Source organism: Leptosomus discolor, chromosome 1 (assembly GCF_034619465.1).
Source record: "Leptosomus discolor isolate bLepDis1 chromosome 1, bLepDis1.hap2, whole genome shotgun sequence".
Lineage (NCBI taxonomy): Eukaryota > Metazoa > Chordata > Aves > Leptosomiformes > Leptosomidae > Leptosomus > Leptosomus discolor.
The window spans coordinates 121734674-121806762 of record NC_141391.1 but is presented as its reverse complement, the minus strand read 5'-3'; the positions used below and the strand labels follow the sequence as shown (position 1 = coordinate 121806762).

Sequence of the window (72089 nt, the reverse complement as noted above, 5' to 3'; positions counted from 1 at the left end):
GTATTTGAGCAAGCAGAACATAGGATTAGAATGGCTGCACGCACAAAATGTGTGTTGTAATTTTCTTCATCAGTGTAACTGCTCTGGGTAGTCCTGATACCCATAGTCTAGTTTGGGAAACAACAACAGAAGATTCCAGTCTGGTTCTGTTATGGCAGCCATTATTTCAGATTTACTTTTTTTTTTTTTTAAAATTATGTTACCTGTTTGTGCTAGACTCAAGTGAACAATCATATTTTTATAAGTGTTTTCACTTTGGGATTCATCTGGTTATTCTTTTTCCAAACCTGTAATAGCCTTTCTCATGGTTGCCTGGTCTTTGAAATACATTGCGTGGCTTTCTCTGGTAAACTAATAACATGAAGACATAATACTACTTCATATTGGTTTTCATGACATTAGTTATTGAACCTCATTTGCTATACTTACTAAAAACGTACATTAAGATACAGAACTACATAGAATCTTCTGCTGACTGCATCAAGTCATCAGGCACATTTAAGCTATTCAAACAGTTCAATCATTTCTATTGAACACCAAAAATATTACATTAGACACCAGAAATTATTACCTGGAAGCAAAGTTCTTCAAATTTTCCTCTTACTGAAGCTATACTGGCATCACTTTTTTCATCTACAATTTGAAGATAAATAAAATCTAGTTGAACTCAAAACCAAACGGCAATGTTTTTAAACACACACACCGTATAACTTATTAACTAAAATGCTTCCATTTTAGAAAACGTTTTTCTACACAAAAACTTTTTATCTGTATTATATTTCCATTTCAAGTGCAATTGAAAAGCATGGTTTATAGGTTCATAAATTACTTGAGGGGAACAAAGAAGAGTGAAGATAACTTGTTTACAACCAGTTCTTCAATATTTACACTAACCAGTTCAGGGAGTAAAATATTTTCAAAGCACTGCTCTGCAAGAATCACTATTCTTTAATATATTTTTCCCCACTTATCTCCCACTACATTCCTAAATATCGCAAAGAAGACAGTAAGGACCTCCTACCATGCTTCCTTTTCTTAGTTTCTTATTGTCAAGGCTGTCTTAGAACTGCCAAGATGAGAAATAAGACAGACTTGAAAGTATTAAAAAGCAAGTCCAAATCTTCCAACTCAGTTTTTAAGGGTTCTACGGGTATATTTGTGAATGAAAGGCAACAAAACATTTTTTTTGCTTATGTAGCCAGACCTTCCTTCCAATTCATCATTAGCTAAAGCCTCAGTCTTTCATAATCATAAAAGATGTGACTGCATTGTAAGCCCCGATTTCTGAATTTCACTGGCTGTTGTATCTTTGTCCCATGATCATGCTCACTGCAGGGAGGGAAAGAGGACAGGAGAATAGCCCTGAAGAGGAAAACAATGAGTGCAAAAATCTTGGTTATGATACCTACCACATCACTAGCTCTTCACACTATTCTTAAATAACTAAGCAGAATGAAAATCTTTTCCAGCTAATCTCATCTTCCTTTTTGTTCCCTGTCAGTGAAATCATCACCTAAAGCTCTGTTGACAGCTGCTGTTGTAGAGCTAGGGTAAAGATACATATGAAAGAAACTCCATTTTTTTGGGAGACAACACAATTTCACACCTTCGGGTAAAAAAACTGAGCAATCAGAGGGTTGGCTTTGACAGTCTACCTGACTCTGGTAGAATTAGTTTTTTAGAATTGAAACCCATGCCTGTCAGATTATCAAAGTTTCTTCCCACATGACTAATGGAAGGAAGTTAATATGCATCAATAGTGGAAATCAGTTACTAAGCATCAGTAGAGGAGGAAGCAGTAAGAATGTCAATGTTTTAATCTGGAAAAGGTTTCAGCCTCCCAATTTGTGTTGTAACAGCTGATACTCTTCTGCCATACAGTAGTCGTCTTCCAGTAGGAACGGGCACAAAACTGGTAGACTGCTCCCTAAATAGTCACTGAGATGACCAGACCAGACTGTTACAAAAATGGGAGGTTCTTGAGATAAAGGTAACAACTTCAGTGTCCAGGAATGGTTGACTCCATCACACCAATTACAAATTATTATAAAATAGCTTGTATCGTAGAATGAATTGGCCTGTATACCAGTTGAATACTCTTCTGGGCATGAAACCTCACAAAAGTGTAATTTTAGTATGTCTTCAATGTATTGTTAATCATACTTCAAATCACTGGAACTTTAACTATTAGCAGAGGATCATGGCACAGCACAGAAAAAAATGAACCATCTTCTCTGGGGATCCTTAAAGTGTTTTTAAAGGCTAGTAGGTAAATTCAGGAACAACTTTGTTCAAGTGCAGAAGAGAGGAAAAATGAAAATTCCCACCTTCCTCTCTAGAAACTTTGACGTATAATACAGAAGTTATTTCACTGGAGATGCAGTCAATACACTATCATTACCAAAAGAGATATATCTCATTTTAAAAGATGAACATGTAAATTTTTAAGTTTTGACTTTGATGTGATAGTTTAAACTTAAATACACTTAGATAATATACAATCCAGATTGAACTTTCCCCTTTCTCTCCAAATAAATTAATTTCTCTGTGATACTATCCTAACAGATCATAGAATCACAGAACGGTTTGGGTTGGAAGGGACCTTAAAGATATCATCTAGTTCCAGACCCCCTGCCATGGGCAAGGACACCTTCCACCAGACCAGGTTGCTCAAAGCCCCATCGAACCTGGCCTTGGACACTGCCAGGGAGGGGGGCAGCCAGCGCTTCTCTGGGCAACCTGTGTCAGTGCCTCGCCACCCTGACAGTGAAGAACTTCTTCCTAATAGCTAATCTAAATCTCCCCCCTTTCAGTTTGAAACAGTTACCCCTTGTCCTATCACGACACTGCCTGATCAAGAGTCCCTCCCCACCTTTCCTGTAGGCCCCCTTTAGGTACTGGAAGGCCACAAGAAGGTCTCCCCGGAGCCTTCTCTTCTCCAGGCTGAACAGCCCCAACTCTCTCAGCCTGTCCTCAGAAAGGAGGTACTCCAGCCCCCTGATCGTCTTCGTGGCCCTCCTCTGGACCTGCTCGAGCAGGTCCATGTCTGTCTTGTGCTGAGGGCCCCAGAGCTGGACACAGCACTGCAGGTGGGGTCTCACCAGAGCAGAGTAGAGGGGGAGAATCACCTCCCTTGATAAAAGAAAGTGTTTGGATATCACTATACTTAGCCACACTACTTCTTGCGAAACCAAAGAAAGTAGACCTAATAATTTTCCCTATTAAGGGCAGACCAATACTTGCAAGTAAAAGTGAGAGCTGTTTCACTTTATATATTCACTGCTGTTGATAGGCTTTGCTTACTTTTAGAACAAAAATACTGTATAACACCTGGAAGAAACACTGCCTTCACTGAGAAGCGTGAACCATTCTGTATGAATACTAAAGTGGGGAAAAAAAACCTGCCAAAGCTGAAGTTTTAGCCAAAGCAGCTAAAGATACACTTTTTTCTTAACAGTTAGCATGCTGTATCGCTAACCTTTTGTATATTTAAAAAACCAACAACAAAACAAAAAATGAAAAATCAAAAAACCGAAACACCTAGGTAAATTCCATTTTTAAGTGAGGAATCCAATCCCACATCTCCAATGAGTCAATTTCTAGGTCTTAGTCTATTTGGAGATAGCCGTGACTCACCAAGGCTGCTATAAATCCTCTCCAATCTCTTCCAAGAATGTTCACAAGAGAAGGAGGAGGAATGGATAATCCTATTATTTTATGTTGCTATGAAGATACCAGAATCTGAACTGCATAACTCATTTATCCACAACTACAAAGGACACTTACAGAAGCTAAGCTACAGCTGCCTCTGAAGTTTGTTTCCTATATTTTGTTGCGCAGGGTGAGAAAAAAAACAACTCACATTTTCTAAATCTGCAGAAACTATTTTATCATTCAAATACATATTTGAAATTATCCTCTCAAACGATAGAATGGTAAGTTTCAGATTGGTATTTCCTATTTCTTTTAACAAATAAGTAATCATTGCCTTGGACAAAGCTATGCATATGAAGCACCTAATTTATACCACAGTATTTAAACCCCAGCTAACCATATTTTGCTGCAACGGCTCTTCTAATCATTAAATGCTGGTTACCACCTAGCCATAGTTTAATGCATGCAAAATAGTAAGTTTTTGTATGCACAAGAATCAAAATATCTTGAGTAACACAAGTTTTAAATATTTAAAAACCAGTCAAAGATTGCTACTACTAATTAATACAATCAAATAACTATTTGGGAACACAACATCCAAAGTTTTTAGACAGGCCACAAGACTGATGCTGAAACTGTTACAAACACTACTGAAGACACTTGTTGCAGCTGAATACAATATCTGTGTTCACCAGACAGCTAGAAATTAATGTATATGTTGTAATTATTAAAACTTCTATTGCCACTTATGCCTAAGTTTTCTTAATAAAGAAAGGAACAGTGAAATCAAAAGGCAACTGAACATATTCCACATTGACTTTCCAACACATCAGGGATTCAGGACTGAGATTTTAAAGAGGAATGTGGATATTGATTTCATAGCACTACTACTACCTCAGTCTTGTTATTCATATTCTCTACATTCTCAAAGTCTAAAGGACACATTTTGAAATAAATTTTACTATATTAGAAAATTATGAAAAAGGTATTTGCCATCTTTTTTAAAAAAGGTAGCTAAAAAGTAAAATAAAAAACCCACCTATGTCAGTTGTGTCCACACAAGAGCTCTCAGGAGATTCCTTAAAAGCACATGAAAAGAAGTTTAAGACCTGGTAGTATAAGCTATATCAAGTAGACTGTAGAATTTTCTGCTTTCACTACTTGCTCAACTTTTTTTTTCGGGGTGGGGGGGTGGTGGGGGTGGGGGGTGGTGAAGCAAACCCAGTTATATTCCACAAACTATGTCCAAATGACACCATGGTTATTCACAAATCTGTACACAAATTTGTCTTTATTCACATCTCATTACTCAATGGGTAAAACTATTTTCTTCCCAGACCTTCTATATTTAGACAAATAATTAGAATTTAGACAAATTATACAAGAGCAAAAACCAGTTCATAGATGAATTCTAATCACCAAATCTTTATCAGTATGTATGTATGAGGAAAGTTTCTTAACTGCACACTTCAAACAATCTATATATAATATTTCAAATAGTTTTTTTGCTCTATTTTGTAGAAGTCTCGATAGTTGCATAAAAATCTCATTTATACAGATAAGGAGCCTTTTCTACATGTTTACAGTCTACATCTGACATCACGTTCTTTGGAATTTCTTTTTAAAAAGTCTAAACCTATTCTGTCCAGTTCAATCATAAAATTAGTGTATTATTGGTTAAAATGACATCAACAAAATGAGATACTTCTAACTACCATCTATGTAGAACAAATAATTACGAGTGACCAGAGAGATGGCCCATATCACTCTTCAGATGCTGAATATAAAATTACTTGATTCAGCAGTTAGTAGGTCTTTAAAATCTAACTCTATAGCTATGGTACAGGACCACATGCTCATGATTAATTTCTTAGCTTTTGACTACATAAATACATTTTCCCAAAAAGGCTTTATGGAAGCAGACACAATGTGGTGCCCATACCTGATGTACTGTTAAATGTCCATCTTCAAAATCACTGGTCTGTTGCTTTGACGTTTCTTAGCACGCATGGGAGGAAAAAAAATTCTATTTCAGTTTGATAGGTCACGGACCAATGTTGTACCTGAACTCATTAATTCTTCATTTGTATATACTCTCATTTATCTTGAAAATTATTTAGCGCAAACATTTAACAAATGGAGAACATACACAGGACTGAAACAAAGAATACACAGGTGACAGAACAACATTCTAGTCAAACACAGCAGACTAATTCTGATCAGAGACCTACATCTACCATATTACATTTTCTTCTTAGCACACAAAGCACCACAGAAAATAAAATTTGCCCCTTTATCAGGTAGTATCACTTGTAGGAAAGGAAGACAACTGAAAACTTTTTGTGCATTTTTCATGGCATATGTTGAAAAGAGTAAGAAAAAGACTAGCTACTCTTGAAGCCTGAGCGTAGAGACCCAAAACTCTATTGCATCTTTTAAAACTATTTTTAGCAGGGGGGTCTTCCAAAACTGTTATGTCTGTCTTCCTGCACAGACAAACCCACCCACAGTCTTTGTGGGTTGTCATGCCGTTCCCCCCCAGGTTATTTCATAAGCAGCAGAAGAAAAAGAGTGTAAGGGCTGTCTAATTTAGCAGAGATCTCCCCTTTTCACATTTCAATCTAAATTTTGCTCTTCATTAGCTATTGCAACTCAAATGGATTTAAATAAAACCATAAAGATAATAGACTCACAGAGAAGTAGCAATCTTCAAATAAATGTGACTTCCACATAAGCTTATTTCACAGTTAGCCTCTAAGGCAAATATTGATGCTATTAAAATTACTCAGACTGAAAACTTTTTAATATCACTGAAAAAGTCTACCCCTTGCCTTGTTAGATTTTAGAATGGCATCTATTACAAGCTACAAGCTCTCAAGTCTGTATACAGTGCAGATTATTATGATGTGCATATAAAAATTATTGCCTAAATCTATTGTTAATATTGCATAAATTACAGAAATGTAATCTTTCCCAAAAGAGTAGATCTCTATCTCCAAACATATAACTTTGCTGGTACTAAAGTTGTAGTGGGACTTCTCATGATTGGATGCATGTGATAGACTCAGACTTAAATAATAAAAATAATACAAGTTCTTTAGCAAGTATGTTTACCCTACTCAAGACTGTCATTAAACAAGTTTCTATTTAACACAGAATTTGTTGTCCTTGTTGTTTTCTTGCATTTCCATTTCCAGACAAATTGATGTCAAGTATCATAAGCGATTTACTTTTTTTTTTTTGGTTAATGGTGAGAAAACTTATCTCATGCCTAAATCAGGCACATAGGTACTACTGACTCCTATAAACACTTCATATTATTAATAATGCCAGGCATACATCTAAAGATTCTCAGTTTTCTAAAGGCTTAAAGCATATGGAACAGAACCTAAATATGTCATCTACTCCTTCTTCCATTTTAAAGCAGGAACAACTATACCTAACTTACCTCTAGGAGAAGTCTAACCATTAAGAGCAACTCCACAATCTCTAAGAAATGTACTTCATGTCTTCCTTATGTTTTCATTTGGAAAGTTTTTCTAGTACTATCCTACAGCCTCTATTTTGTTCTTTCCCCGCCTCTCCCCCGCCCCTTCTCCATTTAAGTCCTATCACCAGTGGCTCTAGTAATTTTTTTTTCTTTTTCTGACTCACTCCAGCTAGTCAAGCTATCGTCAAATACAAAACAAAGTACTCCACCACAAGTTTTACCACTGTTGAACAGTGCAGAAAACGTGTTTTGTGTGCCTTACATACTAGGCACCTGTGCATATCTTCTAGTGCAGTGTGTGCTATGTTCACAACAGACTGATATTCTTAGTTGGCTCAGTCAGCCTTCAAATTTGCTTCTTCCTGCATTTGATTATTCTTACATAAGTCTATTACTTTGAACTTCTCTGAATGAAATTACACAAAGTCTGCTTTAAGTTTTAGCCCAAATTTGTCAGACCATCTTTCACAGTGGTCATCCCTACTTGGTATCATCTGTGAGTTAATTAAGGGTATTCCCTCTTCTACTATTTACTATTCTAAGCAGTTTTCCAACCAGTAGAAAACTGGTCTATGAAACCGCTCTCTCATATAAAGTTAGTGAAGCATATTATATAACTAGTGGGCTCTGGCTTCAGCTTGTAACCTTCTCAGGAAATTTATGTTCACTATTTTTCAAAAAAAAAAAAAAAAGCACAGTAATGTTTCCTTTAGAATATGTTAGCAATACTTTTTTTTTTTTTTTTTTTTTTTTTTTAGAAGCCGCATAAAGCATTTTCCAAACATTTCTGGATTAGGAACACAGGAAATCAGAATAAAATCATAATGTCCCATTGAAATGCCTTACTTGCAACAGCTATGAAACAACACAGAGGGTGTTTTGTTTCAAAAAAAATTTCTCAAGGAAAGAAAGAATTTTAAGTGGCTAACATATGACAGAAATATTGCTCTTCTTGGAGGTTGAAATTTAACATACTTGGTCCTCCCATACTTAAACTGCCATATATTAAAAAAACACCCCAACAACCCACCACTCAAAGGACTGTCATTTTACCCAGTAAAACTTCATGGGGGTACTGGACATTCTATCCATATAGTAAAAATAGGTTATAGACAAATTCAGAATTGAGAGTTGGAAAAAATAACACAAGTTATACTCCAAGGGAAGGGGTTCATTAATAAGTATTTGGGTCTTATAAAGATATTTTAAATGTTCACACTTAATAGCACAGAACTTTATGTATCCTAATTGAAAACACATACCAGGCCCACCTAAAAGCATAGAACAGGAATAGGTAAAATTTGCACATTAGCTTTAATAATCCATAGCCAGAAGCTGTTGTTGGGTTGGGGTTGGTTTGGTTTTTTAAAGGTAACACCAGCCACACCCAGACAGTTCAAATGCTTACTCCATGTACTTTTGTGTTTCAAATAAAAAAAGCCAGTACAAGATATGATTTTCTCAAATTGAACAAAATCCATGAGACGCTATCTTTTATAGCGTATATAAATATACATGCATAAAACAAATCTGTAAAAGTGGGGGTTTTCTTATAACAAAAGCTGTTAACACTAGTGCTATCCCCCTACCTTCAACTTTTACTTAAATGTTTACTCCCTAGGATAACTTAAAACTTAACTAGTTACATTAGAAGTTGGAAAAAAAGTAAGATATCAATTTTTCTGCTTTTCTACCTTCTCTGTAATGCAGCACTCTAAATTTAAAATTAATTTGATGAAGCCTTTGCAGCATTAAAGAAACTCCAAGTAAATTTCTTCAATAAGAACTTCTAGGGCATTCAGGACTTAGGTCAAAACACAAAAATTAACAAAAAACTACTTCTAAAAGACTTAAGATACTCTATCTTTTAAAAAAATAACTGTTAGATGCTCTTTCTTTCTGAGTTTTACTGCAGATTGTAGCCAGTAATTTTTTGTACTATTCAGACCCATCAGCATGTCTAAAAACTACAGGCAAAGGTCTGGACCATCTGAATCTTTTTGTATCAGACCCTTATTTCCCAGCTTAACATTTTAATTTCACAGGCTGATTCAAAGTCTATACCTGAACCCTGCATGAACAAATTTTTTGGTAGGACTGTAGTGGGAGAAAGACACTGGGTTGTGTTTTTTCCTCAGACACTCAGCATAAAAGTTTCTCAGGTGAATGTCATAAAATAAGCAACAGCAAAAAACCCACTTCAAAACTTTAAGAAAATAAAGCTCAACATACCTTCGCTCTACTACACATCACAATTTTGCCCAACCACTTATCCCAGTAAAAACACATATTTTATTGAAACACACAGCTCCTTTTCAGAAAATTATAAAATCTTCAGATGCCATACATCTCCCTAAGTAGTATCAGAATTACACTTCAGTGTGCAGTCTTGATTTGACTTCCATCACGATACTTTATCTCTAATGAAATAACTATAAACTATTTTTTCCCTACAGGCAGCCTGATTCATTCAGTATACAGAATACTCTGCTAAATTTGATAGCTCATCATGCAACTTCATGAGATTCTTTTAACACACTTTTTTTTTTATATGCTTACTTATCTAGCTATTTTCAAAAAGCCAGCAACTTCCACATTTCTCCACTTATACACCCACATAAGCCAGGGTTGGAATTTTTGGATTCAATGAACATCTAACAAAACTGAAAAACACAGCAAAAAGCTGGCTGTTTAGTTGATAAGGGGAGATTATTTTAATCAACTTGCGATGACAGCAACATCAATTATAATGTATTTACTCATCTTAAACATTTTAAATTACATTTCAGAATCCCTATGAACATAGGTATTGTTGGGGTTTTTTATGGTGGTTTTTGCGACAGAAAACCCCAGTAAGTAAGCATCCTAAAGAGTTTGGCATAAACCCAGGATGTCTTCTATTAAGTCAAGACACTTTGGATTAAGATAATTCATAGCACTTATTTTTTTTAAACACTTTACCTGCATTCCTTTGACTTCCTCTATTACACTGCAATTAGAAACAGAAAAAAAAAACCCATATCAGAAGAATCTTAGAATAGTAAAGTTATTTTAACCACTGCCTTTATTTACTTTGGTGTGTCTCACAACTAGGCACTTTCTAAATAACCATATGGTTTTCTTCAGGTTTCCCCTGGCCTGACCTAAATAACCATTCCGTTTCCTTCAGGTTTCCCATGGCCTGACAAGAAAAGCCACAAATACATGGCAAAACTTACCTGATCATTCACTTCTTGCCATGCTGTTTCTGTTAAAATCACCACAAGAACATAAGCTACAGCTATGTCGGCCCATATAAGAGGCTAAGACAGAGAATTCCTCTTAACAGTCCTTAAGGGATTTAGTCCGTAAAGTTATGCAGCAATGATTAGTAGATGATGCACAAGGAATTACCAGGAGTGGAAAAGGAAATACAGCCCCTTTTCTGCCTCCATTCGATCTATTCTTGTTACCCAAGACTGAATTTCACTTTTCATCCCCAAACTCTATTGGGCTCAGAACAGCTTCTGTGTTAACTACCAAGGCACACTACACAACTTAGCTTTTTAGACAGATAGCAGGAATGTAGCAGCAAGGTGACTTTTGACAGTTACATGAGAAACACTGAGATTTTTATGAGATTCACTGTTGAGTTCCTATGGGGGAGTTTAGGAAACACAAAAAGAAGTGACTGCTTGTTTAGTGAAGATACTCAGAATAAAAACATACAGATCATGCACCCACAACAGTGATGGCTTTGGCCTGACGCAGACTCAGCACGTACTGAGACTGCAAAGATACTTTAATTACTCCAGCATTATTTTACAGGAAAATAAATTAATCTAAAGATGAAACCAGTACACCCTTCAGATTTGAAAAGCTGATTACCTGAACCAAGAGAAATTGAAGCCTGTCCAGGGAGGTGGTGGAGTCACTATCCCTGGAGGTGTTTTAAGAGACAGGTAGAAGTTGTACTTTGGGACATGGTTTAGTGGTGTTGATAGAGCTGGGACAAAGGTTGGACTCGATGATCTTGGAGGTCTCTTCCAATTGAAACTGTTCTATGATTCTATGATTCAATGCATTTTAACTTCAATGACAATATTCTGATGAGTATGTGTCCCCATCAGACATTTAAATTAAAAAAAAAAAAATGTTTTTCCAGGTTTGACAGTGGTGCTAACCAGTGGTCATCTATTTTAGTTTGTCTCATTCGATAGTCTTAACCAATCTACCCTAAAACCATATTTTAAAGCAGATTTTTACTTCATTGATTAATACCCCTTGCAAATATTCTATGGCACAGCAATACTAAAATGTATTCCTATCTATCTATCTATCTACCTACCTACCTATCTCTGAGCCAGCAGTGTGCCCAGGTGGCCAACAGCATCCTGGCCTGTGTCAGAAATAGCGTGGCTAGCAGGAGTAGGGAGGTGATCGTGCCCCTGTACTCAGCACTGGTGAGGCCGCACCTCGAGTATTGTGTGCAGTTTTGGGACCCTCACTGCAAGAAAGACATGTCCAGAGAAGGGCAACGAAGCTGGTGAAGGGTCTGGAGGTCTTATGAGGAGCATCTGAAGGAACTCTGGTTGCTTGGTTAGGAGAAGAGGAGGCTGAGGGGAGACCTCATCGCTCTCTACAACTACCTGAAAGAAGGTTGTAGTGAGGTGGGGGTCGGTCTCTTCTCCAAAGTAGTAAGTGACAGGATAAGAGGAAATGGCCTCAAGTTGCATCAGGGGAAGTTTAGATTGGACATTAGGAAAAACTTCTTTACTGAAAGAGTGGTCAAACATTGGAACAGGCTGCCCAGGGAGGTGGTGGAGTCACCATCCCTGGAGGTATTTAAAAGAAGAGTAGACATGGTGCTTAGGGACACGGTTTAGGGATGGACTTGGCAGTGTTAGTTTAACAGTTAGACTCGATCTTAAAGGTCTTTTCCAACCCAAACAATTCTATAATTCTATTTTATATATATATTTATGAAAAAGTAGTATTGCTACATTTTGACTGCATAGGAGGACATATGATTAGATACCTCAAGTACTTCTTTCTTCCATCTGTTAAGCTGCTTTGTTGACAATTCCTCCCACTGTTTTGGTCCTAGAAATAACAAGAGATATCAATATAAACATTGCTTTTCTTTAGAATGATACTTGGTATGGTTAGTGTTATAACAAACAAACATTTAAGAGGAACATATTGCGTAGCAACAAAACATTATCAAATCTGAACAGCCTCCAATACAATTGCTGAAACAAAAACTTATAGGAAAACAAACCAAGAGAATATTGTAATTTCAAGTTAATTGAGAAGCCAGGCAAAATAAAATTAAAAAAAAATTAAAAAAAAAAAATAATCACATACTGAGTCTAACAACACTGAAATAAAATCCAAAAAGCATTACAGCCCTAGATGCTACGAAGCGGCAGGGGGAAAACCAAATTATTTTACTTTTTATTTAATGCATGCAGACCACATGGTATCTGAGGTTAGTTAAAGCCATAATTAAGGCTTTACAGGACTGAGATCCGTACTGATTGTATATCAAACAGAGGTCACTAAACCAAAAGCCTAACCAGGCCTTTACAAATCCAAGGGTGCATATTACAGTGCTGTATGCATGTTTCCTCCCTCTCTCTTTGGGCAATGTATATAAAATGCTGTAAAACGCAAGCTTCCTAGTCTGTAAAGGCCTCTAAAAAGTAAACCATATTTGGTGCAACAATTACATTGGCCTTGACATTGTGGTAGTGCTGCATGTGTATGTCCAGTAAGTTCAGCTTTACAAGAACTGATACAGCAATTTACATGTCATAATCCTCACTTCAGTAATAATAAAAACTGACAGAACATTTAATTTCCCAATAAAGCCACTAAGATACTAAGTCACAAGTCCCACTAAACCCCTCAGCAATGTATTTTAGAACAGGTTTTTTCACAACAAGGTCTCCATAAGCATTACAACTCTACAATGGATTGACAATTATAATGAAACACTGGAAAAATATGACATGGTACAATGTGGTGTAAATGTATGTTAATCACATGAATATTCAAGGAAAAGTTAAAGTGACTATCATCCTAGTCTACCCTGACATTCGATGTAATGGAAATTTATCAGAGCAGCCTTCAGAATACTAAGCAGAGATGAAACTACACAATCTATTCACGCGTATCAGCTTCCTGCTAATGTCTTCATTCTTTTGCTTCTGCTCAGGCTTCTCCATTTTGATTCTTCTTCTTACAAGTCATCCAAATATTTATCCTGAACTTTGCTAATAACTCTTTTCTGTTGTCTAAAACAGAGCATGAAATGGACTAAAATATCACATATAAATAAACACTCATATGATACCTGGAGAGTATCAAAGTTTAAATATGATATGCCATACCTAAGTGGACAAAATTTAGTATCTGTTGCAGTTAAGTGTTATATAACTATCAACACTTGCACGCTTTATGAAGTCTAAGTATACAGCATGTAAATATTGAAGTTTTAAGAAGTTCTTACCATCAGGCGTATCATAAGTGAGAGTTTCCATGGAAACAAGTAAATCATCTTCAAAAGCATGATTATACTAGATAAAAAGGACCATTAGCGATTAGAATAAATTATTAAAGCAACACTTTTAACATGCATTTTAAATATCATTTTAATACAATTTTGTTTTGACCAAAACATGAAGTTATCTGTATGTTGTTTTATTGACTGGTTAGAAGTCAGTAATCTGGAAATACTAATTCCTAGAGGAAACACATATACTTTAAGCATGTATACAAGTCATTCAATTTCCAGCCATAAGCCTATCACTGACAAAATGGGTCTTCATAGTTCTCAAAAGTGGTTAAGTTACTCTAGTACGGTTTCTTCTAAACTCTTTCTGTAGCAACTGGAAGTAACCACTCAGCATAGTCCTACAGATCATGACATAAAAATATCCAGTCTAATACTACATGAGAAAAAACATTCTAGAACCAGACTTAATCTTATGCCAGCACCTAGACATTAGCACAAAACATTTCCCCAAACAGCAAAGCTGACATCCTTGAATAAATACATGCATCTCTGGATGGAGGTGTATGGTTCCCACATCTTTTAACACAAAACGGCTCTAAACTAAGGAAGGTTTGCAGCGGTACTCTTCTTCCTGTGGTTTCATTGAAAATACCTCACCTCTTGCCACCTAATTGGGGTTAAGGGCACTATAAGGACAACTCGAGCTTACAATTAAGTCACTTATTCATACTGGCAATCCCGGATCTGAGTTTTATGGATGTATTCAAGGAGCTGGCTTTTTATTGGCTTACTCACGCCGAGGCTCAGGAGTGCATGGCTCAGCACAAACTGCGGAGCTGCATGAGGTCCTGGGTGACAGCTGCTTTGGGAACTCGTGACACCACAAGTAACTCACTGACGAAGAGAATTCAACGTCAGTTACTGCAAATTAGTGCGCGGAAGGAAAACTGAACCTGTCAGTACTGACACACCAAGACTTCGAGGTGGTCAGGAAGGAGCGGAGAGCCCTGCCGCTAAGGCGGGGCGGGCAGCGAGCCGCGCCGCCCGGCAGCCTTCCAGAGGGGGTCGGAGGGGCGGTCAGAGGGGCGCACAGGGGCGGCCAGGCCCGGCCGAACGGTGACACACGCCATTTCGGCAAGGGAAACCCTAAGCGGGCCGCGCTCCTCAGGCAGGCCGGAGCCAGGCAGGGCGGCGGCAGCCTGAAAGCCCCGCGGGCCGCGGCCGCGCCGGTGACAGAGCCTCCCCGCCGCCCACGGGGCCGCCTCAGGACGGCGACGAGCGCCCCTGCCCAACGGCCGGGGCGGCACTCACCCGCTCTATGATGCGGTTGATGGAGGCCATAAAGCGGGCGTTGCTGCGCTGCAGCCCCTGGTTCAGGTGCGAGGCCGCGGCCATGGCGTGCGGGCTGCTCCCCTCCCCGGCGCCGGGGGGCAGCGGACCGGCGGGCGGGCGCCCCGCACACACACGCACACACACCGGTTCCAGCTACCCCACGCCGATTCAAACTGCGCGCCACGCCCCTGCCACCGCTCTGCTTCTCACCTCTGATTGGGTTCTGCTCACGTCAGTTTAGGCGCCGCAGCCCATCCGAGTAAGCGGTGGGGAGGGTGTCTCATTCTGATTGGCCACTATAGCTGTCGAGCGCCCACCCCCCTCCTCACCGTCAACCGCCTCAGCGTTCTCCCGTTGGGCAGGAAGCTCGCAGCGGGCGCGGGTTGGAAGCGGCGCAGGGTCGCTGTTCGGGCTGGTGACAGTGGCTCCCCGACGGTGGGAGCGTTGCTGGAGTGATTATGGCGGCCCGCGGGTGGCGGCTGTGAAGACGGTGGCGGGTGCCGAGACCGGGGAACCTCCGGTTGCCCCGCAGTAGGGCCCTCGGCAAAAAGCCAGTGTTTCGAAGCGAGCGTGAGCCACGTCATGTGAAATAGAGGCCGACTTCTGCTGGGGCTCCTTGGGCCTGCAGGCCCTGCCGCCCCGCACTGGGGAGCGGTGCAGGCCGGGCGGCTCTAGGCAAACATTGCTGAGTTTGGCAGAAATGGCTGGAGGAGTGAGGGCTGGAGGATTTGATGCTAAATGGCTGCCGTGAGTCGTGCCCTTTCCAGTCGTTCTCTGGCTGGTCCCCTAGGGTTGCAGGCCTGAGGCCGCTGAGAGGGCAGGCTGGAACTGGCACCCCTGGAAGTGTTACCTGCCCAGTGGCACTGGTATTTTGGATGCCATCTCATTGCTCTCTCATACTTTTCAAGCATTCGTTCCTTTTCTATAAATAAAGCTTAAGAAAAACTAAAATAATGCTATCAGCCTATCAAGTTCCCTGGAATCTCCCATTACAAAAACATTTGCCATTTTGACAACGTGAAGACATAGATGCATTTTTCATAATGGTTTCTTGTCTAAAGCTGATTTGTTTTTGTCTTGCTGTTTATTATTAGTTCAGTTGTAATAAATAATATTTTTTTTAAAATGACAGAACTAAAGAAAAATACATCATTTCATCTATTTTTAAGCATTCTTATGTGCATGTGATGTTTCCACAGCTGACAAGTTCTGTGTTAAGGCCTTACCCTGTTTCTGGCAGGGCTTACCCTTTTTCTGGTTCTGCATTAAGGCCTTACCCTTTTTCAAGGTATGATTTTTCTGTCACTGCTGCACAAACCCCCATGCTCAGCGGTTAAATCACGTGTGTGTGGTCGGCAAGCCAGTTAGAAGAGTAGCAAAGCACTGATTTCGGTTAGCAGGAAGAGAAAGGACGACTGTGGTAATTCAAAGCTGACAAACTAGATCCCAAACTAAATCCATCCTCCATCCCCCCGCCCACTACTAGGGAACAGTGGCTCTAGTTTCCCTGCTCCTGGGAAAAAAAAAACCCTCGCTTGTCCTGTTGCCCGCTTCCTTCGCAAGGGGGCCGTGAGCATAATGGGTGAGATCTCTCTCCTGTGCTGCAAGTGCTGTTTCTGAACATGCCATTTTGATACCAGTTTACTCAGCTGTCAAGGGGTAAACCATCCATTATATCCCTGGGGACTCCCTTTTTAATTCCCAAAAGCCAACATTGTTGATGGGTAACAGGCTGTCCTCCCGCCTCCCGCCGTTTTAAAACGGGGGAGGACAGCAGAGATGGCTGCAGTTTTACTGACCAGGAGGGGCAGACTGTTAACTCCTATTTGCCGGATCCCTCTTGATTTTTCCTCCCAGGTTTTCGCAGGGCCATATTTTCTACTATAATCTATCAGTTCCTGTGCTACATCCCCCCATGTCTACACCGTTTTATTACCTGACTGGGAGGAAGATGAGCTATGGTCAAAGGGTGACTCTCTGCGTGAAGGGGTGGTCTCATTTCTCTGATTTGTTGTAAGGCTTTCTAGCCTTTCTACAGGACCTATCGACGTGATGGTCCTTTGCAGATTAATCCCTGTAGATTTGAGTGGCTCTGGAAGCCCTCTTATTAAGGGAGGCCTGATTTCAGGATTCACCAGCAGCATCATTGGGGATTCACATCCAGAAATTAACTTTCTTTCATGTATCATTTGCAAGCAGGCTGCTTTGTGTACACTCTCTAGCAACTGATCTACCCACGTGCCGGTGATTGCCAGGGGATCCCCTCTTTCCAATGGGTTCAACCCTCCAGCCCAATTGGCAGCCCGCTGGGTCAGGGACCAGGGGGCACGGTTATTTCCTGTTGTTAGGAAGACTCCAGGGCCCCAGTAACCATTAGCTTCTTTTTCACTCAACTGAATTTGGTCCCACACAGTTAAGGACATGCGCCACACACACACTCCTACATTTGTCACCCTCCTTCATGAATGCAAGACAAATCAACTAAAAACTGGAATCTCACTGATGATTGCCTAGATGCATATTCTTTATTTTATTGATACCCACCTGGGAGTGTATTTGCAGAAGCTCTCAGCACTTTCTCTTACTATTCACTTTGATAGAAACTGTGCTTTGAATATATAAAAGCTTATATAAATTTCGTAAGATTAAAAAAAAAGTGTAAATACCCTGATTAAATAGAATTCTATGTATCTCAGACTGAGCTGACAAAATTGGTGGCCACTGAGTAGGTTGAACCCAGTCCCTGTAATACTTCCTTTCCCGTGGGTAAAAGAGGACTAATACTATCACCTTTACTCCCCTGAATTCTGGAAAAATAAATTCCATGATACTTCCAACACGGTCAAATATTGGAATAGGTCAGAATATTAGTGGGAAGTTTAGTCTATATATATTCAGGGCAAGCTTTAGATGATGCGTAGTTAAAAATACCTGAAGCCCATGCTTAAAGGATGAAAGGAAATCCTGGAGAGCTATTCAGTTCTTTCAACAAAGTGCTATTGCCATAGAAAAAAAATGCATCATAGTGTCACTGGTGGAAGAAAAAAAGCATCATAAAGTCTGTTTTTTTACTCTAGGGTTTAGGGTCATCATGGCCTTCATTGTGGGGCTTTGCAAACCCCTTGCAGTGCTTTGATAATTAAAGGCTGTAATACAGTGCATACATAGGGTGAGATTAATTACTTTCCTCTGATATTCCCTAGCTTAGGAGTCACTTTAGAACCTTAATGTTTTCTAATTTCTTGATACATAATTTTATACTAGAAATAATAGAAATAGCTCCAGACTTGTTTTATATTTGAGGTAATCACTAACCTAGGAAAATAAGGGTATTTTCCTGTTATTTCAGTCTTATTGGTAGAAGGATCAGACTTTCAGCCAATCTATCGAGTAGTTACTTTTGGCTGTTCTGAATTCATGCTACACTTCACTAGAGTGATAGGAGCACTCAATGGCAATGAATTTCTTCTACCACCCCTGTGAGAAAAAGAGAGTGGCATTCAGCAGTTGTGCGTGAAAACTATCCTATACCAGTAGTAACTGGTATATTTGATAAGGTATAACCAAAAGTTTCAAACTCCGTGACCTTAGGAATCGCAAAGTCAACAAGTGTTAGCTAATGCTTTTGCCCAGAGGATGCATTTATGCAGATTGCAAAGCCAGGTCGTGCATCAAACTGTAAACAAGCAAAAGAAAGGAAACCAGGAAAAACCGTAATGTTAAAACCTTGATGTTAAGGTACCCTATAGGAAACAGCAGCTGTCATTGTCTTGTGTGACCAGAGAATGGCCAAACTTTTCTTAGTGCTCCTCTGTACTTCTTTTCATATCTGCTGCTTGCCATCCCTTGCTTAATTATTGAGATTGTAAATTAACGGGCACTACCGATTTGTCTCTTGTTTATGCAGCACCTAGCATAACAAAGTCCTTGCTATGGTTCTACTCCAGTAAAGATACTTAATAAATCTTTAAAACCATTTCTGAAGTCATGAATAAGCTGAGTACTGGGAGGAGTGGTTTGCGGTCCTCATTTGAGTGGTGGTGGCTGGGTTGTAAATGTGTAATTGTGCTATGTGACATAAGGAAGTGTAGGTCTTGGACTGTAGCAGCAGGGAGATGAAAATGTCCAGGTCCCTCAGTCAGTGTGCAGCCAGACTTCTGAGGCTTTGCTCTTAGATGGGTTCTCAGTCTTGCTCTGCAGCTGGGAAAGGGCGTACTGGTGTCAGCAGGAAATTTGCTATGGTATGAAGACAGCCAGCATCTTTTAATCTTACAATTAAGTAAACATAGAAGCATAGAGTTGTTTAGGAAAGGACCTTTAAGATCGTCGAGTCCAACCGTTAGCGTAACACTGCCAAGTCCACCACTAAACCATGTGCACAAGTGCCATGTTTACAGATGTTTAAATACCTCCAGGGATGGTGGCCAAACCACCTCCTGGGCAGCCTGTTCCAATGCTTGACAACCCTTTTGGTGATGAAGTTTTTCCTCATGTCCAATCTAAACCTCCCCTGATGCAACTTTAGGCCATTTCCTCTTGTCCTGTCACTTGTTACTTGGGAGAAGAGACCGACCCCCACCTCACTACAACCTCCTTTCAGGTAGTTGTAGAGAGCGATGAGGTCTCCCCTCAGCCTCCTCTACTCCGGACCAAACAACCCCAGTTCCCTCAGCTATTCCTCATAAGACCTGTTCTCCAGACCCTTCACCAGCTTCATTGCCCTTCTCTGGACACACTCAAGCACCTCAGTGTCCCTCTTGTAGTGAGGGGCCCAATCCTGCACACATTATTGGAGGTGCGGCGTCACCCATGCCAAGTAGAGGGGCACAATCACCTCCCTACTCCTGCTGGCCACGCTATTTCTGACACAGGCCAGGATGCTGTTGGCCGCCTTGGCCACCTGGGCACACTGCCGGCTCATGTTCAGCTGGCTGTTGAGCAGCATCCCCAGGCCCTTTTCTGCCGAGCAGCTCTCCAGCCACTCATCCCCAAGCCTGTAGCGCTGCATGGGGTTGTGAACTATGAACATTGTGCCGTTTTTTTCTATAAAAGAGAATATTGTTAATTAATAAGCGACAGAAACACAGACATTTCAAGAAGAAAACTTCTCTGGTGCCTGTATAGTGCTTGAAGCTTGTCCTCCATTCTGTCCAAGCTCCACATCTTCTGCAATTCTATTGAGTAGGCCTATGCAGAAATGTTTGATGGAACACTTAACCTCAACTTCTCTTTAATTATTTTGGCTTATAAGAGAATGATCTGTGGGACTGAGTTGTGTGTGCCGTTGTTTACCTTGTGGTACACCGCCGTATGTAATTCTTTTATTCGTGGTGTTTATTCATGTTTGGAGAGAGCTGTGTCCTCTCTAGGTCGTCGGTTAGCCCAGCCTCAAGCTGTATGTTATCCTTTTAATCTTTTAATCACTTTTTTATAAATCAAAACATCTGCATTAAATGATCATTTTTATTATTCTACCCTGAACTCTCTCCAGTCATTGAGTCTTTGAGTATGTAGGCATCTGGAACAGTAAAACATTTTCTGAAAGCAACCTCTGAAGAACTATATAAAGATCAATTTACATGTCTATTCTCTGGAAATGCTGATCTTCAGATACAGCCAAAACGTCGCATTGACTATTGAAGTGACAAACTCATGACTCTCTTCAGTATATTTCTTCCGGATTGCATGCTGCTCTCACTCTTTGTGCAAGGGAATATGAAAGCATAAAATAACTGCTCTTTTCCAGAAACACTCACACAGCTCATCTTATGTCAAGTCAGTGAATATAATGGGAGATTCAGAGGCTGTGAAAAACCACTGAGAAGTGTGGAGCGTGGAGGAGCTGTAGGCATGCAGAAGAACTGGCTGCCTGTGGCAAAGGGAGTGTGAGCATCCTGGGAAAACACCTCAGTAAATTAGTCAGCACAGGCCAGGTGCTGCAGCAGGCGGTGTGTACCATTGCCTCTGTGAGAAGCCCAGCCTTCCCTGCTTTCCTAGAGGTGGGACAGAAAAAGGTATTTTACTTCTCCTTACTCACAACTCTATCCAAAGTCACAACTTAATTCCTTCACATAAGGCAGTCCCTGCGTGAATGTCTATTAAAACAGACAGCTGTTTCCAAACCTTAGCATAATTAAATACAACCAACCATTCCATAATTCTGCTTACATAAAACATAAAAGAAAATGAAAACACACCCCACACCCCCCCGAGTTGGCCATCAGGAAGCCATCAAAAATCCTGCCCATCAAACTGAATACTTTGTTGGGCTCCCAAACATGGTACTGGGCTGAGTTACATTATTTAGCTCCCTACTTCTGAACATTGTGTGCACGCCTGCTGGAAAGGAATTAGAGCAGGCTCTAAGGCTGCCCTTGCTGGGTTGCTCATTCTCTGAAGGTTGTTTACTGCCCTCAGTTGCTCAAGAGCATATTTAATTTTGTGGGGGAGTAATTTAATCAGTTCCAGTCTAATCGGTCCTCTGCCAGAATAGGACTTTGCTGTTTTAATTTCTTTCCTAGTCTACTGGGTTTGGCTGGGATGGAGCTAACTTTCCTCATAGCAGCCCTGTGCTGCTGTGTTTTGGGTTTGTGGCTAAAACAGTGTTGGTAAGACAATTAGTTATGTGGCTGTTGCAGAACAGTGCTTGCAAGCATGAGGCTTTCTTTTTTTTTCCCCTCTCTGCCCCCGCTGCCCCCGCCAGTGAGTATGAGTAGGTTGGGGCTGTGCCAGAAGTTGGGAGGGGACACAGCAGGATAGCTGACCCGAATTGACCAAAGGGATATTCCATGCCATATAATATCAGGCTCAGCAATAAAAACTGGGGTCAAGGAAGAAGGTGGTGAGTTTTTTTTTTTTCTTCTATGTTTGTCATTGCTTGGAGGGCCCTGTTTTTGGGAGGTAATGAGTCATTGCCTTTGTATTAGTTGGCTTTTGTAGGGTTTTTTCACCTTCTTTTCTTCACCTGCTCAACTGCTTTATCTTGACATATGACTTTTCTTGCATTAGCTCTTCCTCTTCTCTCCCCTGTCCCACCAGGATGCGCGTGGGTGCTTGCCTGCTGGCGGGGCTCAACCCACAGCACCTGGTTACTTCTAAAGCCTTGTGATCACTGCAGCGTGTCCGACTATAAGCTCGTTTATAAAGGCAGATCCCAAGTTCAACCACCATGTCTGTGAATAGAAGGACAAGCAATTACTACCAGAGCTGTTACCTTGAAATGGTGAATCCTCTTTTCCGTCGCATGTGGAAATGAGAAGTGAGAAGAAAAGTCACTTTTTATCCTTGAGGACTCAGGGCACAAGGCTCAGGGCTCAGACCTAGTACAATAGTACTACTGTTGAAGCAAAGAATGAGATTTTCCATGAAGAGAAATGAGCGATTCTTGCCTCTTTCACTACTCAACACTTTCCCCAGTTTCTCAGCATCAGCTGAAACTGTCTGGGTTGACTTTTCCTCCAAACCCTTCACTCTCTTTGGCATTTTGTAGAAGTAGCTCCTGCCTGGATTGGCAAAGAACTGAGTGTCACCAATGTGCTGAACGAGTGCCACGACTCGTCAGTCACATCCTGCCTCTCTTGCGTAGATGTCAAACTGTTTCACAAAACATAGTAAGAATTATTAACCTTACTTGATAGGTAGAAAACCCAAGGCAGAGAGCTAAGCAATTTGCGTAAGGTTCTGCACATGCCATTGGCAGATCAGTGACTAGGCTGTAGGCACATGCTAAATTCTAGTCTAGCATCCCTCTGCTTGATAGTATTAACATTTAAATAATTGTAGCCGATTCTCCTGAGCGCTTTCACACACAGCAGGATGGAAGGCTCAGGGTCTATCCCCAGTATGCTAGTCCTCCTGAGGAACGCATGACTACCTGTTGTGTCCTTTTAGGTCTTTGAAAGAAAGGAAGCATCCATTCTGCATGACCCCATCCGTTCCTGCCAGTTTGCACAAATGAACGATTTCAGTCGGAGACATTGGAGGTGATATCAAAGCATATTCGTCTGTAACAGAGGCCACTAAAGGATGTGCTGTAATCAGCACCGCTACCTAACCTCTGTCCTGCACAAGCAGATTAAGTTGTTTTAAAATGTTTGAACACAGCACTCATTGTAATCAATGTCATTCTGTTGATCAGATCAGCAGGAGTGAAAAATAAAACCACATTTAGTCAACAACAAATATTGGCAGCGCTTCTGAAACAGGCCAAGGGCTTATTGAAAAGAATATTGATTGAGCCAAGAAAACATCAAGCAGTTATAAAAGTTTAATCATATTCTCATTCAAGCCTGCCTTCAGTGCCAGGAATTAAAATTCTCCCATCTCCTGAGGACGGAAGATACATTTCCATAATGTTCTGTAACTTCCAATGCTTTGCATCTGTACTGAATGATGGAATTATTCATTGCAAATGATTTAGCTGAGATACATAGCCGTTTCTACTGTAAGTGTACAAATTATGCATAAACAAACTGATTTTTTGACTGTTCGTCATTTGCAGTTGTTTAACAAGGAGCTGAGCAAACCAGAGTTAGCCCACAAGATATTTTTGAAGTGGTCAAAATAAATGTTTGGTCTGCATGATTCAACAACATATGCCTGGTCACTCAAACCAGATGAAATTATAACGATTCCTCAGCTAGAAAAGATTAGTTTCATTAAAAGGATGTGTCCGTGTCCTTATTAGAAAAGTGCTCCTAAACATTTGCAGTTGCCTGAGAGAACTACTATATGTGGAGCGTGAAAGGCCATTTTCAGCATGGCATATTTTGGCACAAGTGCTGTGGCAGTGGCTGGTTACAGAAGCCCTATGTGGTTTAAGAGCACAGAAGAAGTTAGTGCTTGCCAGGAGAAACCAGGAAATGGTTTTTTCTGGGCTGCAGTTGTGAAGATCACACCTTTCTAAGCTAGACTCGCTGCTGTGGAGAACAAAAGAAAGCTATGCCTGAGCTATTGTTTCCCCTCCTCTTTCAGCCCTCTGCTTCTCTTACATCTGTGGCAAGCTTTATGGAAGTCAAGTGTTGCTGGGTCTGTCCTGCAAAGGGAGATGTGAACATAGCCCAGGCAGCAGTCTCTCAGCTGGCTTCCAAATAGCTGGGACTGTAGTGCTAGCAAGGGTGGCAGGGTTGTGCAGGGCATGGACATCCCCTATACACACCTGGGAGCCCACAAACACTGCTGTATTCTCAAGGATTTTTGTATAGCAGGTACCTGGCTAAGTCAGAGTTATGTGGCATGTACTCCCATGCATTGTAAAATTGACATATCCTACCCAAAATAAGGTGTGCTGGGCATCCTTCCCCCATTGCAAAGCTAATAAGTATTCATGGCTACAAACAGGGTCAGTGGGTGGCGTAGCTTTACAGACATGTCTTGCTTGTTTCAGACCTCTGACTTCTGACCAGTGTGGACTGCAAAGCGAGGGGTTAAACCCATCTGAACATGTAGGCTTCAAATTTCTTTGACTGGCTTATCACTTCTGAGGTGCAAAGGACAGTTGCATTGGCGCATGGAGTTCTGAATTTCTGACCTTCCGCTTTCTTGCCCCCCACTCTTTAGTTGCCTTCTTCTGTGGGATCTCTTCAAGGAAGTGGGAAGAAATTTCATACATGAAGAAGGCTTTAAAATTAAGATAGGGTCTGTGTGAAGTTGGCTGAAGGATTAAGTTGCGGGAAAAAAAAATCAAAGGGGATGGATAAAGACCTGATAGCACATGGTAGGGTAGAAAATAAAAAATTTTGATACATTGGTGGGATTAGCTTGGGTGGAGGTGGATACTTATAGAAGCAGGGCCAAGAGGAACAGGGAAAGCCTCGAAAACTTCCTTGAGCCGTCAACAGATACATGCTATGTAGATGCTTGGAGGCCATGTCTCAAGGCAGTGAGGGAGGAACTACATCCCCCTACTTGAAAAAAAAAATACAACAGGAAGATTTAGACCGGTTCCTCTCCTGATTTATCTGGGAAGGAAACAGTCAAAGTGACAAGTCCAAAGCACAGGGCTCTGCAGAGCTTTTGTGTCCTAAGACACCTTGCCTGCATCCGTTTGTCCAATCTGGCGTCTAACACTCATGGATTCATAGTAGAGTACCCGCTGCTCCGGCTGTACACCTGCTACACAAGCCAGGACAGTGCCTCCTAATGGCACCTATGCTTAAAAATGCATGTTCCCAGCCCACAGTTACACATTGGTCCTTCACACATCATCCAGCACCCCTAGCTACCTGTGCTTGTTGCGTGACTCTGAGCTGTGTGTGTGTGCATCGTGCTGCTTTGACAAGCTGAATGCTCTACATGTTTTAAAGGTGATACCATACATAGATTAGCAGCATGGGGGAAGACAAAAGCCGATCAGGAATCATTTACAGATACAGATTAGGATTTCTTTTAGAGTGAAAATCAGAGCTGGATTTATCTAGTTCACTGTATCTGGTTGGCATAATACTAAACAAGTTACAGTGAAATTGAAGCTGAACAAAACCTCCTTTAAGAAAAGTTTGTGTTTATTTGATCTTCTCTATCTCTGCGCTATTTTTGGTATTGCAGAAACATGTGGAGATGGGTCCGTAGCCAAACACTAGTCTCATAAACTCCACAAACACTAACTAACACCATCTGTGGCAATTTTTACTGCAAATTACCACAACATGTGAAATGAATCTCTCAGTCTGATAACCAGAGCCTTGTCGTGGGAATAGTGTCACAAGGCTTCCTTGAACCATGGCTCTCATTTCCAGATGTCTCTGTTTTAGATATATAGGAAAAGATGCTTTATTACATCTCTCCAGTAAACAGGAAAGTTCATCTTCTCAGTATGCCTTGAATGTCAATGCAAAGCAGGAATGAAAGAAATAAAAATAAGCAGCAGGAGTAGCACATCTGTGAGTAAACAGTTTTCTCCAGCACAAAGCTACTCCACAGATGCCGGAAAGGCATTTTTATCTGTCCTCTCCTGATTGTTATCAGGGTCTGACTCCCTCTCCCTCGAGCTTCCAGTAGTACTTTGGACAAGTAGAAGAAAGTAGAAAGGATTTAGAGGGGGAAAAAAAACCCAGCCAAACAACCCCTCAGCCACGGGCAGACCAAAACAGCGGGAAAAGGAAAAAAGACATGGACAAACAAACCATCATACTCCATTCATATCTGATTTACTTCCTTGTCACATAAAATATTCCCTCCTGCCAGCAGCAAACTGGCTTGCCACAAGCACACTTTGCCATCACCCCTTTCAGGAGAAACTGAAGTGGGTCTAGAAGGATTTTGCTTTGAGGATTTCTCTTCCATCTGAAACAACAGTATAGTTTATTTGTTGAACCATTTCCCCCTAACTTTTGTGCCTGCAGGACAGTAATTTCTTATATGTCCACCCTCACTTTGGGCTGTCTTAAGATCATTGGTCGGCACTTCCCTTTAGTCGTGGGAATAGCTTCTTGCCTGTTGTGCGCATTTGGCTTCTCTTCAGAGACCTGGCAGCGTTTGGCACGTTTCTGGACAGGAGGCAAAGAGGGTGACAGCAGAACACATCCTGTATCTGAGTGGGCACAAAGGTGCTTTCTACAACAATCAAAACCACCAGGAAGTACCAAGTTGAGATTTATAATTGTGTTCTCCAGAGTAATTTACTAACCTTGGCAGGTAGAATGCATCATTTTGGGAGGTTCCCTTTCTGGGGAGCAGCACTACACCTTTGTTTTGCTTGATTATTCATGGCAGCTTCTTTAGATGGTAGGTCAGCACATCTGACCTACCACTACAAGAGCTTCCTCTTTCCACTGACTGTCTAAGGAAAGTCAGCTCCTAACTTGGGTGCTTGGGAATCTCACCAGCTTAGATATTTAGGAAAAAGTTGGCTGATGATAATTAAAAAGCCTGGATTTTTTGTGCATTTGATTTCCCTGTGCACTTTGAAGTTCTAGAAATGAGCCCTAACTTTCTTGGAAAATTGAAAGAGTATTCTTCTTGGAGGTAGTTTCAGTCACAAGTTACAGTTTGTGTTTTGCAAGCCGTTTGATGTTCACTGTTTATGGAATGGTATTGCAAGTCATTGCATTACTTAGAAGGTGACTAAATTATTATGATCTTCACCAGAAGATGATCACTAGCTGACACTACCATTAGAAGCTGAGCTGGTGAACAGGATATCAAAGGGAAGACTGACCTAATTAAAACATAAATGAGAGCAAGGGAATAATAATCCTCTTTTAATATAAACACCTTTAGTATAATAAAGGAACAGTGAAAGAACAATAAAAACCTGTTTAATTGCAAGCGTTTAACTTTTTCCTCTAAGTGTCAGCAGCTCTTTAAAAGTGAGCTGTGTTTTAAATCTGAGGGGATTTGAAATCCTCCAGGATACAAGCAGTTTGTCAAATATTTGTAATTTAAATAAGAAGAGGAGAAAAAGTGCAAACTCTTCCCATATTGTCCAGAACCATTAAAGCTATGTGCCAGAGGTATGCTGGCAGTGTTAAAAAAGCCACATCATTTTTATTGCTTTGGGGACAGGAATGGAAGGAACATGTGAATGGATGCTCAGAATGAAAAGCTGTGCCTGAAGCCTGATGGGAGTTCAGTTTCTTTTGATACACTCAAAACTGTGTCAGCCCTTTCCATGAATATTTCAGTGGTTTTTAAAGGGAAAATGATCATGGCTCTAATACATTGCTCTTTGTATTTTCAAAATACTTACTTCATTCCTTTCTTCCCTACACCCTTCTGCAGTAGCCCACAGAAATACTGTGCTGCGTAAAAGTTTAATAAGATTCTGAATAAATCAAGAATTTGATATATTCTTTAGATGTCAGCGTGAAGAAACTCTGTTCCAGTTTGCAGTCAACAGGATCATTGACTTATATGGGACCACAAACACTCTGTAAGTTCACATTCATTTGTCATTCTGAGTGTACTTTTAGTTTTCCAGGAAAGGTGGAGTTTAAAAGATCTGTAATTGCTCTGTATATTCAAAAAGCCAGAAGATTAGATGGCTTGAAGGATAGGAGGATGGACTACCAGCCATTTTCTCTTTGGATCAGTTGCTCAGACTTGGTTGTGGAAAACAGTGCTTGAGTATCATTACTATTCAGAGAGTGTTTAGTCACCTGTGAGGAAGACATTACTGCATTTCCTAAATAAACAGTTTTCCACAGCATGCAAAGTTCTGCATGCCAACACACCTGTTGGTACCTTGCTAACTTAGCAGCTAATTAAAATATTCTAGAGAGGAACAATGAAAGGTACATTTGTTTTGCTGGGCTATTGAACATCCTCTGCGATGAAACAGAAGATATTGTCAGTGTTAATTCCCTTGGTATTTGAGAAATCAGGTGCAACAGCAGTAGTGCCTCAGCACTATCCTCAGGTAGAAAAGACTGCTGGTGCAGGTTATCACTCTTTCGGATTCCTTATTTATAACGTTGCTAATCTGATTCTTTCTGAGTGCTAGACAATCTCAGAAGGCGATTTTGATTTGTACCTTTGTGCAGGAGATGGGCATATACAGGGTAGCGTGTATGACCTCTTTTGGGCTTTTCCTTCAGCAGTGCATTGTTGGAAAAGTTTTGCAGTTCCATTAGGGCAGAAAGGAAAGCCAAATCGCAGACAGAGACTCAGATGAGGTACTATATACTTTCTGTTTAAGGTTTTGTTGAGCACTTCTAGAAGCAACTGACTTATCAAGTATCGTCTAAGGCACAGAACAGTCACAGCATGAACATGCCTCTCCATAGCCTTAGTCTGTTCTCCTTTACCTCTTTCACATACTTTGACATTTGGGCTTTCCTCTAGAGCATGTACCTTAGAGCTAGAGGGCTAGAGGTTGTCACACCATGATGCCGCTTTCATGGGGCCTGATCTCCTCTACCTACTCTCCCTTTTCAGGTTTCTTCCCCTGCTTCTTTTTCCCCTATGGTATTTTCGGGTGTTCTACGACTCCCATCCGCCCTCCCGGTCTCTCCAGTATTCTGCATGGGAGAATCTATGGGGTTTTTTTTAAACAGTGCAACTTTAAATGAGACAAGAAGTTCAGGCCTTACTAAAAGCAATTAGACATTCAAACCGGAGCCAGTAGTATTTGATGATTTAGCAATTCAAAAGCTAGTATTTCATTACAGTGTTGTTTGTAAGCGCAGTAACAACTGTGTAGCAAGATGTTTTAAATTCTACAGTTCTACTGCAAAGGCGGTGGAAATAAAAATCAAGTAGTGATACAGGAAAGCTTCTAGAACAACTGTCTTTGGCAGTTAGATTACCTTTGATGGCTGATCCTTCTTTCACCTGGCTGCTGTAAGGCAAAAATCGGTGCAGGTCTAAGCATAAGACATCATTTTTCAAGTTGATCCATCTACCTTCATTCAAAGCCAGAGCTTTGCCTTACACTCTGTGTCACAGTTGGGCTGTAGAAGTAAAAACTTCTCTGCCTTCTACATGCACCACCTGGGCAGTGGCTTCTTTCCTGATCTTTAGGTCGGAAGGAGTTGTCGGGTCACTGGAGAATAAAGCAAGGGTTCACCATAACCTGGTTACTAATGTAGAAATGCCAGTGATGCAAACAATTTGGGCAGGGTACTGGAGAAAAGAGCCTGTTCCAGCCAGTGATGAGTCATTATACTTGTTATTTCAGACAGAGCTCTTACAACCCAAAGTCAGCTAGGTTTTGCCATGTTAAAATCATATACATAAGCTATTTTCTGCCTTAGCTTTCTAACAAGGGCAAGTCAAAAAGTACAGTGTAAAGCTACATACTTTTCCTGGTTTTGGAATATTTTACTGTATTTAACAGAAGTTTTAAAAATGCTGCTTAAAAATCCCTCCCTGATATCTTCAGCAATTTATATAATCATGCAAGACTTCTAGAAATATTTCCATGTGGAAAATCTTGATCCAGTATCAAGTAAGTGGACATATGCCCTTGCACACCAGGAACCTGAGTTTTGAGTATTTAGTTGAATATTTAGCTGTTGTGGTCTGTATGGTACAGCTAATCTTACATAAGGTCAAAAACTAAATGCAGCTATGAGATCTTTTCCACACCACAGCAAGCTATCCTGCCGCTTTCTCAGAAATGCATAGCTATGGCATAAGGTTTAATCATACCTGGTAATGCTTATGCAATTTCATATCTACAAGAAAAGGTAGTTTGTTCGTGGCTCTCAGTTCCCAGATTCTCAGAAGAAAAAGTGCCTATTTATTTTCCTAACCTATTGAGCTAACAGAAAAGAAAAGGAGATAATTTTAGGACAATTAAGAATTGTTCAAAAAAGGGCACTGTCACACTAATTACCTTTAGCTGTTTGGATGCAATAAAAAGGACATAAAGTCATAAGGATTTCTTGACAGTAAAATCTTACATTAGAAGAGAAACTACCAATTACCATGTTGATTGGCAAATCTTACCAGCTGCACAGAGTGAATTTGAAACCTGTGATTCTTTCCAAGGTGAATATGGTGACAAAATGATTAGCCATTCTCAGTACACATCTATCTTGATTAAAACCTACCCCCTGTGATGATGATATAGGCAGCCCAGCTCCTCCAGACACATAGCTGGCATGTGCATCAATCTTGTTGACAAAGACACTTCTTGAGAGCATGTGCTGAATGTTTTTTCTCTCTCATGTAGGGCTTTGAATTAAAAGCATTCCTGTGGGCTTTGCCAGCCCCCAGGATCCATGGCTCATCTCTGCCCCTTAACCACTAAAGTATGTGCTAAGGTATGTACGTGAGCTAACACTGGGCTTTCTTTTTCTGCTGACTATAAAACTAGCAATAAACATTCCGATAGTCAGGTCAACTTACAGTATACCTTCATGACTGCAAAGCATCTCCACCACAATGAGTTGCGGCTTCATGACTTTGAGGGTGGGGGTGTGTGTGTCACATTTGACGAGTTTTCCGTGTGCCACCTGATTTCACTGATACACTCGATGAGCAGCTGATAAATTTAGAAGAATGAGACCAATAGAAAATTGTGGCCATAATGGATTTATCTCAAGCAGCTGTGTATCAAATTGTGCTTCAGTATTTAAAGGAAATTTACATTAACCAACTTATAAAAAAATAGATAGACTCTTACAAATAGTCCCAAACACATGTGGAGTTACTATAGGTAAATATTTTTGGAAATGATGTGCTAGAGTGTTTACATTAAACAGCAGAGATACTTGCTTCTTAATTACACAGGTTTCTGCTAAATTATTTTAGATTAAAATATGGAAAATGAGCATGACAAGTACACTTTTAAAATTTAGTCTAACAAAAAATGACTTAAGCATTTCCTTATGTACATAATCTTTTAATACAACACAACACTCCTCCTGAATTGGCAATTCACTTCATATAATTATAGTTACACAGAAAAATTAGACAAATTTAAATGGAAATACTCTCTTTAAAATCCCTTTATAAAAAAAAAAGTCAGTGTACATAGATAGTAGTAATTTTTCCAAGTCCATAACGTCATTAGTTTAAAAGCAAAAATCCAAGCCACAGCTCTTCCCATACACCCAAATTGCTTAGATTGGACCATTTTATTTTAAATATTGTGAAGCCAGTTCTGAAGGACACCATCCTCACCCTAACAAAAGCTTTAGATTCCCTGCTGTACAAAAAAGATGTGGCCAGGCTGGAGAGGGTCCAGAGAAGGGCCACAAAGGTGATCGAAGGGCTGGGAAGCCTGCCGTATGAGGAAAGGCTGAGGGAACTTGCTTTGTTCAGCCTTGAGAAAAGAAGGCTTAGACCTTATCACTATGTTCTAGTATTTAAAGGGTGGCTACAAAGAAGATGGAGACTCCGTTTTTACAAGGAGTCACGTGGAAAAGATGAGGGGTAATGGGTACAAGTTCCTTCTGGGGATATTCTGATTGGACACAGGAGGAAAATTTTTCACAATGAGAACGGTCAGCTATTGGAGTAATCTCCCCAGGGAAGTGGTGAATTCCCCAACACTGGACTCATTTTAAGATTCAGCTGGACAGGGTGCTGGGCCATCTTGTCTAGACCATGGTTTTCCCAAGAAAGGTTGCACCAGATGATCCTTGAGGTCCCTTCCAATCTGGTATTCTGTGATTCTATGATTCTATGATTCTATTGAGAAAAGTGACTTTTTGAAATCTGGGTGTGAGAAGACTGATAATGACAATGACGTATTAATGTGTCAATGATGAATAAATAACAAGAACTTAAAATTCGAACCACCAGCATTCTCATACATCATTCTCTTTTTTTTTGGAAAGGATATAAAAGATTCAAATGCCAGAACTATAATGTCAGAACTGTTTATAATGTCAAGAGTTGCATGTTGCATACCCTTAGTATATTCCACTGATCAAACCAGAACCTGGGATAATAAGTGCAGATGATGGAGCACATTTCGTGTGGAAATGGACATGGATTTGAAATGAGTTTGGAAGAAAAACATTTTCATATTGCAATCTTAATAATTGTTTTATTCAACCTGCACTCATCCATGCACAAATTATTTTGCATGAAGCTGATGCTTCTAACAGTAACTAATATGAGTGTGATGCCTGCAGGGCACTGTCAGCCAAGGAGAACTTATTCTTCTGATATAATGTAGTAATTTGATAAAACTTGTTGCAGACTTGAAAGAGAATCAATCCCAACAGAATCAGAGAGAACTATAATTTTCCCTTTGCAGACAGTTCATGCAGTTCCATTTCAGCTCATAGGATTAATCATGTTATTTATAAAGTAAGGTTGAGTTGGTTTTAGCCTGGTTTCCTAAGAAAATGAGGCATATGTGATCACGCCATCTGTGAATGCCTTCCCTGTGCTCCTAACAGCTACCACGTTCAGAGACAATTGCAACCCAGTTTGAAAGAAGGTAGAAGTCTCAAAGATACTAAGTTGCTGAAAGCTTTCACCCAGGTATCTGGGCTGGGCAAATATACCTAAATTAATACTCCTTGTCAGGGAAAGGCAGGAAGAATTCAGCTGTTAAACAGTCTGTTTGGCAGAAGCCAGCAGTCCCATCAGCAGGAACTAGTCACGACGCCTCTTACCTTTTGTTTCATGAAGCCGTAGCAAAAAAGCCCGGTGAAAATGGATTGTTTTGAAAAGGAGGACATACAAGTCAAAGCACACAAATCTTTGGGAAAACAGAATGCTTACAAAATGATTTGGTTTTAGCTATTCTTTGAACATCTAATTTTACTCTACAAAGATAACAAAATTTCGTTCCAGTGCTTCTATAAAAGGTTAATTTGAAAGAACAGTAGCTGAACCCTGCCAAAACCATCAAAACATCACATTTTTTCAATTTACAGATGTAATAAAATCAAGAGTGGTAGACAGCTTGTGAAAGAAGATGCACATCTCGGGAATATTAAGCTGACTGAGGTGCTTCCCAGAGAACTTACTCCAAGTTTGAGTACTGATTAGAGCAAATGTTAAGCTAATGCAAACCAGGCTTTGTTCTCAATTGATCCAGATAGACCCCAGTCCTACCTAGAAGTTTATATCCACAGTTTAGATAGTAGGTTAAAGAGCCCATGCTTAAAAAGAGAAACTTATTAACTGTGTCTTCTAGAGAGGTAGCATTTTGTGATATTTTCATTGTTTTACTGATTACTCTGAACAGTGTCCATAGAGACCAAATGTTACTTGTACGGTATCAAATAGCTTTTCTATTATATGTAGACAAAGGTTTGTGTTCTGTGACTGCCACAGTCATTAGCGAGGGAAAGAATAAAGAAAAGAAAAGGAGAGATGTGGAGTCAAGAGTGAAAATTTGTCACTCCTGGAGCAGGCTGCTTGGTATTGTCTGGGCAGGCTTTGACGACATCAAGCTCTCTGAGTGTATCAAATATTGTCTGCCTTGAAGTGGTGACACAGATGCCATGTCTGTCACTGGATCCTTCAGATGCTGTGTCTCCTGCCGTTCTGTATGACTTTGAGTACGTTGGAAAGGTCAAAACTTTTCGTAATCAATTCCATTAGGCCCTGGTCTCTTTCCACACCACTGATAAACTCTTCTAAAGTCAGTTCCCCTAAAAGGAAGTCAGATACTCTTTAGGAACCGAGAAACCCAGCAGTCACTCTCAATTCAACACAAGGCCATTCATGCCAGATTGAATCCCTCAGGAAGATTTCCCGTTTTCTGCTGATAGGCAAATGCAGGAAGAGTATTTGCTAATGTTTTCCCACTTTGGATCAGATCCTAGGACTCAGACTCGCTTTTTTTTCTGTTAAAATAGGTCAAACACAGCTTTCACTGAAGTCTAAGACAACTATGAGTGCTCAGTGTCTATGGTGACATAAATGTGTGAAAAAGGGTGCTGATCAAGCCTGTATCAAGGCTGAATTTAGATGTATGGACCAATTCTCACTGAACTAGCTGGAATTTATCTTATAGCTGGTTTTAACAGAGATTAGGGCGTGATATGCTGAGGATTACCAGGCATAATCCCCGTGCTGACTACTAGGATTATTTAGAGCCATGATAAAATATAGTACAAAAAATTGGTTAAGTGGTTTGATTAGATAAATTCTTCCAAGCAACAGAAATGGTCGTTTAGAGTGTGATTTTTTTGGGCTAGTGTCAAAATCAGGTAATACCTTGGAAGTTGCAAAACAACTATAAAGTCTCTTTTTTTGAGGACCAGGAATATTGTTTAGCATTTTTACTGTTTTCTTGATCTCTTTCTTCCCTGTCAGCAAAGGCAAAGGCCAGTCCTAGGCATGTGTCTGCTTGCATAGTACACAGGAGTATACACAATTCTCTGGTTAGAAGTTATTCCAGTGATACTGTTTTTCTCTGAGAGAGGAAATAGCTTGGTTTAATAGGAAGAGCTTGATTCTTTCCTCTGAGAACAGTTTAAAGTCTCATGTTAAAATCACAACAATGAATGATTTCTCACTGGAATAAGAAATGACAAGAGGCCAGGTGAAGAGGAAAATAACTGGATGACTTAGGGCCCCAGGGTGCAGGGGAGCAGCAGTTCAAGTTGTGTGCACTTCTGGTGAATGCTTAGCTAGATGACTTTTGGCTGTTTTCGTGTTCAAGTACTCCCCGGAGTTTTTTTGTGTTTTGGTTTTGTTCATGGCAACATTGGAAACTTCCTCTGATGTGAAAAAGGAAAATGATCAGCATTTGAAAAAATGTGAAAACCACTTTCTACCCATGGGCAGTAAAGGCTGCTTCCTCTTTAGTCATGTGGGTCCTCTCTGCACTAGTGAGCAGGCTTGTATACGTACTATTAAAGTGGAAAGACTTCATTTGACTGAAGTCCTGACTCTTAGACTTCAGTGAGAGGAGTAAGACTCTCTTCAGGGGCTGACATGAAGTGCCCTGAGGATGTTCACACCTCTTTCAACCCCAGTGCCCTTGTATAATCATCCCAGGAGCAGAAACAGAACGAGCCATCACTGTACATTTGTCTATGTCCTCCTTCTTTGCCACTCATTCACTCACTTCCTTAGATCCTCCTATCCCAGACACTCCTCTTACTCCTCCTACAATGCCAAGAAAACCTGGGTTCTTACCATCATTGTTCACATCTATCTTCTGGAATATCATGTTTGTGAACTCTTCAGCAGTCATGTTGGTTTGGCCATTAATAGCCTGGATAGCCTAAAGGCAGAAATGCAGAAAGTTCTTTCAGACTTTTTTCCATCACATTGTGAAAACAATACCCTGGCAACTGCAGTAGTTGCGATGCAGCTCTTCAGTTCACCAAGACTTTCAAAAATGGCTAAATAAATAGCTGTTTCAAGTAAATCTTCAGTAATGAGGATTGGAAATTTAATTAACATAACACAGCCTGAAGATTACAGACCAATTTACATATCTCTGAACGTCTTCTGAAAATGTGGCACTTCTGCTCTGCAATATGCTTTAGATTCCACACCAGCACTTGTATCTTGCCCTAGAGAGTTCTATGTCTTTGGAGAGTGCCCTATGGTCTGTGTGACTTAAATATAGTATTATTTTTCACAGCCGAAAGCACATGAAGAGAAAGCTTAAGTCATTTTTCTATTAAGACGTGTTTAACTTGGTAATCACAAATAACATCAGACGAGCAGTCCTGGAAGTTGGCAACATTTACTTGTCCTCCAAAGAAATTAAGAAAACCAGAAGTCTCCCCTCTACTTTTCCTGTGGCAAAAGGACGCAAGTTTGGAGTAAAGGTACAAATAAATATTTTTGCAAAATTGTGTCCCATTCACTGAGACAGTAATTTTTGCATTATGGTCATCATTCAGGTTAGTAAAATAGCAGCCTACATGTTAATAGCCAGTGGTCCAGACGCAACATATATGCATGTGTTTACCGAGTTGGATTCAAACTCAATATCCCAATTAGTAAGTGACTGGGAAAATACATGTATCTGTATTTGTAAATACACATACATATATGTTTTGTAATGGGCATACACTAGAATTTGTTTTTTTACACCTGAATTATCTTGGGATGAACTGTTTTGTGTAAGATAATTCACTGTACGTGCCAGTTGGTTTTTTCGGTATTCCTGATACTATATTAGAGCTCATGATATTTAAACAAAAGGTAAGTTAAACCTATTTGGCACTGATGCGTAATTCTTGACCATCACTGTCTTTATCTTACTTTGCACAAACAAGTTCCAAAAGAGAGCGAGGATTTTACAAAAGTAGGTGCATAAACTTGTTTGTATTAGTGATTCATACTTTAGATACTTTTGGTGTTTTGTATGTCTGACCCTGTTTCAGTCTTCAGAAGAAGGTTGTACCTCTGCCACAGTTAAATTTGTTGTAGTGCTAAGGGTAAAGCAGTGGTCCCTGAAGTACTTGAGTCACTGACTACCACAGAATCACCTTAAATAATAAAATAAAATAACTGGGCTGTTAAAAGGCACTGAGAGGATTCATGGTTGTCTGGAAGGAATTTTGATGGTTGATAATGATCTGCTGGTCCAAAGTTTGCATAGCTGTAGGGACAGATGATGTTTTAAGAAGACTGCTGTGATTAAATGAATGTCTCGGATATGACACGTCTTTTTGGACAAGCCCTTGTTTACAGATGCTTAGTATCAACAGGGCCCTTAATGGCTGTGAGCCTGTATTTTTATTTTTGTTTAGAGCCCACTAGTTTTAATCTAGCCTAGGTCAAATGATTTACGCAGGTTTAAGATAAAGTCCTTGTACTGCAAAAGAGAAGAAAACACACAGAGGTTTAAACTGTTTTTAAAAGCAGGTAATATGAAAAAGAAATCTTCTTTACATTAACAGGATTTTAATTCTCTTTTTGGATAAAGCCCAAGACAAAATACAGTCGCCTCATTGCCTCTGGGTAAAAATGATGGAGAATATCTGCAAAAGAAAGATGTCATTAGTCTTAAACTGGGAGAAACCTGGGAGATGCAGCCACTTTTTCTACCTTTAGAAAGCTGCTCTTTAGAAGGTGATGCATCAACTTTATTTGTTTGACCCCATGGCTCCATCTGGCTCCAGTTCCTTTTAATTTGGTCGGCAGCTCTTGCAAGTCTCTAACAGTGACTAGCCAGGCACCAGCAGTAATACAGAATCCAGGAAAAGTACGTCCATTTTTTATTATGACATTAAATCCCTGTTTAGATGTTATGCTCCATGCAGCAAAACCTTGATCTGTAACAAGTCCTGTACATTCATGTTTGCAAGGAGCCCTATAATACCTTTTGGATGAAAGCAGCTACTGAGGTGCAAAATGTTATTTCATTACAGCAAGTTCGAAGATACAGAAATCATTTTAAAGAAAGAATTACACTGCTTTGGTTTTATGGGTTTGAAATGAACCCATTTCCTGCAAAATTTTCTGCAATATTTGTATCCGAATGTCACTGCATGATTTAATGATAAAATTAAATTTCCCCAATTTAGTTTTAAAATACAGGTAATGGCATTTGGAGTAAACAAATCTAAAAGCCTTTCAAAAAATTAAAATACTGGAATATTTTGATGACATCTATATTGTTTCTTGCAGCAAGTTCAGTTTGAGAAGCCAGTTTTCCACAACAGACTGGCACAAACACTTGTAACCAGCTGTTTTATTCATGATGCTGCTTCAGTTCTACCCTGCCTTATAGTGTAGTTTATCACAATAATGTCTGTACTGTTTCTACAATTTTTCACTTTCATTCATTATTATTATATTCACATCATTATATCTGTAGAAATACGATTTAAAGTAAAATACTACTTAGGTATGTTTACTTCAATAAGCAAGAAACTAATGGCAGCAGTGCCGCTAGCCAGAAGAATTCTGGTTTTACAACTGTCAAACCTTAGGTAAAGTACAGACAAGCCATTTACAACACATGACAAACCACTGCTTTAGGGGCAATGCACTATGTTAAATGCTCTTGCTGTTGGTCGTAACTTGCTTACCTGGAATATGCTTAATAGTTCTTTTTTGTCAATGCATCCGTTTCCATCAGCATCGTATAGCTTAAAATACCATTTCAATTTTTGGTCAATTTTCCCTCGTATAACCAAATTTATTGCAGCTATGAACTCCAAGAAGTCTATAAATCCATCCTAAGAGAGAAAGAGAAAAACACCTATTTAAGAACTGAGGTTTTCTGCTCATTCTGGTAATTTCACAGAAATAGGTAATTGAATTCACTATAATACACACCAGTTTATAAGGCACCTTAATGTAGAAATCTGCTGTGGTGTTTAAAAAGGTTGTGCTCAACTGGAAGCACTATAGGAAGGGTTGTTAGCGTAGACAGTTTTGTTCTCCCCTGAAAGCTGGAGGCAGTGAGAGGTGGGGGGGCACATCTGTTCTGAGGAATTGTTACTGTCATTTTTTGAGGAGAAATAAAACAGATTTGTGGTAGACTTAAACATGCAAAAAAGGGACTCTGGGATATCTGGTGTAGTACTAATGAGACGTCTCCAGCTGAGTTGCTTATATTCGTATGGGTACCACAGAACTGCATATGATTTCCAGCGCAACAGAGCTGTTCCAGGTGTTACTCATCTGAGAGATCATGTAGTAAGTGTGGTACATGGTAACCAATAACCTGGCATGAATCCCAGGTACTGTGGTTTAGCCGTATAAACATCAGGTCTCTCTGACTAGTACATTTTGCATGGGGTATGAAGCCTTCAGGTCATAAACTAGTTTCTAAATAGTGAGGATTGGGGGATATTCATAGGAAAAGAGCATTTCAGGTATTTTCTGCTTCCTTCTCTGAGGCTGCTGCTGGAAACCTGTCAGTGACAGGCTACCATGTTCAGCTGGTCTAAGCTACTGTGACAGTTCCTCTGTTTCTATAAAATTGTGGTGAGGATGGAAGAAACAGTTGCTGAATTTGGAGAGTACTTGCTCCAACTGTTTCTCATGTGCATATAAAAATAATTAACAGCTGGTAAATTTAATCTTATGATCTTTACATTGGTCAGAATCCAATTGCTTGGGAAACCTTGGAGAGACTGTCATGAGTTTCAGATGGCCTGTGATTGAGAAGAGAAGGTTGGATGAGTGTCTAGTAGGTTTAGCATGTTACTTATTTTTATTGTCATACATCAACATACAACTTGCCACCTGAGGTTTTGCAATCAGCAGGTATTAATCTATCCTAGAAACTGTACTAGACTAAAGGGAAAGAAGTCCTGCAAAGGTGTGGTGTGACTTGTTGCCGTACGTGTAGTGCTTGTTTTGATTTCTGTGCAAGGCTGTTCAGCCAGAGTGGCACCTAAGAAGTAATTCGTGTTTCAAACATGCAGGATTCAATCTACATGCAGAAATGGTGCATGCATCACTTGTGCAGACTGACCATTGCTTCACAGACTCTCTATGCAGGTTCTGCTGTGGTTGCTGGATTTACTCTTAATTGCAATTAACAGCAAACACAGCAAAGGAAAAGGCACCATTCAACCGCTGTTCAGGAATAAATTAAATTTGGCAGTAACTGCATGTAATTTTCAAATAAGTTGGGGACTAGTATTAAAAGCAGATGCTTTCTCAAAAAATGACACATCGTGTATCACAAACTTTATGCATCTTTCTGGCACCCCAGCTTGAATTTCAATTTTGCAAGTATTTCAAGAAGCATCTCATCAAATATTTTACTGGAGGGCGAGATTCATTTTGCTGATTACATTTCCATCATCTGATTTGATAGATCTATTAAGAATGTGCTTAGATGCATTTCACATTGCTGCTTTTTTATTCCATTTCATACAGCTTGTTGAAACTACAGATTAATTTTAGGCTTGCTGGATGTCCATGACCAGATCAATTTTCTTCTTTCTCCCTTACATTTCACTTTGGATTTTGGAAAATAGTATCTTGTTTGCTTTCTTCCTATGTCTTGGTGTCACTGTTGTTGGTCCAACAAAATATCAGAAGTTTGGACAATGTAATAATCAGCTCAATGTGTTTGGGTATGTAATTCTGATCTGGTGGGTTGTTTGGCCTGTCCCAAGCAGGAGCGGACTGAAGGCCAAGGTCAAAAAACTTCCACCTCTGAAAAACACCAGAGAGAAATTGTAGTTGCCAGGAAAGCCCCAGCCCCATTCTGTAGACAATCAAAGACCACTGGTGACATGTTAACGTAAGCAGACATGGTTAGCTACATGATGTGGAACCAGAAGCATTGCACAAAAGCATTGATGAAAAATGTACTGGTTTTCCTGTCTACACCAAAACCCATACATTGTAGGCAGAAAAAAACCCATTTACGTGACGCAGAAGGCTACAGCAATCTTGTTACACATATATGGAGCTTTCTCAGATAAAGAGAAATACTGTGCTTTTTACAGTACCATCCAGGAGCCTTGGAATAGTACATTAAATAATGAAAAAAACCCGTAACAATAACCTATGAAGATCATCCTGTGGTTCTGAGTACAACAAATAATACGATAAATGTGTTTTGATGTTATTGAAAGAATACTGCCATGCTGATTTACCCATCTGCTGCTCTATAACCATTCACAATGTAAGTATCTTGCGTGTCTCTGGGCTCTGCAAAACTTTACCCTGTGCAGTGTGTGCAGTAAAGTATCTGCTGCTCTTTAGGAAGTTGGTAATTCACAAGCAAAGAGCTACCGTGAAAATAATAAAATAAATAATGATTTAAAAAAACCACCCAAAACCCCCAACATCGTAATAAGCAGAGCTGGTTGCCAGTGGTGGAAGATATAAATAATTTACTTCTGGTGCTTTGCTCTGTTATTGTAAAGAGCAATTTTCACATATTTTTATTAAATGGAGTTAACGCTGGTGGAGCCTGCTTCTTTGGCAGCTTAGGATACTGGACAGATTTGGGTGACGGATGCATTTCTTGTGTGTGAAGGCTTATTTTCCCTGTCTGTGTGGTGCTGGCTCTGCTGTCCTTGGCTGCAGCACATTACACTGGGATACTGTGGGCATCTGGAGGGACAATGAAGTCCTGCTCCCTTCCCTGCCTGAATGGGCAGAGCTAGCTGGGTTGTGCTCACAGGGTACCCCCGCTGGATATGGTGTAAAACAGGGGGCATAAATCTCCTAATACAGTTCTGAGGGGTGGGCCAGAGAGACATCCAAAAAATGGGTTCAAAACATCTTTTACATACCCCGAAGTTTTCTGGACTTTCTGCTTAGCATAGTAGGCTTATTAAAAATATATACTTTTTTGTTTAGCCTCTTAACAGCTTGACCAGATGAACGAGAAGCTTAAGAGCGCATTATGGTTGTGCATGTGTTTGTGCCCTTTGATGCGGTGGTTTTGTAACTTGCTTTGTTTTCTCTGATGAGTGATTTTTTAAGCCGTTTGGAACAGTTTGATTCACAAAACAAAGACAAAAGAAGGCTCCAGCACTGGAAGGAGAATTTGCTGATGATATAAAACTGGTCCTCATGGCCCTGAGGTCACCACCAGCCCTACCTACCCCTGCCCAGGGCTCAGGCCCCATTTCAGTTATTCATTAGTTACTGGATCTCCTGAGGAGAAAGCAATTTAATTTTATCTTTTTATGAGATGTTTTTGCTTCAGAATGTCAGCCTGTGTGCAGTTGCTGGAGGCTGCTCACTTTTGTTTGGTGAGGACAGGGTTGGGTGCCCTGTGAGGGCAAAGCTGGGCAGCAAGGAACTGTAGTGTTACACAACAGCAATTAATACCCCAGCCCTGGAGCCGTAGAGGAGGGCATTATCCTTTGGTTCCCAGAATAGCTTTTCTAATCTTCTCAGGTCCTTAAAAGAGTCTCACAGCTTCAAACTATTTGAATACAGATAAAAAATAATTGGCTTGTCAGCTATGAATACACAGCTGATCTTAAACAGCGTGGTAATTCAAGGTTCGGCCAGAATGGTCCAAACTCGGCATTCTGGCTGCCTAGCTCTTACCTGGCCGTGATTTCCTGGCAGTGTTGATGCAGTGCTACTGCGATAGCCAGCCATCTCCCACCATACACCATGGCTGTGCATGTGGAAAGGGACAATTTCTGTCCCTGCAAAACCTACGATAAATGAACTCATTGTCTTACTTAGAGCACTGAGGACTCTACCAAGAGCAGCACCTTGTTTCCAAAATTTGCTCCTGAAAAATCTCTGATGATAACCTGACACTGGGAGAATAGCTCAACAGGCTTTACCAGGATTAACAAGTGTGCAAATATAGATGGTCTAGGTATTTCAAACCTAGGGCTTAGGACATTAAGCCACCTTCCCTCTCCACCCCCATCTTTCAGAATACTACTTAAACCTCATAAGGCAGAGAGAGGAGGCACAGGTCAAAAAGCAGATTACAGCAGCTCAGAATAACTGTGAAATTTATAGCTAATCCTGTGTGCTTCTCTCTCTCTAGACCCCATTTCAAATATAGCGCTGCATACTCCACCCTCAGAAACCTAAAGGAGGATTCATTTCACTCCATTTCATCTTCCCCCCATTTTCTTGCTTTCTTTTTGCTTCTGAAGACTTTCAGCTGTTCCTCAAAGGCTGCATACGCATTACTGAAGAAACACAGAGCTACTTGTGGCTCTATTACTTTGGCATGTCCCTGAGGTCTGATAGGTCTGTTACTGGAGTTTGGTGCTTGGGAGAGAGCTCCAGATCCCCTACAGGCTATGGCTGGAATCACAGGTTTCCCAAATAAACAAAGCTGGCGTTTGTCACGGGGTGGGGAAGGACTTTTGGCGAGCAAAGGCTGTTAGATAAGGATGAAGAGCAAAGTAGGGAATTAGGAGCTGCAGATCGTTAAGTGGTTTTGTGATAATTGCATACCCACTGTTGTGTAAAGAGACGAGGCTGAATTGGCCAGACCATTACAAAAGGTTCTGCTTTGCCCAGAGGAAGAAGACCTTGTGAGGTTTGGGGACCTGGAAACTACCAGGACCTTTGTGTTAGAGGATTTGGAAATGCAGAGCCAGCTATGTGTCCTGGCTCTCAGGCTTGCAGGCTACCCTGGTAAAACCTGAAGAAATCCAAAATATCATGATGACAAGCAATTTTATTTCTTGAAAAATAACAACTCCCCTCCAACTCCCTTCCATCACTCATGATTTTCTTTCAGAATTACTGGAGAAGTGTGGAGACAGGGAAATCACCAAGGCATCGGGCTGGGTCTTGTGCTTAGCCTGCAACGTGGCACAGCAGTGCCCAGGAGGGCTGTACTGAAGGAAAGCATGGGCTCAAGGACCTAGCCCTCTGCCATCATCTCCTGGATGGTGGGGTTCAGCTTTCTGCACTCCTAATTTTGAGCCTCTGCTTTTAAGAGCATCCTTCCCAACTTAAAGCAGTAGGCAAGAGAGAGAAAACTAAAAAATGCAGCCATGACTACGTAACACATTTTTCAGCAAATTTCTTGCTTCAAGCAAATTTTTCTTTTTTGACAAACCCAAGAATGTAGTAGACCAAACCTCCAGGAAAAGCACTTTGAAGACATCATGTCTTCTAGGGGCAAAGACGGTCTGTTTGGCAGATTATCTCGGGTGCTCCTAAATAATGTTTTTAGGAACGAATGTCTCAAGGGATGTATGCAAGAAAGCTTCTACATACACTATCATTCCCTAAACTATTCGGTATTTACAGATAAAGGACCTCAGGGAAGGAAAAAGTTAATGCTCGTTACCTTCTTTTCCTAGTAGGCATTTTTTATTTCTGTAAAAAATGGGAGATTATAAATCATCTTTTGTCATCAGAAAGCAGTTACCAATTTATTGTCATTACATGAGTTTGTGGCCAAGTTAGTTAAAACATATCATCCAATTTCAGCTGAACTTTTTTTTGCAACTATTATTTCCAAAGCATGGTTCACCAACATCATTGTCACCAACAAATGTGTGAATCATGATTGCATTTTTTTTGGATATTTCAGACCAACACTGAAATAATAAAGGGGAGAAAGAAGAAAATGTAAATCTGGAGTAGCCTCTAACTATTCCTAATTAATAAGGAAATAAATGAATAAAAAAAAAGACAATTATGCTTTAAAAAATACTTAAAATTTCTTTAAATAAAAGAAGCAGATTTCTGAACTGTTTCTGATTAAAGTTACTTTCCCCTTTATCTACATCATAATTTAACAAGTAGTATTTAAAAGTAATTATGAGTAATTGTACAAGGTTAATCTTCATTGCTTATTCATGTAATGTGACAAAATTGCAGTGTTAACTGGTAATGGTAGTAATATGCTCCAAGCACTTTTTAAGCTCAATGAAAGCTGCAGAGTACAGCCTAATTTGTTTACTCTTAAGTGAAATTTTCAAAGAAACTCTGCATATGTTAGTAGAAAACTGTAATTGCTTCAGTTTGATGTGTGATTTTGGTCACTGAGTAACTGCAGAGGAAACAACTCTAAACGCTTCTGTTTTAAAAACAGTCAGGGAGTGTAGGAACTCAGGTAGCAGAACTCAATGGAAGACTGTGTAGATGGTGAAGATTATTTTAAAATAAAGTTAAACTTCATCATTCTTTCATATTCCCCCCTTTCTATACTGACACACATTGAGTTTTGCTACATTTGTTTCTGCAGGACATTCAGTAAAAGTCTATGTGACAGAAACTTATTCCAAAACAAAACAAGAAAAAAACATTAGGCCAAAGAATCACTTGACCAAACCTCTAAGTGCCAAGAAAAAAACACTAGGCCAAAGAATCACTTGACCAAACCTCTAAGTGCCTAATTTTTATTGTCAGTGCATTTTGCCACTGATTTCTCTGTATCCAATGCAGCGATGCATTTTCTCTAGGTCTCCTGTGCAACATAGTTGACATTACACTTTATACAGGACCTACAGACTGCGCTGTCTGAACCTGAGCCTCTCAGGTGCTGGGTCCTGGAGTGAAATGGGACTCCTGACAGCCAGCTGCCAAAGCATTGGTGGATGTAGTATATCTGGCCTTGCACCATGCACAAACCGTGTCTTTGGTCCAGGCGTGCACTACAGTGTGATGGACCTCCTGCCTAAGTGCAGCAAATCTCTATTGCGGATGCAGTGAGCCTGGACACACTGCGCAGATGGCAAAGAAGGGGCTATTTGATGAGGTGGGGATGCTTCATGGTGTGCACTGTGAGTAGTGCTGCCCCATCGCATAGCTTAGTCCAATCCAGCTAAACATCAAGAGTATGATGTGAGGAAGTTTCAACTAAAGTATTACTGAATAGCACTTACCTACATTAATATTTTGAAATTTTGTTTTTAAAGAGAAAATTTCGTGGACATTGAGATTATTCTTTTTGAAATGCAAAAAAAGAACCCCCACGGAATTCTGCAATGCTGTTAATAGAAATCTGAGCCAGACTTCACTTGAATATCCCATGTCAAGAATCAGCCTTCCATGCTTGATGGTGCTGTTCCACTACTGGGGAATTACCTCTGGTCTAGAGCTTTCAGATCATAACTTGTACCATCAAATCCTATAGTCAAGAATTCAACTGTACTGACATTAAGCAAGTGGTGATTTTAATGATAATGTTAATGTAGGCTTTTAGCTGGTAATGACACATTATTATAACACAAGTTAGTACTGTCACAGCGTTAAGTCCTGTGCCGAACCACTAGAAAACAAAATTAAGGTTGTGAAATTGCACTAATGATTGTAGGAAGTCCTTACAAAGTAATAGATTCCTTTTTGGAATCAATATATAAAATTGGATGTAAAAAAATTCTGGAGGTAGTTAAGGAGTAAAACAAAGACATTCTTTAAGTCTATAAATAAATAGAGAGGTGTTTCGTGGAACCAGGTGAAATAGTTGTTGGAACATAGTTTTTATTGCATGGAATTTTCTGTAAGGGTACAGTACCATTCAAAGGTACTTAAGCATGCTGACAAAAATGGTACAACTACACTGCCTTGAACACAGCAAAGTATAATTTAACCTCCTCCTTATTTACAGTAATCAGGCTAATTACTTTACATTTGAGATAATTTTATGCAACATTACTCCAGATTAAGGAGAAGCAAATGGTTGGGCTTTGTTGGTTTTGTTGCATTGTGTCTGAAACAGATTTGTATACACACATGTCAACTCCAAAAAGTCTGAATATTTCAGGAAGTAAGAGCTGTAGGTTTTTGTTACTTCTGACAGAAGAATTCTTTCTGGCTAAGAGATACCTTGATTTTTATTTTATTCTAGCCCTTGTTTAGTAAGGGCTGATTAGAAGCTGATTAATTTTTTGACATGCAGGCTTTTATTGTTGACTCTACAATGTGATAGCTGTGACTGTCATGAAAATGAAATAAGTTTTCTAAGTATTTCTTGTTGTGGAGACTAATTAGAAGCGATTGTGAGAGTGAACAAGGGTTCAAAACTAGAAAACCCAAAAGTTAGACTTCTCTGGGCAAAGTGGTTGTGCTATCCACTTGCACTGGACCAACACAAGAACCATGGAAAAGGAATAGCATAAAACATAGCATGTCTTGCCAACCACGATACCAATTTGCATGGCTCTTGCCCTCATAATGTAGTGTGTGATACAGATACTGCTGCTGCAACCTTACTGTTTTGGTTAAGCTGGCTGATTAGAGTGAAGTAAGAAAACTGTACTTGTTCAAAGAGCCATTTCAGCCTGAAGACATCCCTAAAATTAAGTGTGCAGCTGAACTTGTGTTTGCACAACTATTTGAAGGCTTAGGATACAAAAGAGGAAAGTTGTTCAAGAAAGTTTGGGAAAATATTTCTGTAATTATCATCCTCTCTTACCCTACTTTAGATAACTATTAACTGTTGCAACCAATTCTATTGCATCAGCTTTGGTGATGCCTGCAAACATGTAAGGATGAAGCAAACAGTCTAAGCAGTTCCTTAGGCAGCCTGACAATTCACATCACAGCAGCTATTTCTGGTCCTGAGGACATGTCAGAGTAAGACAATCTAAGAAAGGAAGCCCAGTTGAAGATCAAATTTTCCAGCAAAGGAGAGTTAGCAAAGATGCCCTAAGCCATGAGAATTTTTCCCGGAGGAGGTGGAAACACTTAATATTTAAGTTCTAGGTAGCTTTTGAAGTATTGCTGACTAGCGGTGATTTTATTTCATCTTTTAAGAGCTCTTCATGCCTTCAATAAGAATGTGGAAGACAGCTATCACATGGTGGTAGGTAACCGTCGCATAGTTGGACCGTGTCAATCTTTAACAAAATAATGTTTTAAGTAGAATCTGTAGCAACTAATTGCCTCATATCGATGAAAATAATATTCTTCTGCTCTCACAATTCTTAAGAAGGGGGAAAAAGTGGAGGGGAAAAAACAACTGAAAGTCAAATTAAGAATGAGTTACATTAATCATCAAAACATCTCTGAAAAATATTACATCTTTCTATGAACATTTACATGCCTTTCTCGGAATACGAGGTGCAACCACTGCTTTCATAGAGAATTTCATGGCCAAATGATTCACATTTCCTTCTGCTACAATACCTGAGAAGATAGACTTGGCTAATCCCATTCGTGTCCATATAACCAGAGAAGATAACATCTATTTATAGCCAGAACATAGAATCAGATGATGAAAAGTCTACCTGAAAATCAGCACTATAAAGACACATCAGGACAGTGAGGAAGGAGCTAGGATGAGGAAGAAAGGAATAGTGGTCTGGCTCCCAACACTTGTCAGCATTGTGCGAAGTATGAGGAGTGAAGGGAAACTCTTATTCTTCATGAAAAAAAACAAAACCAAACCATAGTTTTGAGATTTACTTTGCGTTGCTATGTAGTCATTTCGACATGTAACAAAGTTCTATTAAGTAACATATTTTTGCATTTCTTACTATTCTACATCAAACAGCCTGTTTTAACTTTCTTCTTTAGATTTTTAAATGAATTCCTTTTAAAATATTTTTATAGTTCTAATCTGCATAATGATGTCAGGTGAACTCTGACATCAGAAAGAGCAAAACCAAAAGTTTGTCACAGAACTGCTATAAATTTTAAATGAAAAAGCACAAACTAGAAAGATGACTAAAGATGTACATCAGTTGGTGGCTCCTTATCTAAAGATTTCTTAAACTCTGCTATGGAGTGTCCATTTTTTTGCATCTGCCAAAGTTTATCTCTGCATAGGAAGCATATCAGAAAATACTGTTCTCTGTTGAGAACTATCCAATGCTTTAGAAAATGTTAACGGAAAATCCTTGAACTTGCACATTTTTCCTTCAGTACCACATACCTATTAACCTTCTTTACTTTTCACAGTACATCCTACCTTTTAAAATCTGATTTTCTTACAAAACAACAGACATTACGAAACAGAGCTAGTTTCAATTAATGCCAAAATAAGCAATAAGAGAACTAAAATAGCAGCATCCCATCTTCAGTACATTGCTTCAAATGTTAAATGAGTATGCAAATTTTGTCCACAGGTCATAAGAACCCAATCAATCAATCAGTTCTTACAGTGTTCAATTTATATTTTTAGTGGTGGTAAAACCTATCTGCAAGCCAGTGAAAGCGGATGACAATGATCTGGGTTTCTGACGTAAAGAAAGAAGATTTTTTAGAATAATTGCTAATTAGTGGCAGTGCTGACTATAGAGTGTTTCCTTAGTTCTGTTTACGAGCAACTAACACTTCCAATATGTTATGGATACAGCAGACATTATTTTTCTAGATGTGCTCTCTTCTTTAACATTGGTGTAACCTCATTTTAAAGGATATAATCTCTCTAAAATATGGTGCATATTGTCATAGAAAGCCAAATATACATCAGTATACTTGGCAACTACTGAAGTATTTTAGATAAACGTAACTGTTTCTTCTGTAAAATTCAGCAGTAGGCTGCATGAACTAGGACTGCATGACAGTTATGCGCGGATTGAGATGCAGAGGCAATAAAACAACCAGGAGGAATTCAGCTTACTTGTATGTGGTTGCAGCTTTTTCATTTTTGTATTACAAATAGCTTAAGGGTGAAGATGACTGAGGTCGTTTTTCCCTAAAATGACCTAATAAAGGGAATCTTTTAAAGAATGAACTCTGTTGCACTTGTATTTTAATGAAAACATTATGTTTGAAGGCTTTTGTTGGAAAGCTGTGGCAAAAGATAAACCCACTGTTTTTTATACTGCCAATGACATTGTATAAATAAAGCTTGCAAGTATTAATGTATGAGTCATGAATAAAATGTTTGCTTAAATGCTACCTCCTGCACTCCTTGTGATAACCTCAAGGAAAGTTAACTTTGCAATTACAGTTCTGAATGTTCAGCATCTTTATTTTTCACTGGAGCTAAGAATGATGAACAACTTTCAAACTTCACTAGCATATTTATGTATTTGTTTGTTTGTTTATTTAATTATTAACAAAGCATCCCACAGAGGTCAAGGAAGGGATGAAAAGTCTTAACATAGAACCTTTGTTTTTAAGAAACATGGAAAAATTAAAGACATCTGCATACTTGGTGTGTAAGGTCATTTAATCGTGAAACAGCTGGTAGTCTGCACAAGAGATATACCAGAAATGGTTAGCATTTATTTATTTGTTCCTGAGGAGAAAGATTTTTGGTCATAGCCTATGTTGCTAATCTCCAATCGAAACAGGCACTGACTGGAAACAGCTTTTATATATTGAACAGGTGCACTCTGTTGAGCCAGAGACGTGAATGCTTGTACAGTACTATCCTCTACCACGTATAAACACACGAGATAAATGAATCCAAGAAGCCATACAGCCACGGTAGCGTTGCCTCTTTGGCACAGTATATTAGTGCAATGCTGTGAGCTTACATGGTCTGCCTGCTGCCAAGACCAGAGGTAATCTCAGTCTCTACATGATATTGAATTGTGCTGTGAGGATGTATCCCTCCCTGTCCTACGTCCACTGACTATAGTCATTTTAATGAGCGGGGAGATAAACTACTCTGTTATGTCTAACCTGAAGAAATCCTGGGAATGATAAGGTTTGGCTTGCAACTGAATTCCTGTTGGTATTTGAATGGATGACATGAGTGAAACAAGCTTCAACTAGGCTTTCATTCTATCACAAATTGTCAAAAAATGCTACCATGCTGCCACAATTCCTTTTTAACTGTTTCCAGTTTACTGGCAAGTTGGTTGTTTAAAATGGAAATCCTAAGTAGCAGAAGGATGTCTGTAACAGACTTCAGCTGGAAGCAGCAAGGCTAACAAGTAGGTGAAATGCGATTCACAACTGTAATTACCTGCCCCCTGCAAGTCCCACTGGCATCCTATAAGGTTAATATTCCACACCTTACCTGCTAGAGATTTTAAACTGGGCATACATGAAACACAGAGGAGAAAGTCTATGCACCTTTTAAGACTGTTTTATCATCTTATTCTGTGATAGAATACCTCCAAGCGTGGATGACCTCAATTTAACTCAAGGAGCATTAGGCCACGATAATTAGGATGTAGATTAATCTCAGGCCTAATACTTTAGCAGAGCTTTCTGAGCAGATTCCTATTTGTGAGAAAACAGAAGCCTACATGAGAAAAATACGTTTTATGTTGGGAGTAGAAGATGATGTTACATTACTTAAGTTTTCCAGAATGAGTTTCTTTAGATTTAGATCAATTGTAAAATAGTCCTCAAACTATATGCTTTTATATATAAGCTTCAGCAATAGAATTCATAACTATTTTAAACTGTAAAAGGCCTATTATTAAACCATGGTATTTTCTAGCCACAAAATGTTAGATAAGGAAGAAAAAATCAGGTCATATGTCTATAAAAGTTAGCTGAGGGAAACATGGGAGAAGGTTCATGTTTTCTAGCTGTCTAGTTGAAGAGCACTGCTATATAAAGGGTACTAGTAAGAGAAAGAAAATAATTTCTATGAAGAGGTTTTCTATACTTCACCACTCACTGGGATAATGGCCTGCTTATTAGAAAGCAAGAACCAGACAAGAATACAGTAGCAAAGGAAATAAAATTTTGATCTACAAACCCGAGAAGTTGCTATAGTACTGAAAGGAAACTGAATGTAAGCAAAAACTCAAATCTTAGAATCATAGAATAGTGTGGGTTGGAAGGGACCTTTAAAGGTCATAATGACCAAATTATTTCTGAATTCATGCGTTATCCATGCAGCCACTTGCATCCATCAACTGCTGTGGCTTGGAGGTGAAAGTTTATCATCTTTTAATACTGCACAGTGTCTTAATGTTCTACATAAAGTCATGGAAGGATCATGACCCCTTATTTATACAATCATAGCTGCCATTTCAGAGCCCACAGTGTGATACTCCCAGTCAGCCATGCCTTGGCCACTCTTCGCATATCTGCAGTTAACTAAAAACACTTTTCAAGATTAAACCTACATTTCTGCCAAAAACCTTGGGGAGGAGAAAAAGCTGTAGAAAGGGTGTAGGACATAAAATGAGTGTATGGAATAAGGAGATCCTCTTATTTTACCTCATCAATAACTTACAATGTTCCTTCCTCCTACCCTGACAGGCTGGTCTGTTGCCAGTTTATTCTCACCTTAACGACACAAAAAGCATCATAGCCATGCACTTGAAAAGTGATTGATTGATACTTGTTATTTCTAAAAGTACACCTTAAAAATAGTAGTCAATATTCTTGGTAATAAAGGAAAAAAAATACAATTAAACTTATGAAAGCAGAGTGCTGTTAATGGTAGAAAAAGAAACAAAGGCTATATGGTAACAGAAATGCAATCATTATACTGAATAGAGATTAAAATACAAAAAATCTGTAAAGTTCTCTAAAAAGTCATCATGGGCTCAGGATATAAATCTTACATCTTAAATTGTTCCTTTCCATTTTTATTCTGAATGAAAATCTCTACTGGTCTCAAATATGCCAGATTTAGTTTTGTTTGCCTAACATCCTTCTTTAGCAAGGTTGATCCTCTCAATACCTAACATACCTTTACAAATGCTCACAGGCTAGTGGTCAGCATAGATTTCTGAGCTTTGCTGCACTCTAGCATGATTCCCAGGTGCTGTAGTGTTTAATACCCATTTGTTTACTTAATTTCTGTTTGTTTGTTTTTTCTTCATTTTTGTTTTAGCTTGGAAGCTAATCTGCAGGTTGCTGTAACCACAGCTCAACTCCACATTACATAGAGAGCTGAAATTTTCAGCAAACCTAGGTATGAAGCATCTGAAAAAAAAAAAAAAAAAAAAGAATATCTGTAGGGAATGGAAGAGGTGCCATGCTAAGAGCCTGCAAGAGGTGTTCAAGGACCATAATCTCTGTCAATGGCTATGCATGCAGTAGTTTGGAGAAGTCCTTAGCTGTGAAGGCTGGCAAACACATAGATTTGCTCTGCTTGAGTGGCCCAGTCCCTGTTTGGCAGATGGTGAAGTGCTGGTGGGGGACACACATGGTCTTTTCTGGAGGAAGGACTGCTATTGCAACCTGCCCAGTTTGCTGTAATCAAGCGGTCCAGCCCTCATAGGTCTTGTATCTGTGACCCCAAGCATTACAAAATAGAGACATGGGAGAAGACAGTAGGGGGAAATGCTTTCTCTTGTATTGACTATACAACCATACCCTGCTGTCACCTAAGGATGTGTTCCTGAAAGGTATGATGGTTAGCAATATGATGGGTGATGAAGCAGTTTTTCTGAGAGATTGAATTCCTGGTCATTACCCTGTTTTTCCATCCTTTAGCCTTGATCTTGGTTCATCTGAGAACAATGAGGATGAAGACACTGATAAGATAAAGTCCAGAAAGATGCAGCAAGAAAGTTCCTAGTAAAAGGAGTTCAGTTGCAGAGATGAAGCAGCTGAGATTTTTCAGGATGGGGATCCTGAAAGTCATACTAAAAAGACAGCGTGTTTTCCAGGTAACAATCCCAGTGCAGCTCCTCCTGCCTCTGTCCTCCACACTATACACACCATCCCTCTATGTTTAAAACACATGTATTAAGTCTCCCCCAAGCATCTACCCTCTACGTCTTATGGTAAAAGTTATTTTGCTATCTGACAACTTGATCACTTCATATATGAGAGTGATGACAACCTGCAGAGCAGGGTGACACAACTCTGAAACACCAGATAGAGAAGTAACAATTAGCAGAGGGTTCCCACTTTGTTTTCAGTATGTTTGGCCACTGCCACAGCAACTAAAGATGAGCAAATGCTCTTTCTGAAACCTGCTTTTATTCCACTCTCCTGACTTTGGCATTAAAATCCAGAATCTGAAGTCTCACAAATCTGAAGATTTTCACAGTTCTGCAGAGCATATGCTGATGGGCAGTGCCCTGGGACACTCCAGCATTGCAATGAGCGGAGGGCTCAAGGTGGCCAGCTCCAGGACCTTACAAGCATGAGTCTGCACTCAAGAAACTCACACTGGTCTGCTGGTCTCTCAGTTAGATCCTCTGATGTCTTTTGCCCTCTCCCTCCACAACAACATGGTCTAAGGTCTTCTACGCCTAGTGAAAGGTAGTACATACACACAAATACCAGATGACCATAACTTTGGTCTTGTCTGTATACCTAAGGAAAATATATATTGTCTGTCTGTGAGCCAGTTACATTATGGAGAGCTGATTGCAATCGCCAGCAATTATTGCAGGGAGTAAATTAGAAATACAGCCTGGAGAAGCTGCTTGACCTCTTCATTTGGTAGTCTGTTTGGTGTTGTAACTTGGACACTGTATGTGATCTCCTCATCAGAGTTACATTTTCCTCTCTGCCACAGGTTCAATACAGCACTTTGGGCAAATCTCCTATCTACACTGCATTTCTTCATTGGTTAAATGCAGATCATATTTTCCCCTCTGTCTAACATTGTTGTAAAACCTTATTAACCAATATTTTCATATGCTTATATACAAGCACAAGATAAGCAAAGGATAGATTAATAACCAATGAACTGCAAATTACATCTTGTTTCAGAATTGTTTCTTGACATTCTTTAAGTACCCCTGGAAAGTGCTAACAAGAGTCCTACTCAAAGCCCTCAAAGCACAGTCCTACTTCTTCACTTGTGGTGCACCATAATGGCAACCTTGTCTACATAGCAGTTTTGTGAGCAAAGCACAAAGAGCCTGCAGGCTACAACTTACAAACAAAGCAATAGTATAAGATTAAAGAAATAAAGAAAAGAAGGTTTACCTGGTTCAGATCAAAGATGTCAAACACTCGCTTAATGTATAAATCTCCCTGTGGATCCAGCCCTTGCAGACCCAGGAGTTTCTTGAATTCGTGCAGACTGAGCTGCCCAGATGGACATTCTCTCATAAATTTGCTGTAATAATGGTGCATCTCTGGGGCAGGGCCATCACCTGGTAATGATTCATTGGCGCCCATGTTATTATGAAGAAAGTGTCTCTCTTTTTTATATTCACATGTGTATCTCTCAGGTTCAGAGTCTTGCTGATGACCAGAACTCTGACAAATACTGCGTTTAAATGGCCATGGTAAACCTCTTACAGCTTAAATGTCTATTTTTATTTAGTGACTATCTGTACTCATGTGATTACCTTTAATACCTAGTTCTAAATCAGATGGGATTTCAGAATGTGGCTAAAGTAGAAGTCAAGAGAGCCACGCTCAAATTATTGTTCAGAAAATCCACTCTACCACTGACTACAAACATGCATATTAAAAAAGAAAAATTAGGAGATCCTCAAAGTGGTTGACTCTGAATTATATGCAAACTATTAGCAATATATAAAAGTCTAATCCTGGATTTGATGTAAAGAATATCTACAATTTTTACTGTAAATAAGGGTGGAAAAGGTTGAGAGTGCAAACAGACATGCCTATTATTACATTCTCTCTGTTGTAGGTGGATTAAGCCTGTCTGAAAACAGAGTCCTTTGGACTTCTCCTTGATGCACTTCTTATCATGAATATGCTGTGTGGTGTCTGTGTGCAATTGTGTCCTACTTCCTCCCTCTCAGCATGGGTGCCCAGTAAAACACTATTTTGGTCACCAGCCTTGTGACAGAACCTGAGCGAAAGAGGAATCTTTTACAGTAACATCTTTAACAAGAATCAACTTAGTATGATAAGTAAATTAAACACAAGTTTCCTTGCTGTTGGTTAGTGATGTAGTCCAGCTTTCAGGATCTGTATTTCTTCTTCCTCTGTAAGCTCAGGGAGGGGGTTAGGTATCAGTAATACTTCTGTACTGATTAGCTTCTATACAAGGAGATGAGCAGTTCAGGAGCATTACTATAGCACAGACAAATTTGGAGCTGTAAGTGGCAGTTTAAACTATAGGAACAGGAACAGGACACTCCCACTTGCTTATCCTTTTCATTTGTAATCACACGGTGGAGTTAAAGAGCACAGTCCTGGGAGGTGCTGAATGCCTCATGAAAAATGGCTAACTCCCTCCAGCCCAACTTAATCTGGAGGGCAATCACACAGAATGTTAGGGGTTGGAAGGGACCTCGAAAGATCATCTAGTCCAACCCCCCTGCCAAAACAGGACCACCTAGAGTAGGTCACACAGGAATGCCTCCAGGCGTGTTTTGAATGTCCCCAGAGAAGGAGACTCCACAGCCTCTCTGGGCAGCCTGTTCCAGTGTGCTGTCACCCGCACAGTGAAAAAGTTTTTCCTTATGTTAATGTGGAACCTCCTGTGCTCCAGCTTGCACCTGTTGCCCCTTGTCCTATCATTGACCATCACCAACACGAGCCCAGCTCCATCCTCCTGACACTCGCCCTTTACGTATTTATAAACATTGATGAGGTCACCCCTCAGTCTCGTCTTCCCCAAGCTGAAGAGACCCAGCTCCCTCAGCCTTTCATCAGAAGGGCGATGGTCCACCCCCTCAATCATCTCTGTGGCCATGCGCTGGACTCTTTCAAGCAGTTCCCTGTCCTTGTTGAACGGAGGGGCCCAGAACTGGACACGATATTCCTTATAGGATCAGGTGAATTCTTGAGAAGGCCTCCCAGACTCTTAATGGGCTATGCTACAGCTCTCTCCACAAGGATATCATTAAGTTTAATATCATACACTTCAAACTGTGGCATACAAGTAAGAAAGCTTGAACACTCCTCAAGTGCCCATGAACTTTTGAAGATTAAAGAGGAAGATACAGACATTTTCATTGGTTTAGCCAAAACCGGTTCAGTAGGCAAAGAACATCCAGCAAACTGAGTAGCTGGTGTGTTGTCTTTCTCTCAGAGACCATCTCTGAGCCCTAGAGCTGCTGTGTGATCCAGTGACTGAGGGCGAGTGGGGACACACCTTGTGTGGGCATCTCCTCTGAAGGCGAGTGCCAGCTGGAGCAGTGAATGTGATTCAAAAGGAAGTGAGGACAAGGGAAGTGAAAGGAAATAAGCAGACAGACCTCTTGGGTATGCACAGTCTGGCAAAAATCCTGAATTTTCTTGTTCAGCCATCATGCCCTGCTCTTAAAGCAATGACCAGTCATTGTGTCAAACACCAGAGAAAGACAAGGTACCAGGAACATGACTTAAGCAGGCTGCAAACTTTACATGATATGTTAGGTTAAGAACTGTCCATCAGTAACTCACCCAGTGCTAGTCATCCTTCCTCTTTTATCTTTTCTACTTGGACAATGACAGCTGTCTCACATCTCTTCACATGACCTTGTGCAAACACTGTTCATAGGATCCCACTTAGGCACATGGAACTTGGGAGCTGTTCACATCTACTGATTCCTCTCACCTCCCTGCTATTTTCTCCCGCACCCTCAGGAAAACCACACACTTCCTCTGCTACTTGTTTCCAAATAGCAAGTCTTGGGGAAGCGTACCCATGGTGACTGAGGCACATGAGAGAGACCACTGCACTGACTTAAAGATAGGGCCTTAGAAGTCAGATTTTTGTCATATCTTATACATTCAGGTAAAAAAAACCCCACAACAGAATATTAAATTAAAGTTGGTATGATTTTAAGGCAATATCTGTTTTCAGGATCCCTTTAGTTTAATAACAATAACTATTGCTGTAAAAGACAGCAAAAATGCTTGGGGAAAAAGTGATCTGATTTATAATTTAGTTTCACAGCATCCCTCACTCCTGGTAGGGGACTGGAACAGTATATAATAGGTGATATTACACCTGACAAAAAAAATAAGGTGAGTTTTATGGGGCACAAAAAGACTAAAATTTATAACCTGCTGCATAGCTTGAGAGCACTTAATAAACTCACAGATGAATATGTGCCAAGATAGTAGAAATTCTACAGAAATCATGTGTTCCAGAAGCCAAAGGCAATGGAGCATTTCTACTTTTATAAATAAAAATAGAAAAATTTGTGACAATGTGGAGCTGAACTGAAGAAATTAATATAGCAAAGCCATTTCAAACAACATTGAAACAATGGGTATAGAGACTTGTTTGTATGTAGGAAGCCCAGTGAAGCAGTTCCAAATGAGCTATCTGTAGCAAACTGAACTGATGCTGAATGATGAAGATAAAATTACAGTATCTGTTGAGATCTACATTAGAGATGCCAAGAAGTTTTCTGGAGTCTGTACAGTATTCAGGGAGTTAAGAAAAAGATACAAACAGGCAACAGTGGGACTATGTACATGCATTGAAAATGACAGTCCTGTAATAAAGAAGACTGCTGGTTCAAGGACAGGTTGTTGCTAAACTGGAAGAACATGGGGCGCACAGGAAATGCACGCTGCAGATAAAGCAAAACTGTCTCTGCAGGGAAACATGAGGAAAAAAAATTCAGATTCTAGTCTTGCTCTGAAAATGGTGTAAAATCTCAGCAGTTTTGGAAGGGATGATGTAATGTAGATTTCTTTAAAAGTTAAAAAGAAGTAGTCTTTTCACAGAGTTTGAAAATAGAGATTGCTTCTTTTTAAAAAATAAACAAACAAACAAACACCACCTTCACAGCAGGGTGATCAGGAGCTACCTTGATATGAAAAATGGCAGAAAAGTAAAATAACAAAGATGACATTCTCTTTGTCTTGGCTATTGTGAAAGCAGTAGTAGGCAGCGGATCCTAAATCCCTGTGTTGTGAAAGAAGGAGGTCACACATCGTTCCACTCTGACAGATTCAGCTGAATACTACCTGTTAGAAGGATAAATCAAAAAAGACCACTGCTAGTGGTTGAAGTGGCAAATGCCGAGTTTTAAATGCATTTGAATAAAAAGCTTTTCTACAGATTTTTACCTAAATTTGTGTCATCTTTCCCAATTAACTTTTTGTCTTTTCCTCTTGGTTTTTGAATCCAGTCCAGCTCACTCCAGCCCCACTCCTTTTTTCCTTCCTCTGTAATTTCTACTTGCTGTTTGCTCTGAAAAGTGCCATTTCTCCCTCCCGCGTGACTCAGCTTGTGCTTCTGGACTTAACCCCATCTCTCTCTTCTTCCATCCCTTTTCTTCCCTGCACTCCACTGCTACCAGATACTGGATCTGGCTGGTGCTGAGTGCGTACAGAGATCTACCATTGCTCATTTCATTTGCAGAGGGGAGCTGCCTGGGCAGGACCAGAGAAAGCACCATTGTGAGCATTCCCATGTCCCTGCTTAGCCAGCTGACTTAGAAGCATAGTTTCCTTCCCCGTGTCCTGGCATCTCCCTCTGTAAAATTAATTGCTAGCTCCCTACAGGCACATGGCTACTCCTCATCTCTAGCCACCTTCAGATTCTCAAGGTAGATGCACTGTACCTCCCAGCTCAGGCAGACCTGGGTGAAGTGTTTGCAGAGGGACTACCTAGGCTGCACAAATGAAAGACAGTCATCTGGACAAAATACAAAATTGTAGAAAGAGAATGTTATCCTCTAGGAAGAGCTGGAATGGCCTATCGTGGTCAGAAAATTTACCCCATGAAGGCTTTAACTTTTTTTTTTTTCTTAAGTCCCAAACTTTGTGGTCCGAAGTATCACCATCTTCTCCCTATGACCCACTCTACACTTTCATAACTATTTCAATGAGTGTTTAGCTTCTAAATTCTACTTTCCTCCTCCTATGAATGTTCTTATGTATCTCCATCAGAATGGTAGGTTGCTTTTAAGGATTATTTTCCTCTCCTTCATAAACCAGAAAGCTTTTTCCCCTATGAGGCAAGTTTCTAGTGGGACACAAGCTCTAATCTCTCTGCCTGAGAGGAGAGGACTCCCCAAATTCTTCTTAACTCAAGCATGAGGATGAGGAAAAGAGAGGTCGTCACTGCTTTCTATAGCATTTTGACCATGGCATACACATCAAAGTGTGTGGGAATATACACCCAATTGCTTAATTGTTCTCTCATTAAACTACTGATCAAACACTGGCATAACTTTGTTAGTTCAGTCACATTCCTTCTGTGCCTGCTGCTGTACTTCTACAAACAATGAACTCCTTGGGTTTGGATTTAAAATCAAAACAAAAGGCAGTGACAAGTTAAAAATACATCTATAGAAGCCTATTATGTCTGTTTCCTTTTTATACTACTGCTTCATTATTCATAACATGGAGATTATGAGTGTAGAACAATGATACATGTTCTGGTTATAAGGTAAGCAGTTGTCCTTATCTTAGTTGTGCACAGTCTAGCCTAGGCTTTTTTTTTTCCATAATACTAGCCATTTACAGATGTGATTTTGTGCATGGTGTTAGCCACACATGCTACAGCACACTAGTATCTATAAATAACCAGCAGACCGTGCATAATGAACTTTACCAGCTCTACATTTTCCATTTGGAGTTAAAGACTTTACAAAATGAGGGCCACTCCTGAAGCTGTTATTTCCATCAAAGTTCCTAGTTACCAAAGAGATGCATCCTCCTTTGCCAGAAGGATAAGTCAGGAATACTTTATTTTTGTGGCTATTGCAAATTCACTGATTTTCCTGAACTCAGTGTTGGCAAGAGCTTAGCTGCACCTCCTTGCCTCGAGGGAACTACAAGCGGGACTAGCAACCTCTGATTAAGGACAGAGAGGCAGTGCAACAACTGTTAAACTTTTAAGTGGTCTTATTGGAAATGAAGGGAAAAAGTCCTCTCATCTAGGGAAAATCTGAGAGGCAAGTAAGATGTCCTGGCTTGAACTAGGAGAAATAAAAAGAAAATAAATCCCTGAACTTTCGCATGCTGGTAATCTAGGGCGAAGGGGGGGAAGGGAAAGCCCCCATTAGTTTAAATTTATAAAAAGTAATTTATGTGAAAAAATTCTTGTTTCAAAAGTCACCAACGTCTTTGTGTTAAGGGTAATATCTCTGAATCAATGCCCACCTCAATGACATTTTGATGCCACAGGCTGTTTTCATGAAGGATTTCAGCTTAGACAAATTGGATTTTTCCAGTTAATAATGTTACATATAGATCCTTAAACAACTCTAAATCCCAGCTTCCTATTTTTATCTGCCTATGAAGCACAGCTCTCTCGAAGAACTTTGGATATTAATGCATCCTTTTTCTTTCTTTCTTTCTTTTTCCCTCCCCCCGCACTAGCAATAAAATCCACTGAGTTAAGCATTTTGGAAAAGGGAAAACCAAGCCTATAGAGAGAGACATCAGTAAACATTTAATTAAAAGGAGAAGCTGTCTTCCCTAATTAGGTACCATTGTTTTGATTGGAGATGTTCTCCTTCTTGGTGCCTGAAGTCTTTCCCAAACCGAGCAGACACTGAGCAATTTGCATCTCCTAGTGGCTCCGGTTAGCAAGGCAAGGGTTTGTTGCAGTTGCTAAAGCGGGGTGGTATTTCGGTCTAGTAATAGCTATGTCCAAGTGCTTTTCTGGGCCAGCGGGAGAGGCAGGCCCTGTGGAGGGACACCCCGAAGGGCTGGATCTTGTGGCTGCCATCGCCAGCCTCTTCTCACGCTTACTGCAGCCGAGCAAACGACCACATTTCTTCCCATATGTTGTTTTTGTCCAAGTATCAGCTCTGTTTCTGATGGGGAATGAATCTCTCGCTAAGATTTTAACTACCTTTTCAACACTTTTTCTCCACAGCTTGCATTGCAGTTCCACAAGTGTTTCGATTAATGTATGAAGAAAGGATGAGATGCTATTTCCTCCTTCCATCTCTTTATATTTGTGCCTCAATTTTGTTAATTTGTTTGTTTGTTTGTTTTACATTTCACTTATTTCTTCTCTCTCCTGGAAAGCTACTTATCTTATTCCTGCCTATGCCTGTTTTTTTTGTCTGTACTTTTTCCACTGCGTTTCTTGATTCTTTCAGTTTATGTTTTAGAAGAATTAACATGGACTTCTGATTTGCATCTATGCAACAATTCAAGTCTAACTTCCTTCCACTACTCAGCTTTAAAAGTTGCTTCTTTTAAGGAGTGGGTAGAGAAGTTAAACATCTATATTACTCTCTCACAAACTTTCCAAATAAGAATAAAAATGGTGATAATAAAAGAAAGAAAGAAAAAAAAAAAGATTCAAATTATTGTAACTGTCCAAAAATGCAGCTCAATAGATCTGAAGAGACTCTTGTTTTGGAAATGGTGGCGAAAACAATGTTTAAAAAGGAGAGTGAAAACAGAAATATTCACACAACCTTCCAACAGTGAAAGGAGGAAACATGAGGGTTTTAAGACTCTTGTTCAGCCCCATCTATAAGTAATCAAACTTGTTTAGTAGATTTTTGAAGAGCTCTTCTCTTAAACAACATAAATGACATTGAAAAGAGTCCAACAAATCCAATTTTTTCAGTTTAAGTAATGCTGCACAGCTGCTAGAAATTAATGAGGAAAAAAAAATTCCCAGTTACCTACTGCTTCTTATTTGATATCACTAGGCCAAAGTCCTCTACTCTTCACGCCAACACATACATTTAATGATAAAAATAGTCCAAGAAAATTTCTTACCTGATTTTTGTCAAAAATGTGAAACACCTGCTCAACATACTTATTTGCCTGAGGGTTCATATCACGTAAACCCAGTATTGTCTTAAACTCATGGAGAGTAAGTTGCCCTGAGGGGCATTGGTTCATAAATTTCTGGTACAGTCGACTGTTTTCTATTGCAGCAAAATCATCAGCCGATTCCCCGGCACCCATAGCACTGTCCGTCCTTCCTCTCCATCCACGCTGCACTGTTTGCTCCTATGTTCACTGGCCCACCTCCAGCTAGAATTCAACCACAAACCAGGAGCTTTGAAACTATTCTTAAAGATCCCTGCAGATCTGGATTAGGTTAAAATAGAAACTCCATGCAATCATTGTTTGTGACCTCTCTGAATGCAAGCAGACTTGACAGTAGGTGGGTCCTTCTGCCTGGCTGGAGCTGCCTCGCTCAACCTGCTTCTGCAGAGGCAGTCTTGAAGACAAAACATGACATTTGTGCTTATGTTGTATAAGATCCTGTGTCAGGTTTGTAGCCTTGGTACTCTTGCTAAACTTGCAGTCCTTTGCGCTAAAAAAGCACTGGCTAAGATGACTTTAAATGCTTCCTGACTGTGAAATGGTGTTGCTGTGCTTTGTTTGGAGGGCTTTACATTCAGCCCTTGGAAAACAGGGAGAATCATAAATCCTGCAAAATACTGATGACGTGTGTGGTGACTCTGGTGTGTGCCAGTAAGTGTTTATCTACCTGAAGGAAGATAATATATAAACAGACCATAAAGCATGGTAACATTAGCATTGAAAACAAGTGTTCTGGTAATCTCTTACAGGGAACATCAGGTTATTTAAATACAAAAACTAGTGAAATTCACATGCCAGAATCTGAAGAAAGGATCTACGTCAGAGTTAGTGAAATTCAGGAAGGGGACTTTTTAACTGAAGGCAGACTCTTCATGACCCTCCAGTTAAAAGTACATACTTTGAATTTGACTTAACATCCCATTAAACCTAGCATGTGATAAATACTTTTCATATAATCTTAAGGTAAAAAGAACTAGGAATGTGTCCTTATGTATATAATTCTGAAACTGAAAGAGCGTGGGGAGGCACCAAAAAGTAATTGTATTGATTCATCTGCATAATCCACTTAACACACGCGTTCTGTTCACAAGTCTTAGTGATGAGTTTTCAGATAATTCAGCGATAATAATTTGAATATTTAAAGCATGGCACTTTCAGTATCATAGAAACAGGAAGCTGATAGAGCTTCAGCAATTTCAGGTTCAGGGAGAAGCTTGCAGCACATCAAAATCTGTTTGTTTGGAATTTCACTTCCTAAAAGCAAAATACATGCTGCAAGATATGAGATCCCAAATTATTTTCCTCATCTAGTAGTGTCAAAGATTTGGCAGTGATTTTTACTGTCATGGCAGTAGACAAAGTCTGATCCTCTAACAGAAGAAAAATAACATATAGACTTCAGAAAAAAAAAAAAAAAGAAAACTAATCCTGCAATTTTCAACTTCAAAATATAGTTGTACTACGGTGGGCAGGACAGTCTGAACAATAATGACTTTTTGCATCTCTAAATGTTATGCCACTTCAGAACTTTGACTTATGTGTAGTTTCTTTCACAAATCAATTAAAAAAAATTTGCTTATTCTGTTAAGAAAGAGTTAAAAAGTTTCTGCTGACTAAACCAGGTAGATTGTTATTCCACCGAAGTATAAGGGAGGGCAGAAAGACTTAGTTCATCTAACTTGCAAAGAGCTGAGTCATCTTGAAATAAGATCCTTTGGCTCTGCTAAACATGCAGGGGAGTCTTGAGCTGGATTTCTGTATTAAGACCAGAATCCAGAAGAGAAATGCTTTTTGATTGTACTACACATAAGTCATGCTCTTGTTGGAGAAGTGTCTATATAGTCAGAATGATCAAGAATAGTATGAGGATACTGTTACTGAGAAAGCCAGTGCCAAGCCATAAAAATCCCAAATGTGTTACTCTTGGCAAGCTAGTATGCCAACAGCTCATTCCTTTTCTTACGTAAATCGGTTCCCCAGGCCAGCCTGGAGCCCCATAGAATGACTTCACAGGAAACATACATTACAACAGATAAAAACACACGTCATATCAAACTAAACAGATATGGTCTGATTCCCAAAGGGGAAACGTATGAAATCCTGGCATGTGGTTTGAGAGGTCCTGGTCCTCATTTGCCACAGGCTTTTCAGTGAGGCTCTCAGAAGACTTTATTCAAGGCAAGAGAAAAATAAAACAGAGTTACAGCTTATCTAAAGGCTATGTGTTGTGCCTGAATCTTGTAGTTACAGTGTTGCTATTTCACTGAAAATTATACTGTTGCTATTTCATCAAAAAATAGGGTTTTTTTTCTATTGTTAAAAAAGAAAAAGTAAAACATTCAGGCAAAACATTCTGCTTCACTTGATTAATTTCTCTAAGTGTTTAAGCCTTTCCAGACACTAAATTGTACAAATAGATTGGATGAGGAAAAAAACTTGCCAGCCTTTTATCTGGGTGTAGATGCCACATTCTTTATATTATTCCCAGCTGCAAAAGAATACAGACTATACAATCTCGTGTATATGACTATTCTGAATGTGCCATTCCAGTCCTGCATTCTAAATGACTTTTCCTGGGCCTACTGCTGCAACAGCTCAATTAAGAAAATATACAATAAAAATCTATGCCTCAGATGACAGTAGCTAATGGAGGATTGTTACAACATCTTGCAGAACTGGAAATGAATATCAGATCTTTAGCGGGAGCTCATTATTAAATAATGAGGTTATAAGCCTAGCATAAGCAGTTTTATAGTGGATTTTATGAAGCCCTAAAGGCCAAGTCATTGTTTAATTTCATTAGTAGGGGGGGGCAGACTTCCAAAAGGATAAAACACTGAAACACCTTTCTCTGTCTAATATGGAACAATAATTAAACAAGCTCTTCTGGGAACAACAAAACAAAAGCCTAGATTTGTACAGACTTTGTCTTTTGTCCCCTAAATCTCTGTACCCTAGTATCCCAGCTCCACCCTGTATCCTCACCAGGCAAAAAGAAACAAGTGCCTGATTATTTTGCCAGCCAGCTGTTGCCTTAAACAATGAATAAAAGCTGAATTCTGCATGAGTGGGGCATTCATTCTGGGTGTGCCCCTGCTACCCAGCTGCCAATTTTTCTGAAAACTTTAGGAACTAATTAGCTGAAATACCTACTCTTTGAAATTTCAGTGAAATATGCCAACTGATTAAAAAGTTATGGGGGAACAGAAGGGGATCAGAAGTTCATTGATAGGACTATATAACAGTTAAACTCTGATGGGGTATAACCTGACAAGCTTAAGGCATACATCTTAATACTCATCAGATAACTTGAGCAAGATACTCCCTGGGTGCTGACCTATTCGTACGGGGAGGAGGCCGTCTGATTAGTAGCTTGTAAAAAACTAACCAAGAAAAAGACAGCACCACCCCATGCCCCCTCCCTGACAAAAAAACCCACAAACCAACCACAACCCAAAAACCCAACCCAAACCCCCAAAATCTCCCCACTTTGTTGGAGCTGTTTCCTTACTTAGATAGGTCTCAGCTTCACATACGGCTTGTCTTAATACAGGATGACTACCTACTTTTGCAAAAGATTTTTTTCCTTACAGAAAGTTACTCTAAATAAACTAGATATAGAAAAGTATATAAAAAGCAAATGCCAGCATCTATATAGACATTTGCAATACTATAAATAATTTAAACAAGTGAAGAAAACTGTTATTTTTAATTACACTCGGTATTACAAGGACTACAAATAGTAGAGAAAGCTGAATGGAGCAAGTGGTGAAGAGCAACTGTACCCTGAAAGTTTCTATCTAATTTATTCTTCACTCTCTGCCTGTACTGGACACACCATTTGCTGAGTACAATAGATATTTTCAAATATATAGAACAATACCAATAGCTGTGGCAAGTTCTCTTCGGCATTTCTGTTGGTGCAAAACTTATTTGAGGGGTACTTTCTTCTTCCCTCTCCCCACCCTCAGCTATCTCATGGACAACACTCCATTTCCCTGTGCCTGTGGTTGGTCCTGCACTAGTATGCTACACTGCTCTCTTGACAGAAGCCCAATTTTCAAGAAGTGTTCATTTCACGTTGCAGATTTCTGAAAAGTAACTAAAACAAGCTGCAGGCTTAACATTCTGAAACATCCTCAAGTCTCTAGTTGCTTTGAAAGTATTTCTCTAAAATATATTTTGTAATTTTTTCCAAATATTTCTCAATAGCACTGAGATGTCAAGGGCTTTTTGCAGTACACATCAAAGCTAAGCTGGAAAAACCTCTTAGATGATCTCAAACATTGTCCCTGTGCATTACTCATGAAAGTTAGCATTGATAAAGCTTTACTAGGGAACATAACGCCTCGATTTATTAATTGAAAAGAATACAGTAAGCTGACAATTTCTGCCAGTCAGATTTCATATTGATAGACTTGAAGTTTGCTCACCAACTGCAATTAGCATATTTATTGGGTTAGGTGATTCTACTTAATCAAATTCCATTATATTTAACCATCTGGCAGGGAGGAAGCAAAGAAGAGCATGTGATAAGCATGATTTTGTAGGAACAGTACTTGAAAACTGTGTAAGAAAGAGAACTACATAATACCAAAAAAGCAAGCTGGATTGGGGATGGGGATGGGGATGTGTGGTGTGGAAATAAGTGTAACAGGAAAATGGTGTAACCAAGGTACTGACTCTGGGAATTCTTGGTCTACTGGGCACCATACAAGAAATTAAAGATTGGATGTAAAACCACATAAGGTACCTTATATTCTCAGCATTTTCTGAAACAAATATAATTAATTTCATAATAAAGAACAGAAAAGCCATTTCTGGAAATTGAAACTGTCTGGAATTGTTCTGGCTACAATTTGGACCAGTTTTAACCTGCCACTAAAGCCATTCATGTAATGTAATAACACATTTTTCATTACATCTCTGAATTCATTGAGAAGAATGACATGGGTAGAGAACACTAAAGGACTTGTTTATTTATTTAAATTATTTCTGTACAATTTTATGCAGTGATGGGCCCATCTCTTCTATTAGCTGGAAGCAGACTTTGATTGTGTAATATTGACAATTTAGCCTAAACAGTATTTCAGTCAAGGACAAACACTTCTGTAGGAATTACAAAACACACGCCACTTCTTCTGTAGCATTTGATATAAAGTGTTATTTTGACTTAAGGGAAAAATAACAAGACAGAATCCTCTGGACGGGTCTCATGACTAGAAGGAACCTGTATGAACACTGAGTTGGAAGAATGTAAGACAGCGATGCAACTAACAGCTGCTGGATGCCTTTGGAATGACCTAGGATGTTAAGCAGTAAATTTGACATGATGGATCAAAACCAGACAGATGTGTCTTTGCAAAAGGGGATTGACTGACACCAAACTAAGCCACAGAAGGTGCTCGGAATGAATCCAGCAATATTTTATTTGATGACAGAAGGAATCATATTGCATCTATGTTGCATATTTTTAAAGCATTAATACCTATGGACCCAGCCAAACACTGCTTTAAAAAAGATTTTTCGAGTAGAGTTATATAAATAAAACTTCCAATTATTAACACACACTGAAAATAATAATAAAAATCTGTGTTTCAAAGATAAGAAACTATTCAACATGTATTAGAATGACTGTGTGCAATTTTCAAAATGGCAAAATGTACTGGGAAGAGAGCATTCAAAATTGTTCACCTGCCACTCATGTTTATTTGCCCGTAGTTTTCTATTGAATCACCTCTGAATCACTTCCATTACCTCTGAACAGTCAGTATTGCCAGCCCTGAGACACATTGCTGCATGCATCAAATGATACAGCCATAAGAAAGCCAGCAAGTTAAGAATGAATTCTTACCTTATTCATGTCAAATGTATAAAATACTTGTTCAACGTAGCTGTTAGCTTCTGGAGTAAGTCCGTGCAGATCCAGGACATGTTTAAATTCATGCAGACAAAGTTGTCCAGATGGGCACTCTTTCATAAATTTTGTGTACCAGTGGTGAATTTCCATAGCATTAATGTCATCCGCTGATCCAGCAGCACCCATGGCATCAAACATATCAGGTAACCTTTTTCAGTATTTATTCATCCAAATGTTCATCCTTGCTTCCCAACGACGATCATTCAATCACCAACTGTGCCTTTCAGAGCTACTTTAAACCTCTTACAGATCACTACCGATATAGACTAAGTAAATATAGCACCCTAGCAAGATTACTGGCGCCCAGTTTTAGTGCACCATGGTTTTATCAGCTGATTACAGTCCTTGAGCAGAGTCAGTCTGCAGAGTCTCAGCAGGGCATAAGGACTGATTATGCCAATTCTTATCTTGCCTTGGCATCTGTGGTGCTAAAGTGATGTAAACTGGATGAATATTGAATAGGCAACATGCAGGGGCTTTGAGAGTAGTTTCTAAACATTTGTTTTAATAATGCACAAGGTTTTAACTGAGCCTTCAGCCCCATTTTAGTATTTGGATACCTTTTGTGCAGCTGCCTTGTAGCAATTGACTTTTCATTTTTATCACTTCTGTATATACCATGGTCCAAATCTTACCTTATAGACCAAAACTGCAACATGGTTTGACTTGGATAACCTGAAAAAAACTGAAAACAGCCATACACTAAGCACAGAATCTTGCCATTGTCTTGAGACAGCAGATGCTACAAGCATCTGAACCAACATTGTGCTAAAAACTGCTCCCTTACTGCCACTGCTCGTTTAATCCCATACGTTCCCTTCCCTTAGGCCAGCATGAGTGTTTGTGGTTGCACTTGGGAACAACTGTAAGAACCGATCCAGGCAAAAGCTTGCAATAAAATTGAATGCTAATAAATATAGTTAACTTTAGACATCAGTTAAATTTTGCATTGCCTGGTCTCACAAAACATTGGGTTGTACAAGAGAACAGGTTAAGTGGGGATTGAAAAGGGTGGCCAGCAGTAGAGGGGCTGCAGGACTGTTTCTTTTGCTGATTTAAATTGTTTGTGGAAACTTGTAGTGCATTATCATAATGTGTGTACTGTATAGCAGTACACAGCAGTTTATGGTTTTACAGTATTTAAGCCTTACAGCATGTGCTATGGCATACAGTAAAGACTAAACTGTTGGAATGTAAAAATACAATTGTTACTAAGCCTACTGTGAAGGTATTGTCTCCCCAGTGGAACTCTGGTGATGTCTCACAAGAGGAAAGTTGAGCACTACCCATACAGCATTTCTACTTCACTCTGCAGAGCAGAACACAGTCCAGCACCCCCCCTGGAGTGCTGTACAGCTGCCTGAGCTGAATATTGCTCTGGGCCAAGGTTCAGACTGGTTCAGTTGCAAAGGTGCTATCAACAGTCATGAGAGAAAAATTTGATCTCAAAACTGCCAAGAAACTGAATGTGACTGTTGGACACGTCACGAAACCTGGTTTTCAGGTGGCACAAGGGATGAGCAGTGGTGCTTCTGTTGGATGTGCACAGTGAGGGTGGCATGACAAAACCCGGGTAAGCTGCCCCTGCAGTAGAAGGTTTAGGGCAGGTTCTATGTCACAGCATACAGGTTGATGTAATCATCACCCAGTATTTTAAACTCTGTTTAATTCTTTAGGCAAATAAATAGCTGGGACACACTAATCACATAGGATCAGGATTGCAAAATATTTCCCTGAAATAGGTACAAGCCTTCACTGCAAAAAGTGACAGGGCTGGAACAAGATGGGCTGTGACTGGAACAAGCTTTCAGCACATATTTATAGCTACATTGCACAAACCGGCGTCTGCAGCCAGTCAGGGCAATGCTGCCGAGGAAGGAGAGAAGGTGAAAAAAATCACACCTGGCTGCCTGGTGGACTTCAATATCGACACATACTGTAGCTATCATTAAAAAATGACTTTGCTAATCTCTAGTCTTTCCTTGCATCTCTTTCAACAGTCTCCCGAGAGCAACAATAGCTGTCTGCTAGCGTGCTGTCGGTTATAGGATCAAGGCCTTCAATACTGAGAAGCAGCAGGGATTACCTGTGTAAAATACTGAATAAAACTAGAATAAAACTGAAACATGTGAAGTGGTATTTGGAAATATTCCACTTTGAAATATCACTAGCAGGCAAAGAATACTGTTATTATAATAACCAAGAATAGCAAGCAAAAGAAAGGTACCTTGAAGTAACAAACTTCAGTCTTTTATCTTTGTTCATCAAACCTAAATTTTCGATAGCTAGTAGTTGGAAATACCAACACAGAATTTTCCAAATGTATACCTACTAAATTTCTTGTTCAACAAAAAAAGGAAGTGTTTTAAAACTCAAATGTTACTAAGACTTCCATTTTTTCCAAAAATAACAGCAGTATTCAAAGGTAAAATAGCAAATATTTCAACCATAGGTTTCAGAAGCCATAGGCGATTGGGGGTTTTTTGTAAATACAGGAGTCTACAATCATTTTTTTGCACATATTCATTTTCAAATGTGCTTCTGAAAAGAGTGACAACATAAATGTGAGTATCAAAGACTAAGCCATCTCAGTTCTTGAAAACATGCATATTTCTTTCATATGGCGTGGAAGAATCTCTGTACTCTGGTGTGTTTGTCCTTACAGAAGACAAGGACAAAATGGGAGAGAAATCCACATTTTATTGAAGTAACTCTTCAAGATAGTCATCAAGCTGTTCTAAATTATCTATTTGAGGAATCTGAAAAAAAACCCTTAAATTTTGCACTGCAGCATTTGAAAAAATAAGCATATGAACAAGCACGACATGCTTATCAGCAAAGGTCATAATTAAAAAAGAAATTCGAGAAAACACCCAGAAGACTTGAAGAAGCAGTGCACTAGCCCAGAATAAAATGAAAACATGGAAGCTAGAATTAAGTGCAAGTAGAAGGAGAAACTGCTTTTAAAGGAGTCCTTGTAGGCCATGTTCCTGTTAGGATAGCTTTACTAGGGGATTATAGTGATGAAGTACACACAGATTAGAAGGGCTGTGCTGGCAACACTATTCCTTTTAGCAATTTAGTACTATCCTCGTTTTCACTCTAAGGAAAAGATAGTTCTCAAGTTAAAGTGCAGTTTTCTCAGACCTATTGTGTCGGCACATCCAGGTTAGTTGGGAATTATATTTCTTCATGTGTATGACCCTAAAAGCAAAGCACAGAAGTAGAATGAGGGAGAATGCAGAAGTGAAGAACTTGCATTATAGGTCTGCAGGTAATGTCATATAAAGGGGAGGGAAAGCAGCTAGAAGAGGAAAAGAAACAGGTAGCAGTGAGGCTGACAGGACCTTGAGAATTTAAGGCACTTCAGGAAAGGCTGAAAAAAAAAAAAAGTATAAAATTCTGCCATAAAAGAAGTGTGAGGCCTGGAAAGAGGCAGCTGAACTTATGCAATAGAGTGAAAAACAGAGTTTAATTCTAAAGACTTAAATCCAGCATCGGTGGTCATACACAGTAACCTATTGCCCGAGTAGTGCCTGTATCAAATACATACCATGTGCTTAGTTTCCTGTGAACATGATTGGGAAAAAAAAACAGGTCACCTGAAGCCTTTGAGCACTGTACCAGATGGCACCTGCACTTAGACCTTCATATGTAATGTAAGCAACTCACGGCTACTAACACAGGTTATGAAATAAAGACTCTTGAGGCTCTGATCAACTTTATCTAGGAAATTTGAAGTTTTCTGTGCATGATGCTATGAAATATAGGGGGAAATGTAATGAAGCATCTGCAACATAAAAATTGCAGACAATGAGGCCAACGATACCAGAACAGAGAAATCAACAGCTATTTTATGGAGAAGCTTCAAGGGACTAAATTCTGACCCCAGCTTTTTCCCCATAGCAAAATTCTCACTGTCACTCTCAGTGTTATGTGTTAGCACCATCAGTCTCTGCAAGCCACAGGAATAAGGTGCTTGGACTTTAAGGATGTGGGAAGACAGCACCATTTAGAATTTTTATCTGATCCCTTTGCTACAGTGACAGGCAGCA

General features: G+C 39.7%; 2 protein-coding genes across 2 annotated transcripts in view; both read right to left on the bottom strand.

Moving 5' to 3' along the window:
- HJURP (Holliday junction recognition protein) overlaps nt 1-15038 on the bottom strand; it is a 25947-nt gene extending 10909 nt beyond the window's left edge. The window contains exons 1-7 of the mRNA XM_086460451.1: nt 14955-15038; nt 13638-13704; nt 12162-12226; nt 10106-10133; nt 5597-5652; nt 4694-4733; nt 572-633 (exon numbers count right to left, since the gene is read on the bottom strand). Of these exons, the coding sequence (XP_086316577.1) occupies nt 572-633; nt 4694-4733; nt 5597-5652; nt 10106-10133; nt 12162-12226; nt 13638-13704; nt 14955-15038 (402 nt within the window). The remainder of the gene's footprint in view (nt 1-571; nt 634-4693; nt 4734-5596; nt 5653-10105; nt 10134-12161; nt 12227-13637; nt 13705-14954) is intronic.
- Nucleotides 15039-33848: 18810 nt separating this feature from the next.
- On the bottom strand, nt 33849-68172 carry GUCA1C (guanylate cyclase activator 1C). The gene is made up of 4 exons (XM_009956286.1): nt 67969-68172; nt 38333-38482; nt 35475-35562; nt 33849-33979 (listed from the first exon to the last, which is right to left on the bottom strand). Exons 1-4 carry the CDS (start codon nt 68170-68172, stop codon nt 33849-33851), a joined length of 573 nt encoding a protein of 190 aa, XP_009954588.1.
- Between the last annotated feature and the right edge of the window lie 3917 nt (nt 68173-72089).

Excerpts from the sequence above, each read along its gene's own strand:
- GUCA1C (XM_009956286.1), bottom strand. The coding sequence starts at position 68,172 with ATGTTTGATGCCATGGGTGCTGCTGGATCAGCGGATGACATTAATGCT. Across the intron at positions 38,483-67,968 it reads ATACATTTGACATGAATAAG|GATGGATTTATAGACTTCTT; the intron begins GTAAGAATTCAT and ends TTTCTCTCTTAG. Across the intron at positions 35,563-38,332 it reads AACTATTAAGCATATTCCAG|GCTATCCAGGCTATTAATGG; the intron begins GTAAGCAAGTTA and ends TTCTGCCTTTAG.